This window comes from Trachemys scripta, chromosome 13 (assembly GCF_013100865.1).
Source record: "Trachemys scripta elegans isolate TJP31775 chromosome 13, CAS_Tse_1.0, whole genome shotgun sequence".
Classification (NCBI taxonomy): domain Eukaryota; kingdom Metazoa; phylum Chordata; order Testudines; family Emydidae; genus Trachemys; species Trachemys scripta.
This window is the reverse complement of record NC_048310.1, coordinates 41593438-41658986: the sequence shown is the minus strand read 5'-3', so window position 1 is coordinate 41658986 and position 65549 is coordinate 41593438. Positions and strand designations below refer to the sequence as shown.

At 49.5% G+C, this 65549-nt stretch overlaps 1 protein-coding gene across 1 annotated transcript; it reads right to left on the bottom strand.

Moving 5' to 3' along the window:
- Positions 1–11169: 11169 nt before the first annotated feature.
- On the bottom strand, positions 11170–40984 carry ADGRG5 (adhesion G protein-coupled receptor G5). The gene is made up of 13 exons (XM_034788919.1): positions 40797–40984; positions 31285–31378; positions 30333–30471; positions 27711–27852; positions 23021–23152; positions 21987–22103; positions 20551–20593; positions 19087–19193; positions 17464–17585; positions 15663–15931; positions 14774–14873; positions 13272–13555; positions 11170–12851 (listed from the first exon to the last, which is right to left on the bottom strand). Exons 2-13 carry the CDS (start codon positions 31373–31375, stop codon positions 12766–12768), a joined length of 1632 nt encoding a protein of 543 aa, XP_034644810.1. The 5' UTR covers positions 31376–31378; positions 40797–40984; the 3' UTR covers positions 11170–12765.
- Between the last annotated feature and the right edge of the window lie 24565 nt (positions 40985–65549).

Here is a 65549-nt window from a genome sequence, read left to right as displayed (position 1 = left end):
CAACAGAGGGTCCTGTGGCACCTTTGAGACTAACAGAAGTACTGGGAGCATAAGCTTTCGTGGGTAAGAACCTCACTTCTTCAGATGCAAGACCCACGTGAGGTTCTTACCCACGAAAGCTTATGCTCCCAGTACTTCTGTTAGTCTCAAAGGTGCCACAGGACCCTCTGTTGTTTTTTACAGATTCAGACTAACACGGCTACCCCTCTGATACTTAACATTTGCCTTGATATTTTTGATGTGGTTTTTTTTCATATCTTTCCTTAGTCTTCCTTCTGTCACCTTCCTGTGAGAGGCAGAGTCATTGGGAGTGGCCTGAGCCAGGAGCCACTGAGATGAGCTCTGCTCTGACTCAGCCTGCCGACTTGAGGAAATGCCTCCATCTCTGAGTCAACTTCCCAAATCTGTGAAAATGGGATGAGTACAGTTGCCTGCCTCCCAGAACAGTTGCAGGGACTATCTAGTTAATGCGTGTGTCAAAGGAACAATCGCAAGACCAGTCAGCGCTGAACTTGGTGCTGTTCTAGAGGAAACCAGAAGCACCGTGCAGAACCAAAGTCATTAACCGCTGATGATCTCAATTTAGTCGACCACACAGACAGACGGGTTCTCTGCAGCAGCTCCCTGGTGGGTGGCTGCCATCTAGTGATTACCTGAGGTAAGCAAATAAAGGTTGTATTTTTTTCTTGTTTTTCTTTTTTGTTTTGTTTTTGTTTTGTTCCCAGGAAATTCTGAGAAATTGGGGTGAGAAATCATTGTGGGTCGAACAAAATATTCATTGTGATCTTGAGCATTTTAATGCTGCTCATTTTTTTCATAAATAACCGGGAAGGGAAATGTGTTTAGAATAGCATTGTTTCAAACTTACTGACTTTGAAAAAAGTATCCTAAAAAATCAAAATGTGCAAGCTGGTGAAATTGATGCAAGTTCATGAAATGTTTAGATGTCCCCGAATCTGCCTTTTTCTCGGGGAGAGGGGGATTTTGGTTGAAAAGTTGCACCCAGCTCTAGTGTGGGCCCATTTCTATATCTCCTCTTTTCAGTCCTCTCCCAAGCTTAGTTTGCACAGGCAGCTGTCATGACTAACTGGCGGTGGGGGGACTTGGTGGAGCTCACCATGTACCACCTCTTCTTGCTCTTCACAAGCAGAGTATCCAGGAGATCAGAGTGACCCTGCGCAGTGGGCTGCCCCACGGCCCACACACTCTTCCGGCCCCATTCTGGGGGATTCAGTGGGACTTCAGAAGGGCCCCTCGGCACAGGAGTGAATTTCGCACTTTCCACTGTATTTATTTTTGCCATATCTGCTCCCGCTCTTCTCCCCTCCATCCCGGGAAATCTCTTGTACAGCTTGTCACAGGATGGTCCCCTGAAAGTCTTTTCCAGTCTCAGTAACTGACCACCACAACCCAGGTGTTTTACACCTCTGTGCTTTCTGACATCCCTTCAGCAAGCCACAGCCTGGAGTGTCAATCAAGAGATGTCCCCACTTGCTTTTCAGGAAGGGGACAGAATTAGCAGTCACCAGTCCTGCCTCAGATTCACTCCTCTCCTCTCTAGCACTTCCTGTCTGTTTATGTAATCCCAGCTGTGCCTGCTGGAGTTACTTCCACCCAATTAGCACCTCTGCTGTATCACTACTGAGTTAATTGGCGCCCTCTGCCACCTACCTGACTTTCAATCAGGTCGGAAGTGGTGTATACTGGTGGGGATTGGAGTGACAGGGTAACCCAGCTCCCAAAGGGATCTCTGTCCCATAGGAACCTTTTGACTAATCTGCCCTCCCGTCTGGAATCTTTAGCTAGTTGAGGGGTTCTCAAACTTCATTGCACCGTGACCCCCTTGTGGCAACAAAATTTACTCCACGATCCCAGGATGGGGGACCAAAGCCGGAGCCTGTCCGAGGCCTGCTGCCCTGGGTTAGGAAGGCCAAAGCCCAAACCCCACTGCCCCAAAGCGGAAATCCAAGGGCGTCAGCCCCAGGCAGGGGGCCGGTAACCTGAGCCCCGCTGCCCAGAGCAGAGGCCTCAGGCTTCAGCTTTGACCCCGGAAGGTGAGGCAGAAGCTTTGGCTTCAGCCCCAGGCCACAGCAAGCATGGGCGGCTCCAGGCACCAGCGCAGCAAGCGCGTGCCTGGGGCGGCAAGCTGCAGGTGGCGGCCTGCCGGTCCCTGTGAGGGCAGCAGTCAGGCTGCCTTCGGCTGCATGCCTGCGGGAGGTCCGCTGGTCCCGCGGAGTCAGCAGCAATTCGGCGGTGGGGATGCCGAAGGCTTGGCACAGGCGGACCTCCCGCAGGCATGCCGCCGAATCGGTGTGACCAGCGGACCGCCCGCAGGCGCACCACCAAAAGCGGCCTGACTGTCGTGCTTGGGGCAGCAAAACACATAGAGGGCCCCTGGCAGCAAGCCTAAGCCAGCTCTGATGACCACATTAAAACAGGGTTGCAACTCACTTTGGGGTTCCGACCCACAGCTTGAGAACCGCTGACATCTGAATGAGCAGCACACTCACATGCTCCAAGGGGAAGATGAGGTCAGAGCTTCACCCTAAGAGGAGGAGTGTGATGTTTTGGTGATATACAACACCCAGAGACAGCCTCTTCTACCTGCACCTTCCTTCACAACCACCCAGTCCCTGCTTTCCCTCCCCAGGAAAGGACTGCTGTTGTATAGGGAGGTTTTTCCGGCATCCTGTCTGGGGCTGACCCTTTATATTTGTCAGCACAAAATCGCTAGAGCTCTAAAGTGATCATTTTGCATCTGGCGGCTGCATCTCCTTTCTTCCTGCCGGTGTGTACTTGTAAGAGTAAGCAGAGTCAGAATGAGCTCTACCCTGACATCTGGTGGTGAGTTGTGGAAAAGGACTTCAGGGGCTGATCTCGTTTGCGTGGGCACACCCACCCTGCCTAGCATGATGGACTGCTTGCCCAAATGGTCACTTCGGCTGCTGTGGGACCCCCATCTCTTTGTTATCGGGGCAGGAGTAATAAAGGGTTGTTACCCTGGTTATGTGAATCAAGGACAGTAGAACTGTACTTGGCATTTTATGATGGAGGGACTCGCCTTCACCTAAGTAGCACTCGCTAGGCAAGGGACATAGGTTCCAAAGCCCAGTGAATTGAGAGGGAATCTGGGGACATGTATGTGTACTTGGCAGTATGAGCGTCTTGTGATGGCTCTTCTTTGATTTCTCTACAGTGTAATAACAGAGCTAATTTTGACTCTAATAGGAGTCTTATTGCATGCCGCAGAGCTGAAATCACTGATACCTAGGTTGAAGCATTAGAACTACTTTGGGCTAGTGCAGGGGTTTTGAAACTGGAGGTTGGGACCCCACAGGGGGTTGTGAGCTGTCAGCCTCCACCCTAAACCCAGCTTTGCCTCCAGCATTTATAATGGTGTTAAATATATAAAAAAGCATTTTTAATTTATAAGAGGGGTCACACTCAGAGGCTTGCTATGTGAAAGGGGTCACCAGTACAAAAGTTTGAGAACTACTGGGCTAGTGGTTCTGAGTGCACCAGCACGGAGGCTCCCCTACTAACAGCAAAATCACTGAGAGCTCAAGTTACTAAGAGCTGAAATCACTGAGCGCTGTGTTAAGTGGGGGGTGGGTGGGCTGAAGACATATTGGTGAGCGGCTAGTAGAACGGCTAGCAGAGAGGAGTGGCCAGCAGGAGGGCTAGCGGAGAGGAGCGGCCAGCTGGGCGGCTGCTGGAGAGGCGCGGCTGGCGGTGAAGACTGCAACAGAACCCCATGGAGAGGCGTGGCAATCGGCCGTTGACCCAAGCAGCGGAGCATGTAAGGCCCCCCCATACATCCCCCCCTTCCACCTAGGCTGGGAGTAAACTCTGCAGATGAACTTCTGAACTCTGGGGGCTGCCCTGACCAAGTGGGGCGGGGTGACTGTTGGGTTGCTGGACTTAAGACCCTGAGGGGAAAAGGACACTGCCAAACTTACTGGGGGGTGGGTCTTTTGCTTATGGTTTATGTTATGAATCCTGTCCGTGGTGTTTCCCCACATAATGCCACATTGTTTCCCTCATTTTTTAAGAGGCTTTTGCTACACTCAGACTCTGTGCTTGTGAGAGGGGAAGTAGTGCCTGAGGGGTGGTATGTAATTGTCCCAGGTCACTGGGTGGGGCTCGAGCCGGTTTTGCATTGTGTTATTGAAACGGGACCCCTAGATAGTGAACCCAGCCCTTGTTGCTGCCAACTGTCACGGGCAGAAGGGTTACATAAACATGAGAGTATCAGAGGGTAGCCGTGTTAGTCTGGAGTATTGCGTCTGACAAAGTGGCATTCACCCACGAACGCTTATGCTCCAGTACATCTGTTAGTCTTAAAGGTGCCACAGGACTCTCTGTTGCTATAAGCACAAGAGGTGCCATGATAGCAGTTTGGGGGGGAGGGGGAGGGAAGAAGAGGGGGAGAAAAAAGTCACGAAAATGTTTCCTTTATATTGTGATGTTTGACATTTATCTGACTCTAGAATTTTTTTTCAGGAAAAAATTGAATTTTTCATTTTAATTTTGAAATTTCAAAGGTCAACATCTCATTGGAATTTCAAAATTGCCCAATTTTTTTTAATCAGCTCAAATAAAGCTTTATAAGATGATGATTGGGATAGAAAAGGACAGGTGAGTTGCATCGAGAAGGTAGGTAAGGGGCGTAGAAGCGCCCATTCTCATAGCACAAGAACATGAAGATAATCGATGAAAATGAAAGGCAGCACACTTCAAATTAATGCTCCCATTCGGTACTACCAAAAATGGCTGTCTCAGACTGCATGATTGGCCCCTGGAACTCACTGCCACAGGGTATCATCGAGGCCAAGAGCAGAGCAGGGTTTAAAGACTGGCATTTATGGGTAATGAGGACATCCAGACTTACAAGGGTAAGGTTCAAAAGCAAGCGATATAAACCCCCCTGCTTCAAAACATAAACCAACCTCTGACTGAAGGGGTTGGAAAGAAACTTCCTCCTCTTGATGGGTTATTCTATAATTCCCCACTTCTGGGTTTCTTACACCTGGATCTCAAGCAACTAGCACTGGCTACTGGTGGAGAGAGGATACAGGCCTAGGTGGTCCTCTCCAGAACGGCTGTTCCTATGTTCCTACCACCCATTATGGTTCCCGTTTTTACTTCTGGGGCAATGGCACATTCTAACCAGGGATCTTTGGGAAACAAGGAATCTGAAAGTTAGTTTTCATATTTATTAACAAGAAGCCACCTTCTAATGAAACGATGTCTAACTCCCCACCGAACATACTACAGAGAAGGATTGTCATGTGACCCCTACTTGGCCAGGCACTGGCTTTAGACAGACCCAGTCAGACAGACCCAGTCTCTCGGCCATTTTCAGAGATGCAGAGAAGTTAATGGAATCGCTATGATGCAACGTGATTCTCATCTTCATCATGGGCAGGACAAGATCAGAAATGAGGAAATCCAAAGCTGAACGCAGCAGTCACCTCCATCAGCACTAGTTCAGTTTTGGTGGCTTTCTTGGTATGGATGTATTGTTAGAATGGAGACCAGTGAATTGCGACACTACCAAAGAATCCACTACACGGCAGTGATCGGATGGGTGCCCAAAGCCCTGGTGTGATAAGATGGACTGATTATCCAGCCAGACCACCTTAAGGACATAGCCAGCGATCGATCCTGGCTGGCTCTCGATAGGCAAGGGGGTCACATCCTTTTGGGACTTGCCATGGGGAACTGAGTGAATGTTACTGGTGTCTGTAGCAGGTGAACTCCTGGTTTCCCCTGCTCTGAATCTAAAGCAGAAAATAAATGAGTGTTACTGTCAATAGTAGTCCTGAACCCAACTGCATTTCAGTGTCTCTGTAACATACCAGTTCTTAACACCCACCGCTTGCACTGAGAATGAAGCCAGCCTGGTTACAATGTAATGTCTGTGACAAGGTGATAGAACCCCACCCCGATGCCGGAGAGCCCTGCCCCCGGCAGCCAACAGACCCTCCATGTGCTGACAAGTGAATGCGTCACCATGTAGCACTGGCAAAATGTTTGTGCAGCTGTCATTGGAGTAGTCTTAACACCCCTAATTTTTTTTTTCCAACGCTGGGCTCCCGAAGTCCAGCCTTGTTTCTGTGCTGGGCCTTGAGCTGCTGCCTGCTTGTGAGGTCTCCACCCTGGGCTTTCCACCCCTTTGCCTTTTGCTCAGACACTAGGCTGTGATGGAGCTCCTGCACGTGAAGTGAGATGCCCTCTGTTGGCTAAAGCTAGCTGGCTCTTTGGACATGCCCTCTAGGAGAAGCTTCTCAAACAGAGCTGGTGCCTAGAGGGGTTAAAACATTACTTAACCCCTGGGCTTGTTCCCCAGCTACCACTGAAAGGGAACAAAGTGAGTAACACCCCGTAGGAAAAACCGAGATACATGCAGGAATAATGTACAGCAGGGCTGGGGCTCAGAGGCAGAGACGAGGGATGGTCAGAGGTTAAGGCACTAGCTTAGTACTTGGGAGACCTGGCCTCAATTCCCTGCTTTGCCACAGATTTCCTTAGGCAAGTCACTTAGCTTCTCGGATGCCCCGGTTCCCCTCCACCCCCGGACAGGGGGCCTAACAGCCCTGCTAGGTCTCTCCGGGGTGTTGAGGATAGAGGCGGCAGACTGGAAGGTGATGGGTGCTATATAAATACTTAAGGTAGGTGGATAGCTGCTTTCCACTTCACCTTCTAAATGCCTGCTGGATTCTAAAATAAATGCCCACGGTCAGTTGGTCTGTGTGTGGAGAGTCTTGTGTATGCTGCTGTTGGGGGCCGTGGGGGGGGCAGGAAGCATGTTACGTTCTTCCAGCAGCCAGACCTGTGGATGTTTATCTCCACTGGGACTGAGTTGCACAGTCGTTCTGAGAGAGCCGTGTCCCCAGCACTTGGCATTTCCCTTTTACGTGATGGGTCCATTGTTGCAAAGGGCAGTCGGGATCAGAGTGTGAGGAAGCCCCTGGGGTAGCTTTAGCCTCTTCCAAGCGGTACTATGAAGATCAGGACTGAAGCCTTGAACGTCGCTTGGAACCTTGGAGCAATTTTCTCCCTGAAGCTCTGTGCTGGCCTCCCTCCTGCACCTTCCAAGTAGAGAGTTCATTTGCAGCTGAGTATGTATAATGCTATATAGGTGTGTGCACCTTAGTGGAGCTCCCTGGTGCGGGGAGGAACCACACTCAGTTGGAATAAACCCAGTTTAGAACCGGAGGAGCCTCAGTCATTCACTTTATTCTTTTAACCTAACAAACGTTTAGGGATTGTACAAAACAAATTCCCCATCAGAGGAAGGAGGGTCTTATGGCTAAAGCACCGGATGGGAGTCAGCACTGCTGGGTTCTAGTCCCAGTTCTGCTGTTGACTCACTGTGTGACCTCGGGCAACGCATAGAACCACTCTGTGCCTCCACTTCCCTGTCTGTGAAATGGGGCTCTGAATATTTGGGTACGTCTTCACTACCCGCCGTATCGGCGGGTAGCAATCGATTTATCTGGGATCGATATATCGCGTCTCATAGATTCTAGGACTGGAAGGGACCTCGAGAGGTCATCGAGTCCAGTCCCCTACCCACACGGCAGGACCAAATACTGTCTAGACCATTCCTGATAGACATTTATCTAACCTACTCTTAAATATCTCCAGAGATGGAGATTCCACAACCTCCCTAGGCAATTTATTCCAGTGTTTAACCACCCTGACAGTTAGGAACTTTTTCCTAATGTACAACCTAGAGTGACTAAATGAAGACTCGGCACACCACTTCTGAAAGGTTGCCGACCCCTGGGCTAGCTGTATCAGTGATGTGAGCTGAGTGCCCCACGGCCAGTTTTACCTCTGCTCAGGCCATGTGTGGGGTGGGTGGGGGATATTTGTGCAGCTAAAATATACAGCTGGAACTGTAACAAACTCCTGCTTACAGCCAAGGGTCGCAGCAGCTGCACAGACCTGGCTGTGCCCTGCTGTGCCCTGCTGTGCCCTGGCGAGAGGCCGTTATCGCTCACTGTCCCCTGGGGCAAAAGGAATTTCCCACATTCAGCGCTGGCTTCCCCCACATTGCTACACTAGAGGGCACCAGTGTCACACTGCGAGGCCCATATTCCTCTGGTACAAGAAGGGAAGTCGCCCTCTTCTGATATTTAATCATGGACTTTCCTACACTGCTTCTTCAGCTGTGGCCTCTGGTCTAATCAGATGGGCTTCCCCTTTCCCTGCCAAGACCAGAGGGAAATGCTCTCAGGCCCCAGGAGAGAATACAGGTGAAACTGGCTGACCGCCTCCTGGGAGGGTTATGGGCTAAGGGGCCCACATGAAAAGGAGGTGGTATTAGAGCTAGGGCCAGCGCAACCCATTAGGCGACCTAGGCGGTCTCCTAGGGCGCTGTGATTTGGGGGGCGGCGACCGTGGTGGTATTTCTGCGGCGGGACCTTCCGCCGCCTCTGTGGGGGAGCGGCATTTCGGGGTGGGACCTTCTGCCCCCTAGGGTGGCGGAAAAGCTGGCAGCGTTCCTGATTAGAGCAGTGTTGCGTGGCGGGACTCACCCCTGTGGCGCCTTCTGCTGGTGTCAGGGGAATTAGCTCTTTTTCCAGCTCCAGAGCGCCCTCTGCAGGCCAGTGTCCCACTTCCCGCTGAGTCCCGAGTCCCTCCTGGACCCCAGTGCCCCTTTCAGGCTGGGGTGCCCCCTGCAGTACCCCATAGTCTCACTGGGTCTCCCCTCCCCAGGGAACCCCCAATCCCCTATCCCCACCTCGCCTCAGTCTTTGGTTACTGCCAGTCACCATCTAGCCCCCGCTCACTGGGGCGGACTGCCACTCATCGTTGGCAAGGGGGGTTTGGACCTGCTGCCTTGGCCTACCCCTGGGCTGCCCTCTTCAACCCCAGTACCCTTCTGGGCCTTTAACAAGGCCTGCAGCCTGGGGGAGTTTCCAGGCCGGAGCTCCCCAGCTCTTCTGGCCTTCCCCAGCCCTGCTCCACTCCAGGTACCGTGTGAGCTCCTAAGCAGCCAGGCCCTTCCCTCTCTACAGGCAGAGAGACTCTCTCGTCTAGCCTCTGACTCACAGCCCTTTTATAAGGGCTAGCTGAGGTCTGTTCCGGGCGTGGCCATAGTTGTGCCTGCTTCCCCAGCCACAGCCCTCTCCAGGCCTGGTTTTAACCCCTCCGGGCAAGAGCAGGGTGACCACCCCGCTACAAGCAGGAATCCTCAGTCAGTAAGCAATCAGAATGGGACTCTCAAACCCCTATGTGACTCCAGAGTGCAAGTCCCACTGACTTTCTGTTCTAGCCCAGCAGCATCCCTGACGTGTGTGAAATAAGGCCAGACACAGCCGTCCCCAGCTTGCCGTAAATCTAGGGTTGCTCTCACAATTCTAGTGACTGTGCCGTCGTATTTGGTATCTTGCTTAAAGCCTCAGCTCCTGGAGTCATGTGTTTTCTGAGGATCTCGGCTTTTGTTTTTTTTAAAAAAGTTGCTCAACCCTGTGGTTGCAGAGGAAGAATCTTGAAGACATGGTCTGAGTGTAACCTACGGGCTCAGAAACTGGAGGGCAAATAAATAAATAAACCCACACTATCGTGGCTTTTCTAATCTCATGATTTTTAAGCCCAAGCCCATGATTGGGGTGGTGGTGAAGAGGGGGCTGACTCATGACCTGAATGCAGAGGGTTGGCAATATTATAGCTGTCTAGGGTGGAGCTTCTCTGTCCTGAGCGCTGGCCTCGTGTGGCTGCTTCTGTCTCCCCGTCTCTTGGCATGGCAGGTCTCCAGTGTTTCCTGGGGAGAAGAGTCTCTCTTCCTGCGCTTGGTCCCAGACTCTCTGGGACTCCGCACGGATCTGGGAAGGGCGATCCAGGTGATTTTGCAGTTTGGCTCTAGCCCTCTGGCACAAGGTAGAGCAGCCCCCCAGACCCAAGGGGCTGTTCTGACAGCTGAGAGTAAGGCTGCTCCGGCCATGCCTTCTCCCCAGAAGTGCCCCCTCTGCTGGGGGCTGGGAAAGGGACGGGTTAGCTCCCTGGAGCTCTCCCTTGCCCAGGGGGAATCCTGAGAGGGTCTGAGCTCAGGGTTGCCAGCTGCTTTGTGCCACCTGAGAAGTAGGCCCCTAGCCCAGTCGTGGCTCTCACTTCCCTTTGCGGTCTTCACTTTCTGCCCTGGTCTCTCTGAACTCCCCTGAGGCAGCTGGCGTTGTTTGTTAACCCAGCAAGCCCTCCTGCAACCCATCCGCCCCCCAGCAAGGAGTTGTCCCAGCCCCCCGGGGCTGCTCTCTCTTGCCGCAGAGGTACAAGTTTGTTATTGGAGACGTCTTTCATTTGAACTGCGAGTGACATCTAGTAGGTGAATTATGAGCCTATAAAACCTGGGAAGTTCTCTCTATAGCTTGTCTTCATCTTCTACTCCAGGTCCCTGACAGAGACTGGAAGACTTCACTAGCATCCTTCTGGCTGGGAAGGCCTTAACGGGATTCCCCTTTGCAGCATACTGCCATGGGCAAGGTTGGTGCCAAAGACATTTAGGGATAAAAATTCGAAGTGAAGTTGTAACTAGAGGAGCATGCCGCAGAGACAGAGTCAGAAAATGGTGGATGTTGTGTTAAAATAGCTATAAATATTGGAGCAGTCCCTGGTCAATATGGACTGCATCCCTGCTAGGGCTGGCTGAAAATTTCCCATCAGAACTGGTTTTTGACAGAAGTTTTTCACAAAGAGTGTTTGCCTTCCATGGAAAACTTCAATTTTCTGTCAAAAACTGAGTGCCCGAAAACTGAAATATTTCAACTGAAAACCAAAACGTTTCTGTTTGGATTTGCTGCCATAGTGCCTTATGGGAGTTGTAGTTCAATTGCCTCATGTCCCCCCTTCTCTTCTATGGACCAGGCTCCCAAGCTGGACTCCATCTCCCAGGATGCACCCCCATCTCTCCTCAGGGAGAACCCTAGTCTGTCATGGGAATGAGTACATGACACACCAGGATTCCCAGACGGCATTTTGGCAACATATCCAAATGGAAATTTTGGGGGGTTGACCAAAGTATTCCACTTTTTGAATTTTTGCCAAAAAAAAACCACACATTTTCAATGGCTTTGCCTATTAAACCTAGTGAGACCCATGACCCACCTGTCCCCAGCAAGCCGGTGTCCCAAACCACTGGGGCTGTTCTCACTTGCTCCACATACAAGTCAGTCATTGGAGACTTAAATTTATAAGAAAATGATTATTTCTTCCATTTTCATCCAATTTCCGCAGGAATATATTTTTTTCCAACCAGCTTTAGTAGCTCTGTACTTGTAACAGTAACGCTGTTACTGATGAGCCCAGCTTCAAATGCACAACAGACTGGCAGGCTTCAAGAGCAGCCACTAGGGTCATTGCTTGTTTTTATTACTCCAGCAGGAGGGCTCCAGTCATTTGCATGCAGCAAAGTCCAACACCGGGAATCGGCTTTGGCCAGAGCAGGCAGTGGCGCGGGTGGGGTGGATGCCCCATTGTAAAGCAGTTTTATGGAAGCCTCTGGTTGGGTACAAAAGAGCAATAAACTCCCCACACAGTCATTAAAAAAGCAAAAGCACATTGGTTCTAGGTTTAGTCCATCCAGGTTGTGGACTTGTCTGTGTGAGAGAGAGAGAGAGAACTCAGCTGCAGCATCTACCTTTGCGGCAAGATCTCTTCACTGACCAGTTAGTGGTGGCTGATGTCCCGCAATACAGTCTCCAGCATCCAGGAATTCACAGCCCCTTTGCTATTACTTCCTTTCCCTACACTCCCTGTTTCACCATGTCTGTTTCTTTACTGCCCTGCTCTGTAATTCCTCCTCTCCAATTTCTAGTTCCTTCGTTTCTGCAGTTTCCTTCCATCTCCTTCCCCTGTTGTTCACCTGTCCTCTTTAAATCAGAGATGGGCTTGAGCAGCAGGGTTAGGATTTGGGTTTCAACCTCCTCAAAACTCAGGTTGTTTGGGTACATCTGATTTGTTCGTAATGGGTTGGTGTTGGGGTGTGCAGGTCGGTGTGTGCACGAACCTGCATACACCACTGCCCTCTACTGAATGGAATCAGAACTGCTCCGATGTATGTCATTAGCCCCGTACTGCTAACAGATCCTCTCATTTAGCTTGACTGGTAGGGGCCAGCGCCAGGGCAGTTATAGAATCTCTCTCCATGGTGAAGTGACCGGGACGGGAGAATCATCGCATGAGTTCAAAAGGAAATGTAACAAACCAGGGTGTTTATAGCTTCCTGGGGCGGGGAGGAGGGGGACAGGCATATAGGCTCTGATTCTCCTTGTTTTGCCCCTCGTGGTGTGTGTGAAGTAACTGCACGCCAGTTTGCCCCCTGGTGTGAGTGGGTGGGGAGGTCTGGTTTGGTAGCGATGTGCACCTTCTCTGCACTCACCGTGCGCAGGTGTAAATAAAGACACCAGGTGCAATGGAGGGGGAATCAACGCCCCAAGCATTGTCTGCCTCTAGCCTCCTAGGGAACAGCAGTTCCCTGTGCTGTGAGAGGGGCTGTTCTGTTACCCCTCAGTCTTGCCCAGGTCCTGTTCACCTACTCGACAAACTCTGCATAAGCTGCTTGGAAGGCTCATTGTCGCGCTGTTTGCGGCCGCGTGTGTGAAGGCACTGAGGAGTGTGTCTCTTCCCTTGCTAAATCCCCCATCAGAAGCGCAGACCTGCCTGGGGTAACTGGGGCAGGCCAGTTCCAGCAAGTGAATCTGCTTCTGGGGGATGAGCTGTGCCCCTTTGGGAGCACAGTCCAGCTGCCTGGCCCGGTTATTTTGTCATCTGAGAACTCCCGGTGGAGGAGCTGGGATCCGGCTGGCGGCGGATGGTGCAGTACCAGAGGCAGATGAAGAACCCTGCAGGTGGAAAGCACATTGTAAGCCTTCGGTCACTAGGGTTGCTCCATGGTGCCCATGTCAATAAGTGAGTAACATAGCAGCAGGGCCCTCTGACTTCTGACCTCACAGAAACCTCCATGTCCTTTCCCCTCCCCACTCCTGGCTTCAGAGGCAGGGGCAGCAGCAGCAGAAGTGCACTGACCAGGTGGTGGCTGAGAACCGTGCTACTTATAACAGCAATGACCAGGAGCTAGCAGAAACCTCGAGGGGACTCTGCTGCTCCTAAATCAGAGGTAATAGAACCCTGGAGCTAATCCAGCCCTGCGCCTCCTTCTGCAGAATCCCCCTTGACGGGGCTTTGCTTCAGGTCTTAAGCTACTTCTGGTTCCATCCCATTCATCCCACTGCCTGAGCACTGGGCCCTGCAGCCTCACTGACCCAGGAGGGAGTTGATGATAGTGAAGAGGATGAGCTGAGGAATCAAGAAGACACCGAAACCGAGGAAGGCCAGTGCCCAGGTCGTTCCTAGCAGGCACGTCAGTCCCAGCACTGTCACCAGATCCTTCTTCACTCGTTCTTTCTGACTGTTCATGTTGGATCTCAGTTTCCTCAGCATCCTCATGACGGTGACTAAGATGACCATGTTGAAGAGTATGGTGATACCAGCGTAGCCCACGTTGAGGATGTAATGAACATCCTGGGCCTTGTCTGTGATCCAACACCTATGGGAGAAGAGGAGGAGACTCTCGTATGCTAATGACGATGATGCCACACTGTGGGGATTGGCCCCGTGGCTGGGGAGGGATGTCTTGCTTTGGGAATGGCACCATGCCATGAGAATTACACCATTCCAGCAGGGCCCCGGGGATCCAGGCCTTGTGGTCAGAGCCCAGATAGGGTAGCAGACATCCGTGCAAGGCTGCTGGGGAGCCAGCTACTTTGTGTGCCAGCAAACGGGATTCCCGATGAGGAGGACAGAAGGGACATCTGTCTCGGACGGGGTGGAAAGGCTCTTTGGGCTGCTTAGTGTTGCTGGTGAGTTCAGGCTCTAATTTGTCTTAGTAAATGCCTGCACGCCTTGGAAAGGGGGGACCACAGCAGTGCATGGGAAGGCTGTTGTGTTGGGGGAAGCCTATCGCGCCATAGCTGAGATGGGATTTCAGCGCCAATGCAAAGGGAGCAGCACCATCTGTGGGGAAATGGCACCGTGGTTCTGGGCTGGAACCAGGCTTTGGAGACCTGCCCTGTTCTTTGGGAAGGGCAACATACTTGCAAAATTGCACTGCCTCTGGGGAGTCGGAGCATGTCTTGGGCAGAGGACAGCACCATACTCCGAGTAGAGGACAGCACCATCCACCAGAAATGGTCTAGTGATGTGTGAATGGCACTGTAGTTTTCAAGCCATCCCACAATCCTAGGACAGGCCGAAAGAGGACAATGCTGGGTAAATGGCGCAATTGTTCTAAACCAGCATCAGGCACCCGGGAAAGTCGCCATGTTTTGGAGAGTTGGACTTAGGCTATGTACACGCGACAGCGTACGTCGGTATAAGTTACTGAGGGGTGTGACTAAGCCACCCCTGAGTGATGTAACTTATAATGACCTAAATACGGGTGTGGACAGTGCTATGTTGGCAGAAGAGCTTCTGCACCTCCGTAAGCTCTGTAGCCTAGCCAGAGCTTTAATCTTCATTGCCCATGGATCTGATTAGAGCGCTCCATGGATGGCACATTGCTTGGAGGTAGGATACAAGGCTTAGGAGAATAGAACCACATTTTTTATCCTGCATTCTGCAGAAGATAGGACCACGTGGAAAAGACCCAGGAGGGACTGGGGAGCACAGAAGCTTTTAATGATTAGGAGACCTACTGTACCACTGGGAACCCAGCCTCAACCAACGTGATTGTGTGTGGACCAGCAAACCCATGTCTAACACTTACATAGTTGCATTGTCGTAGCCCGTGTCGGTCTCAATTATGTGCAGCCCGTATGTCTCTTCCTTGAAGATGAGAATGCTAACCACAGCTAAGGCTGGCAGTCCTGTGGGGGCGGGAGATACACACCAACTAAGCTATGATTGAACATGATGGGAATACATAAGAAGGACCTAAGTAATTGGAGGATAGGAAACTGGGTAGCATTCAAAGGAGTTGGTCCTTGGACATAGGTAGGAAGAGAAGTATATTGGAGGAAGGAAAAATCCAGTAAGGCAGATGGGAGAAGTGGTGATGGAATATGGGGCCATTTTAGAGAGCAGAAACACAAAGGCAGGTCGTGGCTGTGTGAGCAAGATGCAGTTATGTCCCTCAAAAAAGTTTCTGCTGTCCCAGCACACTCCAGGTAAACCAGGCTGGCTTATATTAGATGTTGGTAGGGCACTGTAGATTCCCTCCCCCACACCTCTGTCTCGCAATGGGAAATGTAGACATGAGAGGTGGGCCCCATCAAAACCCCTGAGCATTTGGAGAAGGATTGGAAACCAAATCTGGATATAAACTCTGCAACCAGCCCTTACTTCTTTACTATGCAACAAGCTAATGCATTGCAAACAGACAATTACTATCTAATTCTAGAGCCGAGGTCCTCTGGCTCTCAGAATACAGCTAAAGGAGCACTTTGATCAGCAGTGGACAGCCTCCCTCCCACAGGCCAATGCCTGGCTCTGACCGCCCCACAGATCTTGAGTGATTGAAATGTGGCGACATCTCTCACTGGAATCTGGTGACACTGCAGAGAGTGCAGCGGAAGGGCTGTGGTTTTGGCAGGAGGGACGGAGCTCCTCGTGGGTTGTGAGGGAGGCATCTGTCTGGGTAGAGAACCTGCTCTTACCCCAGCCAACGGCGCACAGTTTGAGGACATATCTCCTGATGTACACGTTGTAGACTTTGATCAAGAGCAGGTAGAGATGGAAGCCCTCGATGGCCATCCAGGTCAAGCAGCAGAGCAGGGAGTATTGGAGGAAGGCGGCAGTGCCTCTGCAGAGCCACGTGGAGTGAACCGATGCCAGGGGCCCACTGAGCAGGAAGAAGACATTCAGCAAGAAGAGGGCACCCAGCAGGTTCATGTGGATTTTGGCTGTATAATCTCTGCTCTTTTTCCTAAAATGAACACCGCAAATAGAACTCAGTTCCTTCTGACTGCCCTCGAAAGGGGGAACGGGAGGGGGTGCAAAGCAGGCAACGCAATCCACTCCTGCCCCCCACCCCAGCCCCTCCACCTGGGACATCCCCTCCAGTCAGCGTGTGCTGCAGGAGAACGCCAGAGCTGTCTCATATCTCGATAGGGCCCACGTTGGGGTGGGTGTGGAAATGTCCTGTCCCTTCCTTGGGGGCTGAGTCCATAGACCACGTGGCGATACACAGGCAGTGCACACTGTGTTAGAACCACTGGTGACTCTAGCAATGTCTGTTAGGGGTGTGACTTTTATTCCGTTTCTTTACAGGCCAAACCCCTAGTGTAGATAACGTTCAAAGTGCGTCGGGCAGCAGGGATGAGCGATACCAGTTGCATTATAGCCAAACCCATGACTGGATTAAGGCAGGGGCTTTAGGGGCTGCAGCCCGGGGCCCTGGCTCAAGGGGGCTCCCAGAAAAATCAATCACAGGCAGCGATCTCTGGGGCACTCAGGTGGCCTGCCCTGGCCCCACGTCGCTCCCAGAAGCGGCTGGCTGCTGGCAGGTCTCTGCAGCCCCTGGAGGGGCAGGAGGCAGCTCCGCGCGCTGCCCCTGCCCCCAGCACCGTCCCCGCAGTTCCCATTGGCCGGGAACCGGGCAGGCAGCCTGCCTGAGCCCTGCTGCACTCCCGGCTGGGAGCCACCTGTGGAAGCGCCTCCCAGCCAGAGCCTACACCTCGCACCCCCTTCTGCACCCCAACACTCTGCCCCAGCCCGGAGCTCCCTCCTGCACCAAACTCTCTCCCAGACCCCGCATCCCCTCCTCCACTCCAACCCCCTGCCCCAGGTCAGAATCCCCCTCCTGCACCCCAACCCCCTGCCCCAGCCCCCTCCTGCACCAAACTCCCTCCCAGGAAAAAGACTTGTATACAGGGGCCCCACAAAATCTAATAGCCTCAGGCCCACAGGAGAGTTAAGCCGGCCCTGGCCGAGCCTGCCCTAGGAAGGTTGGCTGGCATACCAGCAACCCCTTTCTAGTGTAGACAAGGCCTGAGTGAGGCTGGGAGCTAAAAAGCCAGAAAACCACAAGATCTGTCTGTGTCCAGCAGCCTCGGTGAAGAATTCATGACAGCCAAGCTCTGGGTCAGATCCTCCGTTGCTGTGGGCTGGCATGTTCCAAAGATTACAATGGAGCTCGGCTGCCTGACACCTGCTGCTGCTCTGGCCCCTGTCTCGTCTCTGCGGCAAGGGATGTGGCCAGGGATAACTGGATCCCTCCAGGAGCAGATGGGAGAACGGTGCAGAAATTCAAGTAGGTACGTGACGTCTTGGGGGTGGGAATGGCAAGTGTAACTCTCCAAAAAGGGCCAAACTAGCCCCGGGTGTAACCCCAGGGGCCTCAGTAGGGAGTCCCCATTGGGATGAATTTGGTTTAGCATCTCTCTTGAGGGAGCCCCTGTTGACTCAGCTCGGCCAGGCACCCTGGGCGGGAGCCGCTCAGCACAGCAATGGGGTTACCTGGAGGCGAGGTAGTGGAGGATGGTGAGGAGCGAGGCAGCCGCTGAGATACTGCAGCCCACCATGGAGATGTAGGTGAGAGGAGTCAGGATGGCCTTGTCTATGGGCGCTGAGGAGATTTTCTGCATGGGATGAGGAGGGGAAGGGGTGAGGAATAAATGCAGCCCTTTGGCACTGGTACTCAGCCTTCACGGCTGCCCTGGCCTTTCATTCTCCCCTCAACCCCCTCCAGATTCTTCAGGCCTGGAGCCTGTTCCACCCCCCCAGCTTGGCACCCGTCCCTGAGGCTGCTGGATGTCACTGGCCTCTGTCCTATCTCCTCCCCCCTTCCAGAGCTCTGAGGGGGACGAGGGAACCGCCTCAAAGCTCGACCCCCTATCCTGACCCCGTGAGACGGGTTGGTCAGCAGGTCCAAGAGGTTCCCTCCAGAGCGGGGGGCGGGGCAGAGTGTGTCCTAGTGTAACCCTTGTGGGGGTGCACGCATGTGCATCCATCCCCCACAGTGTAACAGGTGCTGGGGCGAGGCGGCCCCAGAGGATGGTGCTGCACGTCTCTCAGCCCCTGCAGGGCGGGTGTGAAAGAGGAAAGGGAAATGGAAGCAGGGCCTCGTGGTGGAGCCCAGCTGCGGGGAAATGAGCCGCTCAGAGCACTGAGAGCGGCTGGCGGGGAATGAGTCAGGGAGAAGGCAAACAGGAAACAGCCCTGGGAGAGGGATGAGTGCTTTAGAGCAGTGGGTTCAAACCGTGGGTCGCGACCCAATGGAAGGCACTGGGTCGCGGTGGCTCTGGTCAGCACTGCCAGCCGGACTGTTAGAAGTCCCATCGGCGGTGGCTAGTCCCTGTTCTGACACCGCGCTGCGCCCCAGAAGCAGCCAGCAGCAGGTTCGGATCCTAGGCGGGGGAGCTCCGGGGCACCGCGCACTGCCGCTGCTCCGAGCACCGGCCTCGCAATCTCATTGGCCGGGAACCAAGCTGGGGGGAGGTGCCTGCAGGCAAGAGCTGTGCAGAGCCGTTTGTGTACCTCCGCCTAGGAGCCGAACCTGCTGCTGGCCGCTTCCAGGGAACAGCATGGTCCACACTGCCAGGACAGGCAGGAAGCCTGCCTTAGCACCCCCACTGCACCGCTGACTGGGAGCTGCCTGAGATAAGCCCCACCTCCGCGCCCCAATCCCCTGCCCCAGCCCCGAGCCCCCCCAACCCACAGCCCCTTCCTGCACCCCAAACCTTTCATCCCCAGCCCTAGCCCAGAGCCTGCACCCCCAGCCCAGAGCCCTGACCCCCTCGAACAACCCAACCTCCTGCTCCAGCCCAGAGCTTCTCCCACATCTTGAACCCCTCATTCCCACCCCCACCCCGCAGACCTGAGCCCCGCACCCCAACCCTCTGCCCCAGCCCTGAGCCCCTCCCACACCTCAAACCCCTCATCCCCAGCTCTGTTGGGTCGCGGGCATCAACAGTTTTCTTCAACTGGGTTGCCAGAAAAAAAGTTTGAAAACCACTGATCTAGAGCACCTGAGAGACAGGGACTGAGAGGGAGCAAAGACTGTGTCTGATGGCTGGTGGGGGGGGACCTCATACACCCCCAAACAGAGCAAGAACAGTGGGGGAGAAACAGCCTTCCTACCAGCAGCACGGCAAAGTAGGTGAGGTGGTTACACTGGCACAGCACTACGCCTTTTTGGTGGTGGGTGTCACAGCCAGCGCTGTTCCAGTTCCCCAGACTGCCGTTTTCTGCAAGAGGGAGAAACGGCCTTAAGGAAAACAGCCCACGGCCACAGAGCAGTGAGGCTGAGCCTCAGAAAAACCCATAGGCAACATTGTCCAAAGCACCAACTCACTTAGGAGCCCAAGGCCCATTGATTTTCAGGGGGGCTTCGGTACTTTTGAAAATGTTACCCCCTGTCTCCAACCGCAAAAACAATCAGAGTGTGGGGCAAGGGGTGATCTCGGGGAGTGCTACTGCGACATGGGGGTGTTGACGCTAGACCTGGGCCAGCATTGGGATCGGAGTTGGGTTTGGGCTACCTGTGATTCAAGGCTACACAGCACTAGGGCTCATGTGGGTTGGTGCCGAACCCTGGAGAGCTGTTCTCAGGCATATAGTGGAGGGAAGGAATAAAGCTAGCAGGACAAAATGTCCCCCTCCCTGCACCCTCCTCTGCAACCCCTAAGATCCAGCCCTGGGCACCTACAGGCTCTCTAAGAGCAGGGAGCCTCCAGTTCTCAGGGGCAAGGACCTTGGAGCAGTGTTTTTGCTGCCTTCTGCAGCGTGGGGGGCAGGTCACTTGCCAGGTTTATCTGGGTGCATCTCACTTAATTCCCAGGGGCCCCGGGCACCGGGGGAACCTGAGTCCCTGTTCTCTGCCTGTGGCACACAGTTGTTCAGTCTCTGAGGGCTGTAACGTTCCGCTCTACGGGTGGTGGTTTGGTGCTTGGTTGTGTTTTTAGTGGCCGATGATCCATGAGGCCAGCCTAGAGGATCTGGGGGTCCCTTCTGGCCTCAAATTCTATGGCCCTGGGTCTCTATATGACTCCTTCCTTGGAAGAAGGGCATAAAAATGGGAATTGCTTTTACAAGCCTCTGGGAAGTGCCTGTGCCCTGCGTGGCTGTTTGCAGGTGGCTCTGGCTGACCTGGGCCCGCTCTCCACCCGCTTTGTGCGTGACAATGGCACTCACTCAGGAAACCCCTGAGGGGTGTGGGGTTTAGTCCTCCAGTAGGTGCCAGTGTGGGTCTCTATATAGCCCTACGCTCGGCAAGGCTCTGTGCACAGAGGGGGGCGCTCCGTAAGCAGCTCTGGGATGACAGGAGGATGCTTGTCGCTGGGAGCCAAGGGAGGTCAGGGTTCCCAAGTTCTCCTGGCAAGGTGGCTGGGGTGAGTATAGTCTGGCAGCAGACAGGGACAGTCATAGCATGAAACCTCAGAGTCTGTCTGGTAAATTGCAGCTGCATGTTTGGTCCTTAGGTCCCCCTGGTGTCTAAGGCAATGCGCTCTCCATTGAATGACTCCCACCATCTCTGTTTTGCCTCTTCCTCGTTCCTTGCATGCATGCCCGGGTACCGCGTGATGCTGTGAGTGTCATAATTACCTGGTCCTTCCTCCCAAAAGACGCAGATCGCACTTGAGTTATCCTGGTTGGGGGGCGGGGGGAGAAAACATGAGGCACATGGTGAGGTGTCTGTGCTCCCTTAGTTCCAAGCAATGTACGTAACCTGGGCTCGTTAGGGAAAAGTCTTGTGACTGGTCCCTCCTGCCTATGCAGTGTTGTTCCCTACCGCATATTTCCCAGCACGTTTTCCTGCCCACTATTAACATGAAGCCCCATCACAGGAATCCACTACATCACTTGGGAGACTATTCCGCAGTGTAGTGAGGAAATATTTGATAGTTAATCAGTTTTATCCCGTTACTCTGAGTTAGCAATAATACCCCCTTGGAGTAATAATACCCCTTTGGAGTACCCTACGCTCTTTTCTTTCTTTCCCCCTGCTTACACCTAGATTTTCAGCAGGAAAATTTACACCAGGTAAGGATCTGGCCCTACATACTTCTCAAGCAGTTGACTTAGAGCTCCTTCGTCATTTGGCCATTCTGCTTCGCAATCTTTTCCTCTAAATCCCCGTAATCAGTTCATTGCTGCTCTCTGACGTGCCTCCAATATACCCGAGAGCACAAAGGGCCAATGGCTTCCTCCTACGTCTGCACAGTTGGGTTACATTGCGTGGTGCCCACTTGGCGAGCACGTCTCTCCCACCTAAAGATTCCCACCTGCTCCCCAGTCCGGACAAAGACAACTTGCACGCGGGCTGACCCTCAGAGTCTCCGCAATACTTCACAGAGAAGAGTTGGCAGGAGTCAGTGGGACTGCACTGGCTTTGTGGTTAAAAACCAACCAACCACCACACTCCTTATTGGTTGCAATGAGCCAGGACCTCCCCCCTCTCTCCCGTAGCTCCAGGGGAGGTCAGAGGAGGAGAGAAGCATTTCAAAAGCCCCACTCCATCCCTGGAGCAGCTACTCTGTTTTCTGATACAGCTTCTGCCTCAGTAGAACTCCTCCCAGGGAGCACACATGCGCATGCCCGCTGCATCCCCTTCGAGAAAGTGGCATACTCCTCCTCCGTGCCAGGCCAGTTCTACTGGGTGGTACAGAGCAGGGGAGATCTTGCTCTTAGCCTGCCATTCCCTGTCAGGCCCCTAGCATCTGAGCACACTGCTAGCAGGGAGCAGGAATTACATTCCCCTTTGGGATCCCGGGCAGTCAATGGTGCCAGGGCTCAGGGAGGGGGAGCTCCTTATGCGCTCGCTCCCACCTCTTTGCACACCGAGGCAGAGAGATACTGGCCCAAATCCACCCTTCAAGCAACAGGTTGAATTCCCATTGGGTTTCAAGAGCCCTGGCTGTTCCTGAGACTTCAGCTACACTGACCGCCCCGCTCCGGTGTCCTGGAGAGCTATTTGCCTTCCCTTGCCCAGAGTGATAGCTGCTGTTAAATGCCTTTGTGGGCCATGATCACCAGCTCACCAGCGTTTGGTTATGCCAGAACCGGATCTCCACAGGCTCAGTGAGGTTGGTGACGCTGTAGTTTTCAAGGGTGGCCCCTAAGATGTCATTGTTCAGTAGGGAGCTATTCTTCCAGTCCTGCAAAGCCAGAGCAGAAGAAACAATGCGCAGACCCATAAAGACTATTACCAGGAGTGGGCAGGTCACTGGTATCGGGAGCCTTTCATCTGCAGATGACCAACGCTGCTTCTATCCATGGGCAATCTGATGGCCTATGTGCAATGAGTTTGTTGGTCTCAATCCAGTTCCTTGCAGGCAGGTGCTCACATTGCAAACCTCCCACACCATGATGCTTAACCACTTCCTCGGGGAGGCCATGAACGGAATGGTCAGAGAGGCCAAACTACCCTTCCACTCTAAGAGGTGTCCCTTTATGACGCATCTTACTGAGGTCGCACAGAGAAGTTTGCATTGCTGCTTCCCATGGTATACGTAAGAGTCCTCTACGCTGCATGTGTGGGTGTTGTGGGCACCTGCATGTAATATGTTGTTAATGAAAGGATCCGGCTAGATAGACGGATGGGCTAGAGACACCGTCCTGCTCATCTCATTGAAACGCCGGTGGAAGCTATTTTCTTAGCATTGGTCATAGGGGGCTGCAGCAGCCAATTGGTGAGCAAGGCCAGACAAGTCTTGCTGTTGCTTGACCATGGGCTGACCACATCTTTACAGCTTCCCGGGGCTTTAATTACCAGAAGAGAGGTGTTCCCCTGGGGTTCCCCTGGGACAATTCCAATATACCTGGGGCCCTTGCCCTCTCTAAATTCCCCTGCACTTCCAATTGGATATGGCATAAATGAGCGGGGGTGCCACATGCTGTTAAGCAGCTGCCCTGCATCATCTGCATCTCGGTGTTGGGGAAGGGCCCCATGCGTATGGTCTGATGCATTAGTCTAGACAGCTCTTCAAAAGAAAGGGGCTGCGTACATGCAAACGAATGTCTTTCCTCTGCTTCCCCAACCCACCCGCGCTGGTAAAACTTCAGAGTGTCTAACCTGGAACAGGCAAGGCGTGTTGAGATAAATGCAGATGAGTTTCATTTCTGCCGCTGAACGCCGCCATTTCGGCACCAGTGCAGCTGGGAAACGCATGGAGTGGTGGGTTCGTTTATTCTTTCTGGGCTTGGACTGTGAGGTTGAAACAGAAACATTCCCTAGCACAAACTGACAAATGTCAGGTTATGATTTAAAGAGAAGAAGCAAGTGCTGAAAGAGCGATCGCAGGGGGCTGCAATGCAACTCAATAATAATTGTAGCATCGTTCAAACACCCTGTGTGCCAGCATGCTGGAAAGAGCGAAGCACAGTGTCAGCGTGATATAAAGGATAGGGAGGGAAGGAGAAGTGAAATGAGGCAAGGATGAAAAAAGCAGTGCTTGGGTCAGATGTGCTTGTAGCTGGAGGGAGAGAGATTTATTCATGTACCTGAACCCATCTGGGCCAACAGTGTGGTTTGAACCCAGGACTTTCTGCACTAAAAGCATGAATTGCCACCCCTTGAGGTAAAGAACTAAGTGAAGCCCTGTAGCTGATTCCTAAACCTTTTTTATGGACCAGCTACTAGAAGGGCGACAAACATCCCCATTCTCCACGATGTCTCCTCATCTATGTCTGTATGCTGCCCAGCACAATGGGGGCCTGATCCTAACTGGTGCTTTTGGATGCTACGGTAATATAGATGATTGACAATCACAGCAGGAGGGGCGGAGGAGAAGGTGGTGAGGTTGCATGGAGGTATAGCGAGGAGACCAGTATCAGATGAGCAGAAGAGTGGGAAATGAAGAGAGGTAAGGTCTGTGAGGCAGGGCTCCGGCAAGACAGATATGAGAATACCATGGTGACGGGTGTGGTATAAATGACTAGTAGAAGCTTTTTCTCAGAGTTTTGGGTGAAATAGTGTCTGGGAATCTCTGTCTTGCCACCTGGGTCAAAAAGAGGAAAGGTTGAGAAGCTGGAGCAAGAGGATTTGGAAGCCCTGGGGGTCCTATTGCTCAATAATAAGTTTAGGACTTTGTATGGTGGCAACAAATATTGTGACTGGGATTGTGAGTGAGGCTCACCACTTTCTAGGTCGCTTTATGGCAGAAGTGACAGGGCAGACGGAAGCCACAGGCTCCCTCATTCAGACCTTCGTTTACAGAAACATTTGAATGGTTCTCTTGGGTCCGTGACTTACCATTTGCTTTAGAGGTCAGGCCCAGTTTGCTAAGTGTGGAGCCACGCCTTGCAGGGGTGCTGTTGGATCAAAGGGTTTGGGTCAGGCCAGTTCCTAAATTAGGCTGTACCAAGGTCTTCAAAAGTGACTAGTGATTCTGAATGCGTCAATCTTTAGGGGCCCAGCTGGAGACCTTAAAGGGACCTGGATTTCAGAACTTTTGGAGCTCCTCCCTCTGGAAATCAAACCCTTCTAAGGTGTCTCAAGCTGTGCCCCTGCCATTGAAGTGCCCCAAATCACCCTTTGTTAATAGTAGAACGGTGGTAAAATTGATTCCTTTTGCACCTTTGCATGATGCTTTCCTGATGCTGGATTTTGATCCCTGTGGGACGCACACTCCTACCCCTAAACGCCCTGAGGTATTACCTCACCCACCCTTGTCTGTAACCTGATAGATCCAGCATTTCAAAGCCACGCTCACATGCACTTTTAATCTCTGAGAACACCCCCTGGGTGCAGAGTTCAGCAGCCAGTTTGCTCCCAAAAACTGCTGCAGCAGAGATACATGCTTTGAGCTCTCTCCTGTCTATCCCCTATCACTTATACGGCCTCCATTCCTTTGGCATCTGAGCATCGCACACAACGCCTAGGTGGTAGGGAAGTGCTCTTATCCCCAGTTCACAAATGGGGAGCTGAGGTACCGACAGACTGTGACTTGCCCAAGGTGGCACAGTGAGTCTTGAACCCAAGAAGCCTAAATCAGTGCCCTAACCATTGGAGCATCCTTCTCTAAAATCTTGGGCCCAGCTCCACAAAGGTATTTAGGCTTCTAACGTCCATGGATTTCAATAGGCGCTATAGCGGGGTGGACACCCGCTCCTGCCCTGAAGGGCTTGACACCAGCCCTGAAAGAGAGCTGCAGGGGTTAAAAGCAGCCCTGCAGAGGGCGGCAGCTCTAAAAGCTGGGCTGATTGGGGAAGCGGCTGCAGCTGGGCCACGCCCCAATCAGGCCCCCGCTGGCCTGTATAAAAAGGCTGTGAGCCAGAGGCCCAGAGTAGTCTCCCTCTAGAGAGAGAAGGGCCTGGCTGCAGGAAGCTAGAGACAGGGTACCTGAGTGGAGCAGGGCTGGGGAGAGGCTGAGGAGCTGGGGAGCTCCAGCCTGGAAAGCCCCAGGCTGCGGCCTAGCAGAAGGCCAAGGGGTACTGGGGGTTGCAGAGGGCAGCCCAGGGGTAGGCCAAGGCAGCAGGTCCAAACCCAACCTTGCCAGTGATGAGTGGCTGATACTGCAGTCTGCCCCAGGGAGTGGGGCTAGACGATGACTGGCAGTAGCCTTATACTGAGGTGAGACTAGTGGGTGGGGGTTCCCTGAGGAGGGGAGACCCTAAGACTGAGGGGTTACTGCCAGGGGGCAGCACCCCAGGTAAAAGGGCACTGGGGTCCTGGCAGGGATCGGGGCCAGAGGACAGGCGGATCACCAGCCTGCAGGGGGTGCTCCAGATGCTGGAAGAGCTAATTCCCGGAAGTAACCAGCAGGAGGCGCTGCAGGGGTGAGTCCGCTCCTCTACAGGTGCACTCATACCTTGATGAAGCTGGGCCCTGGAGGCGTTGGTCTTGTTGTCCCTTAGTTAACGTGAGACAAATCATTTTAGACTGAAAATCTGTATTTTGCTTTGTGTAGTGAATGGCACATTTGCATGTGGGCTTTGGACATGCAATATACGTGCAGACACAGTGGGTTCTAGGGGCAGTCAGGATTGCAGATTGGCGGAGGTGTGGCCATGTGTGTTTGTGAAAACTCTGGAATTGTGAGTGTTTGTTCCCACTCTGGGTGCAATCCGCAATGACTCTGAGTCTGTTACAGCCCCCTTGGGAGTGCGGCTCATGCTTCTAGCTCTGGAGGTCCCCAGTTCAATCCCCTTTCACGCTTTCTCGTGATGATAATGTAAGCGCCCACTTTCACTGCAGAAAGGTTACTTTAAAAAGAGAAGGAAATTCAACCCAAAATATTATTAGAGCAGAGATGCAGGAAACCCGCGGTCTGATCTGTTCCGGGACTAACACTGAGGAAGTCCCCCAGGTGGTTTAGAGGCCATGTGGATGATTTTCTGTTCCCGCTGCTGCACTATTGCATGGCTTTCAGTCAAAGAAGATAAAGCTGACATCTCTCCCTTGTCCCTGCTGCCCTCTGGCAAAAGTTCTTCCCTGGATGGAAGAGTCAGCACGTCGCATTCCCGGCCTACGTAGCAAGGCACAAAGCACTCTGGGCGGACATGGAGACTGAGACGCTGGCTGGCCACTGGAGACTGTTCTAATGACCCACCAGAGCGGACAGGGCTGGGAAGGCAGGTGCCTGGAGCTTTGGGTTGTGGGAAGGGAGAGTGCACGGCTCTCATCTCCAGCTGGCTCGGCTGGCTGGCTGGGGGAGACACCTCCAGGCTGCCTGAGGAAAAAGCCCAGGGCCAAGGGCTGACATGTACAGGGCAAAAACATGGGCAAGAGGGGCAGTTGCTGCCCCAACATTGGTTTTTTCCCCCCCCACGCCCTCCAACTTTTCATAGGTTTCTGTGCTCTGCTTCCGCCCACCTGCAGACGTTGAAGGAGATAATATGACCACAAAGACCAGTCTATATACTGACACAGCTTTGTCCTCCCCACCAGAATTTTTCTGACATGATGCCCCTGAGAGGCCCAGAGTTTTTCACAAGTGGCTTGTGATTCTTGAGATGTGTCCAAGCAGCCTGGTTTCCAGAGGGGAGGGGCTCAGCACCTTCTGAAATTCGGGACCCTTCAAGGAGACTTAGGTTGGGCTCCCTAAATGTAAATGCTCAGTCTTGGCCAGAGTCCCAACTCTGCCCCTAATTACCATAGTCTTGCCTGTGGGAGGGGCTTAACATAGAAAAGAAAACCCATCCAAGCCAACAGTGCTGCATGTGGTTGGACACAGCTGGGAATGGATGTGACTCCTTGGTTTAGAAAAGGAGGGTATGATAAGGTTTAAGGACCCTTCTGAGCCATCCCCTGTGGGGCAGGGCAGATTTCAGGACCCCACCTCACCTTGTCTATCCATCCAGCCTGCCCCTGTTCTATTTATATCTGCTGGGTCAGACGTACTGGAGTCAGACTTCAGCTGTCAATGAAGCCCCATTTGGGCCTTGGGCCTGGCGTTTGGGCACACCTCACGTGTTCACTCTACTTCAGCCAGGATGCAAATGGGGTTTCTTGTGGGCAGCAGCTCTGCCAGATGAGCAAGGAGGGAACTAAGCCGGAAGGAACCAAACTAATCTGGTCTCTTCTGGAAATTACTCCTTTATAGATCTTACTTTAGGCACTCGGCCAAAAAAGAGGAAGAGGCAGGTGTGATGGAGCGGGGGAGACAGAGAAATGGGGGAATGGAAATAGAGATCAGACTCCTATGGAAACGAAAGCTCGTGCTATCGCTCTGTGCGCCAGAACGCTGTCAATATGAGAGGCCCTACGCTGGGAACAGTGATTAGAAAGCAAAGCCCGCCGTTAGAGCAAGGTGGATACTGACCGGCATTGACTTGCTGCTGAGATTCAGCCCTAGGAACCATGGCTTAATCTTGATAACTAAAGTCTGAATGTTGGGGCATATGACAGTGAAGTTGTCCTCTTGGAAACTGGCTTTCAACAGATTCTGTTCTAACTGTTTTAACCTAGAATGGAGAAACAAGAATCAGTGCTCAGAGGGGCGGAGAAGGCCAGAGGGGCTGGGGCAGACAATACGAGGAGGAAGGAAAGAAAGAGGCAGAGACACTGAAGATGTGTATTTGAGATCATCTCCAGAAGGTATTGTCACGCCTTAGAGGTTGCCTCAGACTAGGGGCACTAAAATTGGAGAGTATCAGAGGGGTAGCCATGTTAGTCTGCATCTGTAAAAAGCAACAGAGGGTCCTGTGGCACCTTTAAGACTAACAGAAATATTGGGAGCATAAGCTATTGTGGGTAAGAACCTCACTTCTTCAGATGCAAGTGAAGAAGTGAGGGTCTTACCCACGATAGCTTATGCTCCCAATACTTCTGTTAGTCTTAAAGGTGCCACAGGACCCTCTGTTGCTTTTTAAAATTGGAGACAGACTCAAACATCAAACCCTGTCCCCATCAGCTTTAAACGTTCCTCACCCAAATTATGGAATGGGTTTGCTTTGGGCTTGCCTCGTTTGTGAGACTCTGCCAAGCCTGTCCGTGAGGCTTCCTGTCTGTAGGGGGTGGTGTGGCAGATCCGAGTCTGTATTATACTGGGTGTCTGACTTTAGAATTATACTTAGAAATAACTAGTTCTGGTCGAAAAACAGATGAGCCATCCCACAGAAAATTCCAATGGTTAGAAATTTTGGTTTCTTCCCAAATCTGGATGCAAAGTTGATATGGGCAGTGGAGACCTGGGGGAGGGATAGCTCATTGGAAGGGGAGGGATAGCTCAGTGGTTTGAGCATTGGCTTGCTAAACCCAGGGTTGTGAGTTCAATCCTTGAGGGGGCCATTTAGGGAACTGGGGAAAAAATCTGTCTGGGGATTGGTCCTGCTTTGAGCAGGGGGTTGGACTAGATGACTTCCTGAGGTCCCTTCCAACCCTGACATTCTATGACAGAGGGCCTGGCTTTTCTTCATCGGTCCCTCACAAGTTCCCCCTTCGGTGGAGATCCCCTGAAGGAGAGCAAGGGCGTCTCAGCTTCGCTTGCCTGCTGTCTGCCTGATGCCACACAGCTGCCCTGGCGAGTGAACCCCAGCCCTTTCCACCTCCTCTCCATCCCCTGTGCTAGCCCTAAAAACCTTCAACAAATCCGGTCTCTCCCCCTCTCTCTGGTCTGGGGCAGGGGGCTGACTCTGGGCTGTCTGCGTTGAGCCTATGGACTGTAGAGCATTCTGGGAGAAGCTGCTTACATGGGGGCTTAATTCCTCCTCTGAGCTTAGCCATTCCTCTGACACAATTAACCTCTGAGTGCTCGGAGCAGCCCTAGAGCGCCACTGGGACCTTCTGCGCACAGAAACCCGGGAAGGGGCTTGGGCCCCAGTGCAAATCCGAAGAGCTAGACTGCTATTGTTAATCCTGCAGCCCGAGCCCCGCAAGCCCAAGTCAATTGATCCTGGCACCGAGACTCGGTGCCCTGGGGTTTTTCTTTGCAGGGTAGACACACTCAGTTTTCCCATCTGTAAAATGGGAATGATGATACTGAGCCGCTTCCCTGGGGCGTTATGAGGAGGGAGCGAGGTTTGTAACCTGCTTTAGACATTGAGGGAGGCTGTGGATCCAGCTGGAAATAAATTGTTCTCCCCTTTCAAACATTTCAGAGGAAAAACAAAAAACCCTGCAGCGCAGCCGGAGCCAGGGTTCAGGGAGACTCCCTGCGCTGCAGATGTGCCCCGGCTAGTGGAGGGGGGGGGGAGAGAGAGAAGGGGGGATGCTAGGGCTTCAGCGGGGCACTGCCGGGAGGGCTCTGCACTTCTCCGGTCGGCTTAGAGGGAAGGACGTGGGCTGCCCTGCCAGGCTTGCTGCAGGGCGCTCCTGTCCTCCGCGCCGCCGCCCCCTACAGGGCGGCCAGAGCGGAACACCACAAAAAAAATCCGCCCTAGGATTGGGCGGAATGCTGCCTCCTACGAGCTGCCGCCCCAAGCACCAGCTTGCTCGGCTGGTGCCTGGAGACGGCCCTGACTGGAATGGGTTCCCTAGGGAGGTGGTGGAATCTCCTTCCTTAGAGGTTTTAAGGTTAGGCTTGACAAAGCCCTGGCTGGGATGATTTAGCTGGGGATTGGTCCTGCTTTGAGCAGGGGGTTGGACTAGATGACCTCCTGAGGTCCCGCCCACCCCTGATATTCTATGATTCTATGATTTCAGCAAAAGAGAAAAATGTTCATTTGTGGCAAACGTTCTGTGAAAAAAAATTTTTTTTTTTGGCTTTTTATTGAAAACTGATTTGTTTTATCTCTAAGTTTTTAGTTTGTCGACCCCTTCCGTCTCCAATTTTTGATAAAAACAGGTTTTTTCACTCAAATTTCCATTTGATCAAAACGCTGTTTTCTGCTTCAAAATGCCTCGCTGTAAATTTCCCCGGCAGCCCTAGCTGCAGGCGATGGACTCGGAGAACTGGCCCCAGAGTGTAGTCTGGCAAAGCCCCCTGTGCGTGCTCCCCACTCACCTGTCCGGCTTCCCACGCTGTGCAGAAAGTGCAGGGCATCCTTTTTCCATGTCGTTGTCCATGCCAGCCACCATGTTCATCTCCATCTTCCTTCCCTTTGTGGCAGGTACATGACAGTGTTCCTGGGCCCCTATGGGGTCTGGGAGGGAAACAAGCCATGTCGGGATGGGTGGAGCGCAGGGCCAGCTCTAGGCACCAGCGTTCCAGGCATGTGCTTGGGGCAGCCCTTTGGAGGCAGCACTTTTTCAAGGGGCGGCACTCTGGCCTTTTTTTTTTTGCTTGGGGCAGCAAAAAACCTGGAGCCGGCCCTGGTGGAGCGGCAGCGCCATGTGAGGAAGGTTTGACCCCTGTGCTATCCTATGACATGCCACCACCTGACAGATCTTCGGGGTTAGAGTAAAGGTATGCAGGAGAGCACGAGGAAAGCAGAGGGAGAGCTCCCCGCACCTTTCCTCGGCATAAACAGCGCCCCCTCCCCCTCCTGGGCTAGGGCCGTGATTGCTATTGCAATCTTCTCACAGCTGCACCTCGTGAATGAATTTGTACTTGGAGCAGGTGGCCTGCCACCAGGGTAGGGAGGAGGGTTGCAAAGGCCTTTGGGGAGATGAAAGAGGGGCTTGAGGTGAGCCCTGCACGCTGCTGCTTTCACGGAGACTGATTCTCACCACAACTCCCCATGTGCCCCTGGATCCACAGAGACCTTCCGTTGCTGCAGGTGTGTGTGTGTGTGTGTGTGTGTGTAACCCGCTGTTTTGCTGGAAAAGGCCACTTCGTCAGAAACGAAACCTTTGGCAGGAAAGTGTCAGTGACTGCAATCGCTCAGTGACTCCTCTGACCGGGATGCCAGATTTGTCCCCAGGTTGGTGTAATCACTGTCGGCAGATGTCAGGGTGGCCTTCTAGGCGAAATGATAGCAGAGATGTCAGAGCTCCGAATAAAGAACTATCCATACCTGCCTGTTGGAGCAGAAGAGCAGCAAGACACAAGAAGAAGCCGGTCCGCAAGGGTGAGTCCCTCTGCGTGGTGCTCCAAATGTCGCTCATCTCCTGCAAGAGACATACAGGCTCTGCTTTCTGGATTCAATTACCACTGTTGTTAAAGTGCTGATAATGTGCACAGACAGTGCTGTACAAGCCAGTAGGAGATGTAATCTCTGCTCTGTGCATTTTACAATTTAAATGAATGATCCAAAACCCAAGGTGGGGCCTATCGCAGGGCATTTTTAAACTCTCTGATATCGTCCTCACTGTAACCAGCGTGGTGGTTTATCAGATGACCGTAAACAGAGGATTTGGATTCTGATGATAACCTTAGTGGTGGTAACCACATTCAGGAAGCCCTGAACTGTGTGTCTGTCACACCCTGTCTCTTCCTAACCCTTGCTGCTTAGTTCCAAAGACAACTCAAGGATTGGATCTCCTTCCATAACAGGGAGCTGCTCCATTTAGGATTAGACTAGGGGAAAGAGGGAATGTTTCTGACAACAGCCAGGGCCCTTTATTTTGAGTGCACTCCAGTGTGCATTAGTGTTATTCCTGATATACACCAAGACAAGAGCAGATTCAATGAGCTGTAGCTGCAAGAAGCCCAGAGTTAATGTTTTTGTGACCGGGGTCCCAATGGGGAGCCAGCTGTGGTCACTCAATTAGGGTGAACTGCAAAATATGGGACAGACAATCCCCAAAAAGCTGATGGATATTCCAATACTTAGATTTACCAAGCCAGCACAAAACAGCTTCTTTATTACTTTACTGGTTACTCAGAAGTCCAAACAACACAGTTCCCTTAAAGTGATCCAGCCTCAGGCCTCCATCCAGGTACCCACGTCAAATATAATGAAAATTTTTGTAAATCTTATTTCATCATATAAAAGAAAAGGTTCTACCGATCCCAAAGGATTGGACACATTACCTCCCAGGTTAATGAATGTGTCAGATCTTACCCAAATACATGCTACAGCCAATTCTTATTAACTAAACTAAAATTTATTCAAAAAACAAGAGAGAGAGAGTCTGGTTAAAAGATCAACATACATACAGTAGGGCTGTCAATTAATTGCAGTTAACTCACGCAATTAACTCACAAAAATTAATCAATATTTAAAAAATTAATTGTGATTAATTGCAGTTTTTACGATACTGTTAAACAGTAGAATACCAGCTGACATTTATTAAATATTTTGGATGTTTTTCTAGATTCTCACATATATTGTATTCTGTGTTGTAATTGAAATCAAATTGTATATTATTTTTAATACAAATATTCGCACTGTAAAAATGATAAACAAAAAAATAGTATTTTTCAATTCACTTCATACAAGCACTGTAGTGCAATCTCTTTGTTGTGAAAGTGCAATTTAGTGATGTAGACTTTTTTTGTTACATAACTGCTCTCAAAAACAAAACAATGCAAAACTTCAGAGCCTACAAGTCCACTCAGTCCTATTCCTTGTTCAGCCAATTGCTAAGACAAAACAAGTTTGTTTACATTTATGGGAGATAATGCTGCTCTCTTATTTACAATGTCACCTGAAAGTGAGAACAGGCATTTGCATGGCACTTTTGTAGCCGGCATTGCAACGCATTTACGTGCCAGATCTGCTAAACATTTGTATACCCCTTCCTGCCTCGGCCACCATTCCAGAGGACATGCTTCTATGCTGATGACGCTTGTTAAAAAAATAATGTTTAAATAAATGTATGACTGAACTCCTTGGGAGAGAATTATATGTACCCTGCTCTGTTTTATCCGCATTCCGCCATATATTTCATGTTATAACAGTCTCAGATGATGACCCCGCACATGTTGTTCATTTTAAGGACATTTCCACTGCAGATTTCACAAAACACAAAGAAGGTACCAATGTGAGATTTCTAAAGCTATAGCACTCGACCATAGGTTTAAGAATCTGAAGTGCCTTCCAAAATCTGAGAGGGACAAGGTGTTGAGCATGCTTTCAGAAGCCTTAAAAGAGCAACACTCTGATGTGGAAACTACAGAACCCGAACCACCAAAAAAGAAAACCAACCTTCTGCTTGTGGCATCTGACTCAGACAGGGCCGGCTCCAGGGTTTTGGCCGCCCCAAGCAGCCAAAAAAAAAAAAAAAAGTCGCGATCGCGATCTGCGGCAGCAATTCGGCGGGAGGTCCTTTGCTCCCAGCGGGAGCAAGGGACCATCCGCCGAATTGCCGCCGAATACCTGGACGTGCCGCCCCTCTCCGGAGCAGCCGCCCCAAGCACCTGCTTGCCAGCTGGTGCTGGAGCCGGCCCTCGACTCAGATAATGAAAATGAGCATGTGTCGATCTGCACTGCTTTGGATGGTTATCAAGCAGAACCTATCATCAGCATGGACGCATGTTCACTGGAATGGTGGTTGAAGCATGAAGGGCATATGAATCTTTAGCACATCTGGCACATAAATATCTGGCGACACCAGCTACAACAGTGCCATCAGAACACCTGTTCTCACTTTCAGGTAACACTGTAAACGAGGCGGGCAGCATTATCTCCTGCAAATGTAAACAAACTTGTTTGTCTGAGCGATTGGCTGAACAAGAAGTAGGACTGAGTGGACTTGCAGGCTCTAAAATTTTTACATTGTTTTATTTTTGGATTCAGGTTTTTTTGTACATAATTCTACATTTGTAAGTTCAACTTTCATGATAAAGAGATTGCATTACAGTATTTGTATTGGGTGAATTGAAAAATATTATTTAGTTTTTTTTTACAGTGCAAATACTTGTAATCAAAGAAAAATAAAGTGAGCACTGTACACTTTGTATTCTGTGTTGTAATTGAAATCAATATATTTGAAAATGTAGAAAACGCCCAAAAATATTTAAATAAATGGTATTCTATTAATGTTTAACAGTGCGATTAATCGCGATTAATTTTTTTAATCACTTGACAGCCCTAACAGTCAGATATGAGTTCAGTTCACTTAGGTGCAGATTCGTAGCAGAGATGTGAGCTTTGTAGTTGAAACGAGTTATTTTAGAAATAGTTCATAGGTTATAGTCCAATGTCCAAATCTCATATTCAGGGCATACCAGCATAACTGGGACCTTGGTCTTGCGACTCAAACTTCCCCTGAAGAAGCCTACACAGATTTGAGATACAGAATCAGGCCCCCCGGGTCTTTTTATATAGTGTTCTAGCATCCACTTGACCACGCAGTCCTGGTTAAACAATAGGCTTTTGATGTAACTTTCTGCTTTCTAAACACCACCAGTAATTAGTTACACAAATTAACATAGGGCAATTTATCCAGTAGTCAGTCTATTACAAACTTAAAAGAAACATTTAGACAATGACATTATTTTACCCAAGACTCATCTAAATGTTAATATTCCCTTTTGATCTCTGACTTAGTAGCTGTAGCGACAGACAGGAACTGTCTGTTTACACGGGTAGCATTTCAGATACACATCATTAGTATTACATCTAACTTCCAACAATACAGTTTGCATTTCAAAGTTCTAGCCTGCTGAGCATGAATGGCCCTCATTACCATTCACATACCTTTCTAACATGACTTTAAAAGTGGGCTTTGGGTCATTCAGCCTGCAGGCTGTTTAACCCTTTCTGGACACGAGTTATATTTTGTATAAGATTTGCTGCAATTATATAGCCGTGGTAGCAGCAAGGGTTTGCATGGTTACATTTTAATTAGACAGCGTCACCGTTTTTCTTGCCTTGCAAGGGTTAGATGGTACCTCTGCTTCCTGGGCATTTTCCAGGGATCCCACCTTGGGGGTGGGGAATAAGATAACTGCCAGTGGGCATGGCTAAAACAAATAACTGTTGGAGGGAGTGGCCTGTGGGGAAAAGGAGTCAGGACTGGACATATAGGACCAAATTCTGCCCCTCGCTAGATCCAGGCAGCTCCACGGTCTTGATTGGGTAAGGGTAACATTGGACTCACCAGTAGTGTTTGCAGTGAGGAGAACATATGATTTTTTTTCTGTGCTATCAGTTGTTGAAATTCTCCTTGTTTTATAATAGATTGCAATAATATCCAGTGTCTGGGACTGACAGGGAGGGTAGCCAAGAGCCCCGTCAGTTTAGTGCTCTTGTGCGCAGTCATTTCAGGTGACATTGCGCTGGTGACTTAGCAAGATTCTCTGAGCGTAGATGGATGGAATTCTTAGCTAATGTAATGCATCATTACTGATGAGAGGGAAGGATCTTGCACCCAAAATGTTAATAACATGTCAGTGCTGGTGTTAGAATATAGATTTTCAGGCCTGCCTGTAAAGGCCTCTACTTTAAGAACGTCGCTGTATTTTTATCACTTAGATAGTTATAGAGGTATAAAAACAAAGAATCAAAATCACTGTCTGCCTGTGTATGGGCCTTCTCTCCCTAGGATAGTCTGAGGCCTTGTTCTTAGGCTAAGGTCTGGCTAAGCAGCAAGGGCAGCGATCACGTCCTCACATCCCAAACCAGTCACACGGAAATAAGGTGCTATTGGGCTGCTAGGAAGACGATTCTGTCCTGATAGTGCCCATCATCACCAGAGAAAGAAACAGATCTTAAGATGGTTAAAGAAAACTTAGTTTGATAGCATGCTGTCTGGCAAGAAATCACTTATCAATGGTTGTGAAACCCTCATTTCTGTATTGTTTTGTCTTTATGGCTCGCACTTTTCTATTGTTAATCTGTCTGGTTCTCTAATTGTTTCTGTTTGCTGTATAATTAATTTTGCTAGGTGTAAGTTAATTAGGGTAGTGGGATAGAATTGGTTAGAGAATTGTTACAATATGGTAGGATTGGTTAGTTAAATTTCAATAAAATGGTTAAGATATAGCTGAGAATATTACTATATAAACTGGGGTCAAACAGCAAGTGGGGGGAAGGGAAATTGGAATCATGTTTGCTAAGGGGCGGGATGAGAACAGGGAATAGGGAACAGGGACATAGGCAAGGCTCTTCTGGGAAGGGGGACGCAGGGTAAATGCTCTGCAGCGTCGGAGCTGGAAAGGGAACACTGGGGAACAGACTCTATTGACTTATAGAGAGAAGCCCGACTGATGTGAGAGCTTCGGAACATGCTTGCTTGAAAACTAACCCCAATAAACATTGCATTGTCTGCTGTTCGGACTTCTGGTCTTCTGCTTTCTGTCTGCGTGACAAGAACCAGGGGGGATGGTGAAGGGAAAACGCTCTAACAGCTGGAACCAGTGGGTGGGAGAATTTAGCAATGTGAGTTCCACTGATGGGACTAGAAATCATCTATTTGACTTGCAGCTGGTGGTTTTGTGTTTCAGGCAGTGGGCTGGGTTCAATTCCCTGCTCTGTCACTGATGTCTTCTGTGACTTTGGGCAAGACACTTAATCTCTCTGCCCTCCTTAAATGCGGCTTCCTTTGTCTCTCTTATCTTGTAGATTATACACTTTTGGAGGCAGAGCCTTTCCCTTCCTATGTATGTGCCAACGCCTAGCACAATAGCAGCTCCGTCTGAGTTGGGCAGTCGATTCGGCTGTAGTACGAATAATAAATCCATCCTGCTCCCAGGCTGGGAACTGAGCGACTTGTGTGCCCCAAAAGAAGGAATTTCTTAGAGGGCTGTGAAGTGTCTCTCCAATTCCTCAGCTTCACTCTTACTCTAACTACGCACTAGCTATGTATAGCTCACACAAGGACAAATGTCTCTCAGACAGCCGTTAACATGGTGTCAACTGTTGGCAGATGATTTGAAAGTTTAAAGGTAGCTCGTGTGATCTTGGAATTGGCAACCCAAGGAGGGCCGGTGCTGGCCCAGCACAACTCCTTGGGTTGCCAGCTGATAGTGCTTTGCAGCCTGGATTTACTGCTTAAATCTAGAAGAGGAAGTACACTTGTAATAAGGGTGGAAGATCTGGTATGAGAATAAAATTAGTTGTAGCATGGTAAAAATTTCCCCTTCCTGCCCTGCTCTTTGTTACCAATAAACACGGTGAATATACAAAAATAGAAGGGGAGGTATTTTTTTAGGGTAGCGACCTCATCCAGGGACCCTCCCTTCCCTAAGCTTTGCATATAAGCTCACTGTATTCAATGATATATTTTTCAGTATGAATTTTCAATATAGTATTGATGCATTTTAACCAATATCTCAATTCTGCTGCAAGGGGCTGAATTGATGGTCTCGGAGTCGGAAGCTGTTGCTGCCTAGAGAGGTGATGTGCTCCTGTGAGTAGGGCATTGGCCTGCAAATTAGGAGACCTGTGTTTACTCCTAACTCTGCTACTGATTCTCTCTGACAAGTCTCTAGGCCTTAGTTTCCCTGTCCATAAACCACAGATAAGGACTTCGGCCTCCTTTTGAGAAATACTTTGTCATCCACAGATGAAAAGCGCCTACATAAAGGGCTGAGGATTATTATCAGTGTTTGCAGCAGTGCAAGTCCCCCCACTTGCCCCCCACTGCCCTGCCACTGCAGCTCAAAGCTGCCGGGATCCTCTTGCGACAGTCCAGAGATGATAGTTCAGTCACCACGGGCTTTTAGTCTTCACTAGTGAGAGTCCCACGAAGGAGGCCTAGCAATTAGGAGGACGGCTGTAATGATGTGGACATGTGTCCACTAAGAACAGGTTCATTTCCCAGAGGCACCAGCTGATAGTAGTTTGCAGCCTGGAGCAGATTAGAATGGGCAACCTAGGGGTGAAAGGCTCCATTATCCCCGTGCCTTTCCTCTGACCCAGCCAGTCCCCAAATCCATTTGTCATTGGACAGCTCATCTGTGTTACTTTAATGTACAATCTAAGGGGGAAAAAAAATAATTTTTGCCACTTAGAGTGGCATCTTCAGGGCACTGGTAGACCAGTCCCAAAAGCACTGTCAAAAATATTAAACCAATACAAAACAGCAATACATACATGTAATGCAATAAATAGTGATTCCAATGTAACAGAAAAATGGACACAAACACCCACTTATAACCTCTTTTGGCAGGAGAGCACAACTTTGATCCAAGCACTTTAATTAACTTTTGCCTTTACCTTATTAGGCCATGGAAAGGGACTAGACAGCCGCATATTGGTATGCAGCAATATTTAGAAACACAACTGGCTAGTAAGCACGTCTGAAAATAGGTAAGAATCAAATAGAGAAAAGTGTTACTTTGCTACGCTAGTCTGAGCGCTATTTCTAGGTGATAAAGTGACGTCAGCTAGTTTTGAGCTTCACTGCAGTGGTTTTGGATTTAAAATCGGTGGAGTTGTTTTATTCTGGTCAATAATAGTAAGAGTCCACTTACACTTTTTCATTTTCATAGTAAGTTTCAGATTCTAACTCTGTCACTGGAGGAAATCAGAAGTAGCCTCACTGAAGCTGGTGGAGTTACATCGATCCGAGTGAGAGGAGAATTGGGCCCATTGGGTACAACAGCAGAAAGTGCACCAAGGGCGTGAATGCAATGGCACAAGTTGCTGTCAATCCCATTTCCATCCCGGGGCCCTGGAACAACCTGGCACGGACCGGAACGGGAGATGTGCTGATTCCACAAGCAGAGATTAAAGCTACCCAACCCCACAAGTAGGTTTGGAAGGATTAGATTTTTATTGGTAAATGTCATTTTCACTGTACGCGCATGAACCAATGGAAAAGATCTTTCCATCGATGGAGCGGAGGCGGGGTTTTGCATGGGGCAGATGCTCCTCGGCGTGGCAGTCTGGCCTACAGCTGAGCGTGAGCACAAGCGGGGGCATGGAGCACTGCTCCGAGAGTGCTCTCGTGACTGTTGCTATCTTGGCTGACATACCGGGGATGGAACCAGGGACCTCCAAAGCTCAAAGCAAGAGCTGTTACAGCTTGAACTCAAGAGCCAAGGCTCTGTGGCCTAGCATGCTCTCCAGCACAGAGCTTGCCCCACGAGCTGGCCAGTGCTCCCAGGGAACCGGGGCTGAGGTTTTCCCAGCAAAGCGTGAACTCTGCCTCTCCTACAGACAGACACACAGGGGGCATCTAGGCTGCAGCTGGGGGTGTAACTTCTGGCTCGGGTAGATGTACGCCTCCTAGCTCCTGTGCTAGAAATAGGAGTGTAGTTGCTGCTACACAGGTGGCTAGTCCCCTGAATACACACCCAGGGGCTTGGGTGGGATTGTGCTGAGACAGACAGCCTGTGCGCCGTGGCTGCCACAGTGCTGTCGTAGTGTATACTATGCTAGTGTGCTAGTGCCGTTAGAGCTAGTGGGGGAACGTCTCACTGCGCTGGAAATTACATCTCCAACTCCAGGGTAGCCATACCCACCCACGCACCCACCCACCCTCTTCTTATCACTTCCCTTCGGCAAGGAGAGAAAGATGCAGCGTGCTAAAGAAAGAAACAGATCAGTGCTTCGCAGGGCCACCCAGAGGATTCAGAGGGCCTGGGGCAAAGCAATTTCAGGGGCCCCTTCCATAAAAAAAAGTTGCAATACTATAGAATACTATATTCTCGTGGGGGCCCCTTGCCCCACTTGCCCCCCACTCTGGGCGGCCCTGGTGCTTCGCACCTTCTCCTCCTCCTAGGACTACGGGTTACAGCAGAACACGGTTCCAGCATCCACTACCCTATAGCCAGAAAGAAAGGGAAGGTGGTTGGAGCTCCCTGAAGTATGTTTGTGACCCTCCTCCCGCTGCGGTTCATATGCTGCACCTCCCTTCTTCCCCCAATGAAACAGCTTAAAGGGAGGGAAAAACTGGAAAAGGATGAAGAAAACCCCTTTGCACCCCAGCAGACATGGGGCGGGACAATAAGAAGAAAGAACTGGAAGCTCCCCTGGGAGAGGCAAACAACTGGATGCACTATGGGCATCCCTTTGCAGTTAGAAATAACCTGTTGAGCACTTAGGGTCGGTCTACGCTGCAATTACAACCCGCGGCTGGCCCCTGCCAGCTGACTCAAGCTCGCAGGACTCAGACCAATGGGCTGTTTCATTGTGGTGTAGACATTCGGGCTCAGGCTGGGGCCCAGGCTCTAGGACCCTGCAAGGTGGGACGGTCCCAGAGCTCGGAGTGCAGCCGGAGCCCGAACGTCTACACCCCAGTTAAATAGTCCCTTAGCCCAAGCCCCGTGAGGCTGTTAGCTGGCATGGACCAGCTACCTAGACATACCCTTAGATACCCAAGCAATAGGCGCCACTGGAATCCCTAAGACAGACAGTTAATGTGAAAGTCCAATCATCTCTCTGTAGTGCTCACTCCTGTGTTACCCACCGCACACCCCAACTCAGATCAGTTCTAGGGTCTGACACTTTTTTCTGTTTCCTTTAATACACTGGGCATTTCACAGGCTGCATCCAAGAGGCTGACAACCCCATTTGCCTCCTCTGGCTCCAGGAGAGCCTTTGAGGGGACCACCAAGCACAATATAGGTGGGCCTGATCGCCTCTCACACCACTTTTACACAATGTAACTGCACTGGAGCCACTCCTGATTTACTCTGCTTTTGCATGCAAGATCAGAACTGGGCCAACACAGTTCAAACCAAAGGACTTACTTGCAGCTTCCTGCAGGATGGTGACTTCCTCAAGCAGGTTCGTTTCTCCCTTTGCCCTTAGTGCATATGGTCTCCCGTCCCCCGCTCTGTGCCTAGATCGCTGCACAAGGCATGCATGTCTGAGAGCAGCGTAAAGTCCCGGAGCTGCACAGACAGGGTTGTGCAGCAGAGAAGGAAGTGCTCTCATGCAGCTCCACCTCATGCAGATGTAGAGATTAAACCAACAGAGGGTTTTAAAAAAGGAAATGCTAGAGGTTGGGTGCAGCTGGTGCACACGGGGCAGTGACTCCATTGAAGTTAATGGAGCTGGGCTGCTGTATGGCAGTGGAGGAGCTGGCCCTAGGGGAGGAAGTTTTATGGTGGAGGAGCTCGTCGTGGGGGCCTACCTAGTAAGGGACATCACCCACTTCTCACAGCCGTGGGCTGAGAACAAGTCAGACCAAAGGAATCTCTTCCCCTTTCCGCACGGTGTAACTCCAGGTGTAGTGGTCAGTGCGGCACCCTAGAGCAGAGGCAGAGAGCCATTGAAGAGGTGAAGGAGCTGAGCTCACACCTCTTCTGCAATGTTCTCCTAACCCTCTCCTCTCCAGGTTTTCTCAGTTGGTAGAGAAGCGGCCAGGTTAAGGCATCAGCTTCTCGGCTGTGGAGAGGGGAATTCAAGTGCTGGCTCAGATTGCAGCTGGCAATGAGTTTGCCTCCTACAGGCTGAACATGCCATCTACCCTGCAGGGTAAATTCCCCGGCCTGGCACTGAATTCCCCGGCCTGGCACTGAGTGTCTGTACCTCCCTCGCTTCGTGTGGGGCACGTGGAACGTTATGGCTCCTGGAGCGTAGTTCCCACATCACAAACCCTGCATATAGGATGGCACAGTTGGGAATCTCTGATCAGCTGAGGGACCCAGGACAGGAGGAGCAGGGTGGAGCTGCAAGGCAAGACTGAGATGTGTCAGCAGAGCTGTGCAGAGACTAGGACTGGGTGAGCAGGTCAGGCTTGAAACACATTCGCGGAGCTGCCAATGCTGTTACTAAACCCAGTGGAAATTGGTGGGCTCTATAAAACCCTGGCTCCTGCGATTATACGTTTTTTGGTTTTGGTTCCTTCAGCATTCTCAGAAACACGACTTTCAAGTGCAGCTCTGCTCTGAAGAGGAACTAGTGCACTTTCCCCCTCACTTCTGCTGCTTCCTGCATGCACTTACGTCTGCTGGCTGGACTGACAAAACCGAGTTGTTGCTGCTTTTTACGCCAACACTGCGGGGCGAATGACCTGGATGCGGATTCGAAATGCGTACTAAATTCCAGGCTCTTTATATTACACCCAGGCAGCCTCCACTGAAGACCAGGGGAACTGCACACACGTCAGGCAGGGGCTATTTTGCTCTGCAGACCCTTACAGGTGATGATCCAAAGAAGTTGTGAGCCCTGTTTGAATCAAGAGTGCATGGGGATGGCGAATATGGGAAAAGCCACATAGTTTTACTTGTATACTGAGCAAATGTGTCCTGCGATCACTGAAAGGTAATTGCCAGAGTTCCAGGAGGCCATTGTTAGGGTCAGTTTTCAGAGCACAGATGCATTGTACAAGGAATAATGCTTATAGATTACTATTATCATCACACAGGAAAGCCTAGAGGCTCTATTCAGGGCTCAGGGCCTCCTTCAGTCTGACATTGTACAAACACATAGTAAAGAAATACTCCTGGCCCTAAAGAGCTTCCAGTTGAACTCATTCACAGTAGGCCAGGAGCCTGCCCACTGCATCCGCTGCCCCGCCAAACCCACTCTTGCAGAAAGCTCTCACTTCCCCAGCAGCAGCAGGAGTGTGAATGACGCCCCTGACATGCAGTGTGGGGTTCAAAGTCTGGTTTAAATACTGATGTGTTCTAAAAAAAACTATGCTCAGCACACTCACTGTGCAAATTGGGGTGGTAAGCAACAGCCCGTGCCAGGAATAAATCGTAATGTGAGTTTACAGTTCCTAATACTGGGTATTTTAGGGTCTCTTGGTGGAGAAAGCCATCTTGCTGCCAGGGAAACTGTTTTGGCCAAACCTTCACAAGTGACCACGAATCAGGTTCTTGGCTCTTATGATGAGGGCACCAGGGTGGGTGGATGCATTGATTTGGGGGTGCCTCTGTGTGTGTGGCCAGACTCAGACATGGTTGTTGAATATCAACAGCTTGCCTCTCCAACTGCTGCCCCGTTTCCTTTCATCTCTGGGCTCACCGAATGTACAATCGCTGTCTGGAGTGCCTTGACTCCAATTCCATCTTAAACCCGCCTCAGTCCACTCCTTGCAGTCCTGAAATCACTCTCACCAAAGTCTCTGATAACTCTTCTGACCCAAAGCTCAGAGCCAGTACTCTAGCCTCATTCTCCTTGACCTGTCAGACACCTTTGACTCATTGACCGTGCTCTTCTTGAAATCTAGTCCTCCCTTGTCTCCTGTGACTCTTCAGAAACTGTCTTTCTGCACTGTGATTGTACAGCGCCTAGCAACCATGGAGTTGTGGTCCATGACTGGAGCTCCTAGACACTATAATAATACAAATAATAAATACTATCAACTGCTATAGAAGTTGCAGGTGTTCTGGATTCAGCAAAACTACCTATCTAGACCGTGGAATGAAATATCCAGATATAATAGGATCCATTGTATAAGTCTAAGCTGGGGCCTAGAGCGGGTTGCTCCAATTGAAGACAAGTTGAGGGAGGCTAAGCTACGTTGGTAGGGACACGTTCAGCGGAGAGACACCAAAGAGTTATAGTGGTAGGATGGCCTTGACCATGATTGTGGTTGGAAGATGACCAAGGGGAAGACCAAAGGCTTGCTACATGGACTGGATATCAGCAAGTCTTAGACCAATTTGTACAACAGGCCTACAATCATGAGTTTTGGGTTAGGGCTACACGTTGCTGAGCCCAAAAGCAGCAGCAGAATAAGAGTACAAGTCTAAACTGCCTAGCTATTATTCCTACAAGTCTTGAGTAAGTGGTCTGCTAGCAGCCATCAGTCCTTGATTCTGGGAGAGCGCCCGTCCAGTTCAGATCATGGGCCCTAGTGAACCAATTACAATATGTTCCCTTTCCCATTTCTTTTGCCACATTTTCAGGGCACGAGTTTCTGTAGGGAGGCGTAGCAGCTATTGTTAATGCTCTGAATAAGCTTTAAAGCACATGTGTTTATGTAAAAAAAGGGTGGCTCCTGTGCTGTTTTTACATATTCATCATTTACAGCTGTGTCAAAGGATCAACTTTGGCTTGTTTTGGATACAAATGACTTTAGTGTCAACAGCCATTTACTGTTGGCTAATTTGCATTGGCAGGAATTGTTTTGCATTCAGGTTTGTCAGAGTGTGACGGGTTGGGTCACAGAAACTCCCTCAAGACAGTCACTAGATGTGCTGGGATACCACTGAGAAGAAACCCCCTGCCAGAAAAGGCTTCTCTCCACTCCCGTCTTGCTGAGTTAGACACACCAGTCGGCTCCAGCACAGACCAAGAGGTTGGGCCACGCCCCCCTGCAGTTCACAGGAACTAAGATTCACTTAGCCCAGGGGCTTCTCAGTTAACAGGGACTTTCCCAGCACCCGGTATTCAGTCTTTCTGGGAGCCTAAACCCCGAGTCCATCTGTTTTACTCTGTATAAAGCTTATACAGGGTAAACTCATAAATTGTCCACCCTCTATAACACTGAGAGAGAGATATGCACAGCTGTTTGCTCCCCCAAGTATTAATCACTTACTCTGGGTTAATTAATAAACAAAGTGATTTTATTAAGGGGTTTCAAGTAATAACAGGCAGAACAAAGTAAGTTACCAAGCAAAATAAAACAAAACACACAAGGCTAACTTAATACACTAAGGATCTAGTTACAAATACTAACTTCACCTCCTAGATGTTATCTCAGGTACAATCCTTTTCAGACCAATGTTGTAGTTTATGGCCTGGGTCCAGCAATCACTCACAGCCCCGAAGTTCCAGTCCTTTGTTCCATTTTCTTTCAGGCATCTCTTTGGGGTGGAGAGGCCATCTCTTGAGCCAGCTGAAGACCAAATGGAGAGGCTTCCAGGGCCTTTTATATTCTCACTCTTGTGGGCGGAAACCCCTTTGTTCTTTTGTGCAAAATCACAGCAACAAGATGGAGTTTGTAGCCACCTGGGCAAGTCACATGTCCATGAATGATTCAGCTTTTTGCAGGCCTACGCCATTGTTTACATGTTAGTTTGAACGATCCCAGGAAAGCTCAGATGTGGATTGGTGTCTCCCAAAGTCCATTGTTAGGTAAGTACTCCCCATTGCTTGAATAGTCCCTTCACAATATATTGGCCAAACCTCCCTTATGTGTCTCTACAGCAACACTTCAAATACAAGCATAGAGCCAACACTCATAACTTCAGATATAAAAATGATACTTGCCGACAACTAGGATGAATATATTCACTAGATCATAATCTTTGCAAAGACATGTTACATGGCATATCTAGCACAAAGCATATTCCAATTATGTCATATTTACAGAGGAACAGAATTGCTCAGGGGACTGGCAGTGGAAAATGGAGCATTTCATCACGAGGTCACTGGCTGGTAGGCAGTGAAAATCACTGCCGTCTGATGGCTCTGTGGAATGAGGTGGGGGGGTCTTCCTAATGAAGACAGGTCAAATGCAGCCCTGGCATAAATCCACGCCCGTGGTAACTTCACTGGATTGCACCTGCTCACCGGGGCTGAATTTAGCTTGGTGTGCCCACCTTGCAAAACCAGCACCAATGGATGTTAACTGATACCCACATTAGCCATCTCAGGAGTAAATGACCATTCGCTCTGGCCCCTAGAGCTGGGGGTGCGGGAAAGGGGGAGAAGCTGCCTGTGCTGTACCCATGCTGCGGTGAACACCGAGAGTTTGTTTCGAACACTGTCACCTTCCATTATGACTAAAGTCACGTCCAGCATTAGAAACGGGGTGTGGGAAACGGAGTTTATTACACTAGCAGTGGGGGCCTGTAGAACTGATGAATGAAATTGTTTTTAATTGTTCACTTTATTAATGTAACTTCATAAGTAAAGTTTTATGAATGAAACAATATTCATTCATAAAACCGGTTCCCCCAATAATTGGCTAATTAACAATTAAGATGCTTGTTAAGAGCCATAGCTGTTCAGTCAGCTGCCTTTGTAAGTTTCACTATCAATCCAATTCCTGCTTAAATCACACAGATGGAAAACTTTGGAGGAGGGTAACATTCTGCTGCTAACATGGAAGGGCATCGGTGCATGCCCAACAGAGACCCAGCTCGTCCTTGTGCCCAGCTTTCCTGGCCAGTTACCACCACAAGCTACAAACCCAAGCTGCAAACTCAAGCCACAGACTCAAGCAGGACTGGTAACTATGCAGCAGCTGCAGAACATCTGATGGGTGGGTGTGTGTTTGTGTGTGTGTGTGTGTGTGTGTGTGGGTGGGTGTAGGTATTAGGTATAATGTGTGTGTGTATAAGGATTAAGATATTAGTTATTGGTCATAAATCAAATTGTTATAATCATAAATGTGGCATCTTTATCTTGTCCCCTTTAGTAAGATCCTGCTAGTTTTTATTGGTATAACAGGCCACATGTGCCGTCAGTGAAAGACCAATGGATTTCCTCCCTTGCTGTCTAGAGGGCTCTAGCCACAGTCATGCTAGCTCTTCCTGCGAGTGGCTCTGCAGCCCTCCAATTCAGTGTGACTGCACTGAACTCAGCTGCACTGCTCGGCCTTACAGGGGTGAGAGCTGCGTTTGGCCCACTGGTGCTGTCATCGGCACTTGAGGGAGCTGCGAGGCTCTCCGGGCTCACTTGGGGGCGGGGAAGGTTTGCCCAAGGTGCATTTAAGTCCCATTTCAAACAGGCTTGTGTTTAAAATGCAGGGGTAGTGCTCAGACACTAGATTCAGTTCCCATCTCAGCTGCGGACTACCTGAGTGACAACAGGCATGCCACATAACCTCTGTGCAGTTCTGCTTCTGTCTGTCAAACGGGTCATTCAGGTTGTAGCTCTGCAGGGCTGGGACTGTCAGTAGTATAAGGGGCCTACATGGTTTCTTTTCTGAAAATCTCTTGACAGCTCGATGATGCCTTTCTAGAGGCCTTTGAGAACTTGCACCTCGGTAGCCCTGTAGGAGTAAATCTATCCTGCATCAGCTGGTTTTGCTCATGTCTGAGACACAGATCTCAAGAGGAAAATCCAGAAAAGGACAAAATGGAAGAATGAACCAGCTCAGACTCCCTAATGGTAGGGGTCATGACATGCATTTTCACAGGCGGCTGTAAAAGGGCGTGTTCAAGCAGGCAATTAATAAAACTTGCTTAAATTTGTCAATATGAATGTGTCCCCTCCATACTGGTGTTAGTAAAAGACGATACAAGTAACAGTCATGTCTGCGCAGCCAGCTCTGTTAAAGAAAATATATTACACCCCTGGGGAAGTTGGGAGCTTCGGTGGGGTGAACCCTCTTTTTCAAGCGGCCAAAAAGCATAGTAAAACTTTGACTAGAAGACAGGTAACAGCTTGGCTTTCAGACCCGGACGCTTACTCTTTACACAAACCGGCTCCAATATGTTTTAAAAGAAACAAGACCATAGTTTCAGATGTGGATGCGCAATGGCAGGCAGATTTGGTGGATATGCACTGGTTCTCCAAACACAACAGCGGTTTTAAGTACATCTTAACAGTGATAGACATTCTATCCAAATATGCCTGGGCCTTAGGCCTAAAAGACAAGACGGGTTGTGATAAATGAAGGGGGGGAGCGTAGCTTCCTTTTCTGGACACCCAGCCAGCCAGTAGCTATAAAATCCCTCTTAGTAGCTGTTCTCTACTTGCTCTATCTGTAAAGGGTTAAAAAGTCTCACTGCAATCCATAGGTAAAAGGAAGGGAGTGGGCACCTGGCCAAAAGAGCCAATGAGAACAATGAGAAGGCTAGAACTTTTTAAAATTGAAAAAAGACTCCCCTTTGTCTGTCTGTCTGTTGTTCTCCCAGGGAGAGGCAGACAGGGCAACAGCATGCTGTAAGAAGCTTGGGCCAGGTATGAAAATTATCAGTATCATACCTAGAAACTACTCATTTAAAACCCCAGTTACGTAAGTAGATCAGGAAATGTCTAGGAAGACGCGATTAGGTTTATCCGTTTTATTTTGTTATGGCTTGTGGAGTCATCTGTGCTAACACTGGTGCTTTTGTTTTGTTTGTTTTGCTTGTAACCTTTAAGATGGACCTCAAGAAAGCTATTCTTGTGCTTAATCCTTGTAGTTGCTCTTTTAAAATCCAGCAATAGCCTGAGTTCCCAGATGTATTTTCTTTCTTTTTTTTATTAATAAAATTTACCTTTTTTAAGAACAGGATTGAATTCCTGAATCTTAAGAGGTTTGTGCACATGTTGTGTAATTAGCTGGTGGCAACAGCTGATTTCTCGTTTTTTCTTTTCTCAGCTCTTCCCCAGAGGGGGTGTGAAAAGGCTTGAGGGTATCCCAAGTGAGCCTTCCTGGGCTCTCAAAGGGGTTCTGCACTTGGGTGGTGGCAGCATCTACTAATCCAAGGTCAGCGAGAAGCTGTAACCTTTGGAGTTTAATACAAGCCTGGAGTGGCCAGTATTAATTTTTAGAATCCTTGCGGGCCCCACCTTCTGCACTCGAAGTGCCAGAGCGGGGAATCAGCCTTGACATTGGTGGTGAAGTATCCAAGGCCTTTAAAGCTATTTTCAGCAAAGATCGCATGCCTCAAAAATTACAAACCGATCGGGGGGAAAAACAATTTAAACAAACCTTTAAGCAGATTGTTAAAGCGGCGTTAATGGCGTTCACCGTTTTGTTACTTATTACGAAGTCCAAGCAGGGGTTGGGGAGCGATTTAACAGAACTTTAAAAACTAGGATGTGGAGATATTTTACAACCCATGACACCTTTTGCTACATCGACTTGTTAACTGACTTTATAAAGAGTTACAACCAGAGCTTTCACAGAACTATACGTATCAGACCCACTGATGTTAACCCTTCAAATTCTCTGAGCAGGCAGCCAGGTACTTCTGGATCTTGTAGTTTTTGGGACCGTTCCGGTGAAACTTTATTAAGAACCTCAACAAGCTCTTCCCGGAGCTCAAACACTGTCATTAAAACTAAACCAGTGGACTGGGTTGTAATTCAGCAGAACCTTGTGTGTCTCACAGCCCATTTCACACAGAGTTGTGAATCTCCCTTTATTGACACCAGGGGCAGCTCTATGTATTTTGACACCCCAAGCACGGCAGTGAGGCAGCCTTCAGCGGCGCGCCTGCAGGAGGTCTGCTGGTAACGCGGATTCGGCGGCATGCCTGTGGGAGGTCCGCCGGTCCCGTGCCTACAGCGTACCCGCTGCCAAATTGCCGCCGAAGACCAGCATGCCGCCGAAGGCAGTCTGACTGCTGTCCTTACGGTGGCCGCCCCCTGCGGCTTGCTGCCCCAGGCATGCGCTTGCTGCACTGGTGCCTGGAGCTGCCCCTGATTGACACTGCTGGTGTTGACAGCACTGATGCATTTTTTTTTCAGCCTCATCCATACTTTTCATTGAAGCTTTGCTAGCAAGTACTTTTTGGTGGGCAAAACAGTGAACCAAAAAATGTTTCTGAGGGCCCCTTTCTCGGAAGCCGTTCAGCACCCCTACTCGTGCATTTTGCATAGCTGCTGCCCCATCTGCTGTCAAACCTCAGAGATTGTCAAAGCTAATGTGGAACTCCTGCATTCTCGCCTGAACACATTCAAAAATGCATTTGCCAGTTGACCTATCTCTGAGCTCACCTGACATAAAACACCTGCTGAAAAAGGATGGCGATCTCGGTCCAAAAAGCGAACACATACGATTACCTTGGGATTCTTTGTGACATCAAGGCTCTCAGCCGAGCACAGACTGTAGAAAGGACTTGCTGCGACTTTTCCAGCTATTTCATTTTGTAGAAAATTTGCCAGATCTCTTGTGCCCCTCCGTAATGTGTCATTGCTCAGTGGTATCTCTCTGAAAAGCTTACTTTCTGGTTCTACAGCCAGAACAATTTTTTCAGGAGTTCTCCATCACTGAATGATTTAGACGTTTCCCTGGTGTTATCCGGACCAGTGATCTGCTAGGTCACCCCAATCCTCGACACTGGGAGCCAGCCTTACCCTACTCTGCTGTGAGAACCCCCACTCCCGGGCGGTTCACACACAGCCTCTGGCATGTACGCTGTTCCTTGGATTGTGCAATCGAATGACACTAGCCGATATCTCCAGTCCCAGACGCAACCCTAGGAACCTCTGTCTTGCAGTGTCCAGTGATGCCCGCTGGACGCTGCAAGCCCTTAGGAGTTCGTCAGTTTAACAAAGAAATTGATCTGTACCAGGCTTGTTATCCCAAGGGGAGTCTCTGACACGCTTCAAACCAAATGCACTGCTTCAGGTAGAATAAACAAACAAATTTATTAACTACAAAGATAGATTTTAAGTGATTATAAGTCAAAGCACAACAAGTCAGATTTGGTCAAATGAAATAAAAGCAAAACACATTCTAAGCTGATCTTAGCACTTTCAGTGCCCTCACAAACCTAGATGTTTCTCACCACAGGCTGGCTGCTCTTCAGCCAGGCTCTCCTCTTTGATCAGCGCTTCAGTCGCTTGGTGTGATGTCTATAGCTGGAGGTAGAAGAGAGAAAGAGCATGGCAAACGTCTCTTCCTTTTATCATGTTCTTTCTTTCCTCTTGGCTTCGCTCCCCACCCCTTCAGGGTCAGGTGAGCATTACCTCATCGCAGTCCCAAACTGACCAAAGGAAGGGGGTGACTCACTCGAGAGTCCAACAGATCCTTTGTTGCTGCCTAGGCCCATGTCCTTTGTTGCTGTGAGGCTGAGATGGGCTTGTCCCATACATGCCCTGATGAGGTGTGAACTGCCCATCTGCTCTTGGAGAATTTTGCCTGGACTTGTTTTAAGCCATGAAGACACATTTTCAGCCTCACAACTATATACATGAAATTACAACCTATAACATTACTATAACATCACTATAACAACAATGCTAAGTGCATCATGAGCCTTCTGAAGACCCCGACATGACAAACTTCGCATTGGATACCACACAATCATATTATAGGGTGAACATGGGGGTCCAGGGTGTTCCCTCCAGGTACAGAATGTCACAATGGTTTCCTTGCTTGGCCCCAAAGTAGTGCAACTTTAAAAGCAGCCACTCGAATCTGATCCGCTTTATTCAAAAAATCTTTGCGCTGCTGCTGTTGTCTTTCAAACTCGGTTTTTGCATCGTGTAACAGCTTGCACCTCTGAAACACTATCTGGCACTGATTGTTTGAAATACTTTCTGATATCCTTTTGTGTCTTTACCTCTTTTCCTTCTGCCACAAACAATCTCAGCTTACTCAAACACCACACAGTGATCTTGCCGACGCGGAGGTTGACCAATAGCTGCTTACAGTAGTGGGAGATGTAAAAAGAGAGTGTGAATATGTGTTGTGAACATGTGTGAATATGTGTTTGAAAGGAAACCACATCTATGCAATACAGCTCTGCCTGCACTGTAGTAATATTTAGAAGGGAATGAGTTTGCATTATAATTTATGGTGTTTACAAGGCAACTTTAAAACTTTACATCTCCGCGATTGTTGGGGTGCTCTGGTCTGGTGCATGGGAGTGTTTTGACTTCTATATTTGGGGGAGCAGGGCGGTGTGGATTTAACCAGGACTGAACAGGGCCTTATGGGTGGGTGATGTGGACAGCCGCCCATGGTGCTGTGGTGTGGGGAGCACCAGGGACTAGAGGCAAGGAGTGGGGCAGGCCTGGGGAGCGAGGCTGCGGAAGGGAGCTTGGGACAATGTAGGGGAGGCAGCAGGGCCCATGGCTGATGGAGTGGTGGGTGGGAGCCCGGGAGGCAGCGGGAAGTAGGGGTGATGGAGGCAGTGCTGAATTTATAATGAAAGAGGTGTCAGGGCTCAAGCTAGGTGGCTGCTGGCAGGCGCCCAGCTCTGAAGGCAGGTGGCATTGGGGCGCTAACTGTGCTCTGGAAAGTGATATTTGTATCTTTTTAAATATCACTTTTCACAGCAAGTCCTGGCAAATTGAGACCTGGATGGAGGGGTGGGTTAAAGAATAATTAAATAAGTTAGATGTATTCAAGTTGGCCTGATGAAATTCATCCTAGGGTACTTAAGGAACTAGGTGAAGCAATCTCAGAACAGTTAGCAATTATCTTTGAGAAATCTTGAAGGATGGGTGAGGTCCCAAAAGACTGGAGAAGGGCAAACGTAGGGGAACAAAGAGGACCTAGGGAATTATAGGCTGACTGGTCTAACGTCAATATCTGGAAAGATAGTGGAACAAATCATTAAACAATCAAATTGTAAGCACCTGAAGGACAATAGGGTTATAAGGAATAGGCAGCATGGATTTGTTAAGAACAAATCATGCCAAACCAACCTAATTTCCTTCTTTGACGGGGTCACTGGCCTAGCGGATGGGGGGAAAGCAGATGATGTGATATATCTTGATTTTAGTAAGGCTTCTGGCACAATCCCATATGATGTTCTCATAAACAAACTAGGGAAATGTGGCCTAGTTGAAATTACTATAAGGTGGGTGCACAACTGGTTGAAAGACCGTACCCAAAGAGTAGTGATCAATGGGCTGCTGTCAAACTGGGAGGGTGTATCTAGTGGGGTTCTGCAGGGGTCAGTCCTGGGTGTGGTACTAGTCAATATTTTCATTAATGATTTGGATAATGGAGTGGACGTTGTGCTTATAAAATTTGCAGATGACACCAAGCTGGGAGAGGTCCAAGCCCTTTGGAGGACAGGATTAGAATTCAAAATGACCTGGATAAATTGGAGAAATAGTCTGAAATCAACAAGATGAAATTCAGTAAAGACAAATGCAAAGTACTTCACATAGGCAGGAAAAATCAAGTGTACAACTACACAATGCGGAGTCACTGGCTAGGTGGTCATTCTGCTGACAAAGATCTGGGGGTTATAGCAGATCACAAATCGAATGAGTCAACAATGTGATGCAGCTGTGAAAAAGGCTAATCTTCTGGGGTGCACTAACAGGAGCTTCACATGTAAGACACAGGAGGTAATTGTCCCCGTTCTACTCGGCATTGGTTAGGCCCCAGCTGGAGTACTGTGTCCAGTCTTGGGGAACACACTTTGGGAAGGATGTGGACAGACTGGAGAGAGTCCAGAGAAGAGCGACAAAAATGATAAAAGGTTTAGAAAACCTGACTGTGGTGGGGTGTCTGCCCCATCCCCATGCTAGAGGGGACTGCAGCAGGCCAGTGCACCTGTGCAGCCCGGCAGCCAATAAGAGAGAAGGGCTTATTGGGAGCCAATCAGGGCCCAGATTGGAGGCAGCCAATCAGGGCCCGGTTCAGCCCTATAAGGAGGCTGCCCAGGAAGGGAGCAGTCAGTCTGTCCCAGGCCTTTGATAGGGGAAGGTCTGTCTCCAAGTGGGAGACTAGCACCTGGGACAGCACAGTGCTGGGCAGGCCTGGGGGAGCGGAAAGGAACTCCAGCCCGGTGTCTGCCAGGCTGCAGGCCCTGGGGGGAAGGGCCTAGCCGGTGCGAGGGGCCGAAGGGGAAACGGCCCAGGGACGTGGACAGACAGAGGGAGAGAAGGAGGGCAGGATGGCTGCCACTAGAGGGTCCCTGGGTTGGGACCCAGAGTAGTGGGCGGGCCTGGGTCCCCCCTTTCCCCCTTGCAGTACACCCAGCCATTGGCCGTAGGGAGCGCCCATTATATATCACGCCAGATCCCTGACAGAAGGGATTAGAATTTGGGGTGTGTGGTTCACCACGGTGGCTGGAGCATAGAGACTGCTGATCAACCACCCTCCGCCCCGGAAGGGGGTATGGATGGACTGAGGGGCACTGCTGGAGGGCAGTGGCTCGAAGAGGACGCCGCAAGTTTGGGAGCAACGCAGGTCCAGACACGCCAACCAAAGGCGAGACAATGGGCAGGACACCACCAGAAGAGGGCGCACCACTGGACTGAGCTAATTCCCGGAGGCTACCAGTAGGAGGCGCCAGGTGGTGAGTCCCAACCCTGTTACACTGACCTATGAGGAACAGTGAAAAACATCTGGCCATGTTTAGTCTTGAGAAAAGAAGGCTGAGGGGGGAACTTGATAACATCCTTCCAATATGTTAAGGGCTGGTATAAAATCAATGGTGATCAATGTTCTCTGAAGGTCGGACAAGAAATAAAGGGCTTACTGTGCAGCAAGGGAGATTTAGGCTAGATATTAGGAAACCCTCTCTAACTCTCAGGGTGGTGAAGCTCTGGAACAGGCTTCCAAGGGAGGCTGTGGAAGCTCCGTCGTTGGAGGTGTTTAAGAACAGGTTGGACAAACACCTGTCAGGGATGATCTAGATTTACTTGGTCCAGACTCAGTGCAGGGTGCTGGACTTGATGACTTCTTGAGGTCACATCCAGCCCTACAGTACATTTCTATGATTATTCAGAAACATGGACACCAACTCTGCTTATGGAAGGTAAATTTGCAAAATTTAGGGTCCCCTTCAAAGTGTAAGACCCAGAGTGGCCAGTCGGTTGGCTCCTGGGGCCACCTGTGTTATTTGTACAGGGGAGTTTCCTTGTGCGTTATCTTCCTTGGTGTAGGTTAAAAAAGGGCCACAACACTGCTGCATTTTACTTTACTCCAGATAGTGCTCTTTGCTTCCTCATCACATCCTCCAACAGCTGTTTTTGTAACAGCTCTGACATAAGGAGAAAGAGACTGCATTTGCTGCCCAGCTCTTTGCAAACACTGTGGTTTGCCTGTGCACCCCAGAGCTGAACTCTGGACGGTGTGATGGGGCAAGGCCAGATGGCTATAGGAAAGTGGTGAGAAACAGGTATATTAGCCCCAGGCTAAACAAATCCCTGTTACCATGGTAACCAAATGGCAGTTGCTCGAGGTCAATTAAGACACCTGGGGCCAATTAAGATCCTTCTAGAAAGCAGTGGAGACAGCTAGGTTGATGGGGACAACTGAAGCCAATCAAGGCTGGCTGAAACTAGTTAAAATTCTCCCAGTTAGTCAGTTAGGGGTGTGTCAGGAGCTGTTGGAGGAAGCCGCACTGCTGGAGAAATGGGGTAGTACAAACCCTATCAGGCACAAGGAAGGAGGCCCTGAGGTAAGGGTGAAGTAGATGTTGAGGAAGTGGGGGGGCGCTGCTATGGGGAAGTGGCCCAGGGAATTGTACTTGTCCTGTTTTAAAAAGTCTGCTACCAATAGCTTCTACTATTAGGGTCCCTGGGCTGGAGCTCGGAGTAGAGGGCAGCCCTGGGCTCCCTCCTCCACTCTCCTGGATTAATCACAGAGACAACAGGGACTGTGTGAGAGAGGGTTGCTTCTTCCCACCTCCGTTACTGGCTTATGATGAAAATGGCTCAGTAGGCTGTGACCCTCTAGAGAGAGAAGGGCTACGTGGAAGGTCACAGTGAGCCTCTGAGGCTAGTATAATCTGCCAGAAAGCGTGGGACCCACTGAGACAAGGTCGGAGCTTTGTCACACCGGGAACAAGCCACCCAGATGTCATCCTGCCACCCAGGCACATTGGAGCTCACTGCTTCATCCGTAAAAACAACAAGGAGTCTGGTGGCACCTTAAAGACTAACAGATTTATTTGGGCATAAGCTTTCGTGAGTAAAAATCTCACTTCTTCGGATGCATAGAGTGAAAGTTACAGAGGCAGGCATTATATACTAAAACATGGAGAGCAGGGAGTTACTTCGCAAGTGGAGAACCAGTGTTGACAGGGCCAATTCAATCAGGGTGGATGTAGTCCACTCCCAATAATAGATGAGGAGGTGTCAATTCCAGGAGAGGAAAAGCTGCTTCTGTAATGAGCCAGCCACTCCCAGTCCCTATTCAAGCCCAGATTAATGGTGTTGAATTTGCAAATGAATTTTAGTTCTGCTGTTTCTCTTTGAAGTCTGTTTCTGAAGATTTTTTGTTCAATGATAGTGACTTTTAAATCTGTAATAGAATGACCAGGGAGATTGAAGTGTTCACTTACTGGCTTATGTATGTTACCATTCCTGATGTCCGATTTGTGTCCATTTATTCTTTTGCGGAGGGACTGTCCGGTTTGGCCAATGTACATGGCAGAGGGGCATTGCTGGCACATGATGGCATATATAACATTAGTGGATGTGCAGGTGAATGAGCCCTTGATGGTGTGGCTGATGTGGTTGGGTCCTCTGATGCTGTTGCCAGAGTAGATATGGGGACAGAGTAGGCAACGAGGTTTGCTACAGGGATAGGTTCCTGGGTTGGTGTTTCTGTGGTGTGGTGTGTAGTTGCTGGTGAGTATTTGCTTCAGGTTGGGGGGTTGTCTGTAAGCGAGGACTGGCCTGCCTCCCAAGGTCTGTGAGAGTGAGGGATCATTTTCCAGGATAGGTTGTAGATCGTGGATAATGCGCTGGAGAGGTTTTAGCTGGGGGCTCTATGTGATGGCCAGTGGTGTTCTGTTATTGTCCTTGTTGGGCCTGTCGTGTAGTAGGTGATTTCTGGGTACCCGTCTTGCTCTGTCAATCTGTTTCCTCACTTCCCCAGGTGGGTATTGTAGTTTTACGAATGCTTCATCTGTGAGAACAACTTAGCTAGTTCCTTACTGTAATGGACCAGACCCTCCGTGGGTGCAACTCATCTATAGCTATATTGACTTCCTGATTTACTCCAGCTGAAGAACTGGCCTATGTAGTTTTCAAAAGATCCTGGTCTTGGTTATAGATTTGCTGATGATGAAACTCAGCTATTCTCCTGTAGCCAGGAGCAAAATGGGCTGCAATACCAAAATGTAGGCCGGCTCATATGGAGCTAGGAAATGGCTCCGTACATTTCACTGGGAAATCTAGGACAGATTTTGGCATTTGGGTTAATAGATTTATAAGGTCAAAAAACCACCATTCCCCTTCAGCAGTTACGGGACACACTAGTCTATCACAAGACCAAGAATTATCATATGAACAGCCCAGTAGCTAACTGTCTCACCCAGTCCCCGCTGACAGCTGTTCTGCCTTTTATCATTGCTTTGCAATTGCAAGATAGGTCAGAGATGACTTGCGTTCTTTAAAAATCATACTAATTTCTGCTGGCGTGTATGCACCCTGAGACAAGCAGTCCCACTTCCTGTCTCCCCAGCACTAAAGTAAATCAAGGGTAGCTCCACGGACACCTATGCTGTAATAATGGTGTTGAGATCAATAATTAGGGCCCTACCAAATTCACGGCCATGAAAAACACGGCATGGACCGTGAAATCTGGTCTTTGGTGTGCTGTTATCCTGTACAATACAGATTTCACGGGGGAGGCCGGTGTTTCTCAAATTGGGGGTCCTGCCAAAAAGGGAGTTGCAGGGTGGGCCACAATGTTATTTTAGGGAGGGTCACGGTATTGCCACCCTTACTTCTGCGCTGCCTTCAGAGCTCAGTAGCCGGAGAGCAGTGGCTGTTGGCTTGGCACACAGCTCTGAAGGCAGTGTCCCACCAGCAACAGTGCAGAATTAAGGGTGGCAATACCGTCCCATGCCACCGTTACCTCTGCGCTGCTGCTGGCGGTGGCTCTGCCTTCAGAACTGGGCTCCCAGCCAGCAGCTGCCGCTGCCCAGCTCGGAAGGCAGCACCGCCTCCAGCAGCAGCGCAGAAGTAAGGGTAGCAGTAGCACAACCGCTACAATACAACCTCCTACAATAACCTTGCAATCCCCCTGCCATTCCTTTTTGGGTCAGGACCCCTATAATTACAACACTGACATTTCAGATTTAAATAGCTGAAATCATGACATTTACCATTTTTAAAATCCTATGACCATGAAATTGACAAAATGGACTGTGAATTTGGTAGGGCCCTATCAGTAATCCAGAGTATGCAATAATGCATCACACACCCACTGGAAGGCTTGTCTGTTACATAGGTGTAGTTTAAGGGAAGACAACGAATGGTGGGACTTGCCTAGACATGACTGTGATTCCGGAATAAGATAGGGTGTGAATTTAAAGTGGAATAGCTACTCTGGACTAACTCCATGCATGGACACTCTTATTACAGAATAAGAATGGTCTTTTTCTGGTTTAGCTTAATCCACTTCTGGAATAACTCCATGTCTAGACAAGCCCTTAGAGATGTGACAATAAATTTCCAACCTGCTTGGAGAGAGAGCATCCTATCACTGCTGACCTAACCTCAATGTACCTGCCTTCATCTCCTTGGTGATGCACTTTTCTTACCCTTGAAAGCATCTGCCCTGAGAAAGCTACACCAGGTGTAGAACGCAGCAGTTCTTCTCCTCAGGGAGATGGGCTATTGAGAGCATGTCACAACTGTGCCTCACTCGTTCCACTGGCTCTTCACAGAACATCACGCTGAGTTTAAAATCTGGGGCTGGGGGCTTCAAGGGATACCAAGGGAATTAGGCACCTACATCCCTCTTAATTTCAATAGGTGTTGGGTACCTAACTCCTTTGAAGATCCTAGCCCGGTTCCTTATCTGCAAGTCTCCAAATCAGGGGTGGGAAAACTACGGCCTGCAGGCTGCATCTGGCCCATCAGGTGTTTTAATCTGGCCCTTGAGCTCCCGCTGGGGAGTGGGGTCTGGAGCTTGCCCCACTCTGCGCATGCCGTGGCTCTGCACGGCTCCCAGAAGCAGCGGCATGTCCCCCCTCCAGCTCCTATGTGTAGGGGCATCCGGGAACTGTGGCCAGTAGGAGCTGCAGGGGCGACGCCTGCCGATGGTCAGCGCACAGGCCTCCCACGGAGGAGCAGCCTGGCCACGCCTCCACATAGGAGCAGGAGGGGGACATGCCGCTGCTTCTGGGAGCTGCTTGAGGTAAGCACCGCCCAGAGCCTGCACCCCTGACCCCCTCTGATACCCCAACCCCCTTCCCCAGCCCTGATCCCCCTCCCACCCTCCACACCCCTCGGTCCCAGCCTGGAGCACCCTCCTGCACACCAAACCCCTCATCCCCAGCCCCACCCCAGAGCCCACCCCACAGCCAGAGACCTCACCCCCCCCAGCACCCCTGCCCCAGCCCAGAGCCCCCTCCCACACCCTGAACTCCTCATTTCTGGCCCCACCCCAGAGCCTGCACCCCCAGCCCCAGAGCCCTTATCCCCTCCTGCACCCCAACCCCAATTTTGTACGCTTTCATGGCCCCCCGTACAATTTCCATACCCAGATGTGGCCCTCGGGCCAAAAAGTTTGCCCACCCCTGCTCTAAATGCTCACGGTCATTGACTGCTTGTCACAGGGTGCCTGGCCCCTTTGCGAGGGAGTCGGATCCTGTGCACCTGTGACTGATTACCTGGCCCAGTTGGGCTTAAGGGAAGGTGTGACATTGCACTCCATGTGCTTTATGAAAATATGCTTATGAATGTGAATATAATGTAACTGGAATACACTTTATGCAAAAGTTCTCTTGTATCATTACAATGCTTATAATCTACTGAGTGTGGTCATCCTATTTGTATGCATGTGTCATCCTTGTAACTGAAGCTATAAATATAAAGTATAACTCTGAGGTCCTATTGTAACTATGCAAAGTGTGAGTCATTAATGGTGGCTTAAAATCTTGATGGCTTCATTAACTAGGAAAATTGGTTGTGAATGGGTTTATTTACCTGCAAGCCCTCCTTTGTATGTTCGAGCCAGCCCGTGGGTAATGAAGAATGAGGTCTCACAGGATATGTGACCATGTCTCATGATACTAGAATCCATCTTAAATCTGGTATTTTTCCATTTAGAAGGAGGGGTGGGGACCCAGAGAGACAAAGCTATAAAAGGGGATGGAACAGAACAAAGGGGGCTGCCAGTCATGAGAAAACCCCTAGTTACCACCTAAGATGTCAGCTGGAATTAACAAGAACTGTACCAGGGGAAAGGATTGGGCCCAGACTAGGAAGGAGTTTAGTCTGTAAAAGAAGCTTATTGGAACATCTCTGAGGGTGATATTACCTGTAATCAGTTTCTTAATGTATTAGGCTTAGACTTGCGTGTTTTGCTTTATTTTGCTTGGTGACTTACTTTGTTCTGTCTGTTATTACTTGGAACCACTTAAATCCTACTTTTTATACTTAATAAAATCACTTTTGTTTATTAATTAACCCAGAGTAAGTAATTAATACCTGGGGAGGCAAACAGCTGTGCATATCTCTCTATCAGTGTTATAGCGGGTGGACAATTTATGAGTTTACCCTGTATAAGCTTTATACAGAGTAAAACGGATTTATTTAGGGTTTGGATTCCATTGGGAACTGGGTGCTGGAGACAGGTAACTTGCTGAGTGGTTTTCAGTTTAGTCTGCAGCTTTAGGGGCGTGTTTCAGACTCTGGGGCTGTGTTTGCAGGTGGCTGGCATGGCATGAACCTGACGGGAGAGACAAAAGGCCAGAGATATTTTTTTATTTTGGGTCTCAAGGAAGAGACTGTGGGTATGTCTAAACTGCACAATAAGCCCAGAATCTGACTCAGGTTTGAGCCCAAGCCCCCATGCTGTCTACACGCAAATCAGTCTGACTCAGGTCAGCAAGCACTCAGGACCCGGTCCGTAGGACCCTGCTGGGGAATGGGTCAGAGCCTGAATCCTACTGAAAGTCGGGTCTGGTCCCTAGCCAGTGTAAATGGCTGTGACTCATTTGTTGGTTTCAGTGGAGCTGGACGCATTTATATCTGCTGGGCATTTGGCCCTTTATATTTGTAGACTAAAGACCCAACCAGTTTTTGTTTGTAATTAGAGCTTGTCAAATTTTTCAGGAGTAAAAGTCAAAAGAAATGTAAAGGTTTTTGTTTTGTTGGAAAAGTTTTTTGTGTTTTTCAATGAAAAATTCTGAAGAACAATTCATTGGCCTGAAGGGAAAAGCCACTTTTTTTCCACTGGGGAACAAATGAGAGAAAATGGGCTTTTTCTCACCTTTTTTTTTTTTTTTTCCAGTGGAAGAAGTGGGGAGAAAGGGAATGTTAAAAACAAAGAGAAAGTGATTTGTCCCCCAATCAAACCAAACCAAAAATGTTTAAAAAATTGAAATTTTGCTTTTCCAATTTTTGTGTTAAGAAATTTCAAACCAAGGGGAAAAAATGCTACTGGAAATTTTTTGTCATGATTGAAGAAGCAGTGTCAATGGGAATGTTCTTACTAGGGCTGTCGATTCATCGCCGTTAACTCACGCGATAAACTCCAAAAAATTAATCGCAATTCATCGCAGGTTTAATTGCACTGTTGGACAATCGAATACCAATTGAAATTTATTAAATATTTTGGATTTTTTTCTACATTTTCATATATATTGTATTCTGTGTTGTAACTGAAATCAAAGTGGATATTTTTTATTACAAATATTTGCACTGTAAAAATGATAAACAAAAGAAATAGTATTTTTCAATTCTCCACATACGAGTACTGTAGTGCAATCTTTGTTGTGAAAGTGCAACTTACAAATGTCGATTTTTTTTTTGTTACATAACTGCACTCAAAAACAAAACAATGTACAACTTCAGAGCCTACAAGTCCACTCAGTCCTACTTCTTGTTCAACCAATCACTAAGACAAACAAGTTTGTTTACATTTACGGGAGATTATGCTGCCCTCTTCTTATTTACAATGTTATCAGAAAGTGAGAACAGGCATTTGCGTGCCATTTTTGTAACTGGCATTGCAAGGTATTTATGTGCCAGATATGCTAAACATTTGTATGCCCCTACATGCTTCGGCCACTATTCCAGAGGACATGTTTCCATGCTGATGATGCTTGTTAAAAAAACAGTGCTGTCAAGGCTTATTCCCCACTCTGGCAGTGCAGAAGGTGGGGCCCGCAAGGATTCTAAAAGTAATACAAGCCTGGAGTGACCAGTATTAAAACTCCCAAGGTTACAGCTTTTCTCTGACCTTGGATGGGTAGATGCTGCCACCACTCAAGTGCAAAAACTCCTTCGAGAACTCAGGAAGGTGCACTTGGGAGTTCCTTCCTGTGGCGTACCCTCAAGCCCTTTCACGCCCCCTCCAGGGAAGAGCTGAGAAAGAAAACAAAGGAAATCAGCTGTTGCCACCAGCTAATTAAACAACCTCTTAGGACACAAAAAACCCAATCCTTTCTTAAAAAAGGCAAATTTTATTAAAAACAAAAAGAAAGAAAATACATCCGGAACTTAGGCTTTTTGCTAGGTTTAAAAAAAAAAAAAAAAAACAATGACAAGGATTAAGCATCAAGATAGCTTCTTGAGGTCCAGCTTAAAGTTTACAAGCAAAACAAAAGCATCTGGGGTTAGCACAGAGGAGTCCACAAGCCATAAAGAAAGAAATAAGATAAACCTAATCGCGTCTTCCTAGACTCTTTCCTGATCTACTTACATGTTACAGCAGTCTCGGATGATGACCCAGCACATGTTGTTCATTTTAAGGACATTTTTATTGCAATTTTACAAAACGCAAAGAAGGTACCAATGTGAGATTTCTAAAAATAACTACAGCACTCGACCCAAGGTTTAAGAATCCGAAGTGTCTTCCAAAATCTGAGAGGGACGAGGTGCAGTGCATGCTTTCAGAAGTCTTAAAAGAGCAACACTCCAATGTGGAAACTACAGAACCCAAACCACCAAAAAAGAAAATCAACCTTCTGCTGGTGACATCTGACTCAGATAATGAAAATGAACATGTGTTGGTCCACGCTGCTTTGGATTGTTATCGAGCAGAACCTGTCATCAGCATGGACGCATGTCCTCTGGAATGGTGGTTGAAGCATGAAGGGCATATGAATCTTTAGCACATCTGGGATGTAAATATCTTGCGATGCTGGCTACAAGAGTGCCATGCGAATGCCTGTTCTCACTTTCAGGTGACATTGTAAACAAGGAGCAGGCAGCATTATCTCCTGCAAATGTAAACAAACTTGTTTGTCTGAGCAATTGGCTGAACAAGAAGTAGGACTGAGTGGACTTGCAGGCTCTGAAATTTTACATTGTTTTATTTTTGAATGCAGTTTTATTTGTACACAATTCTACATATGTAAGTTCAACTTTCATGATAAAGAGATTGCACTACAGTATATGTAATGGGGGAATTGAAAAATACTATTTCTCCTTATTTTTTTTTTTTTTTTTTTACAGTGCAAATGCTTATAATCAAAAATAAATAAAAAGCGAGCACTGTACACTTTGTATTCTGTGTTGTAATTTAAATCAATATATCTGAAAATGTAGAAAACATCCAAAAATAGTTAAATGAATGGTATTCTATTATTGTTTAACAGTGCGATAATCACGATAATTTTTTTGAATCGCTTGACAGCCCTAGTTATGACCAGCTCTCTAGTGGCTGCAAAGCACTTGGAAACTTGCAATATTAACTAAATAAACTTGAAAACAAATTGTATTCTTGAAGGAGAGCAATGGGAATTCTGATCAGATGAGCTCTTATTGCTCAAATAGATTTAGGGGCTGATTCTGATCTCACAATGGGGTGTAAATCAGGCTGAAAAGCTGTCGGTATCGGTACAGCGGTAAGCTCGCTAGTGTAGACATGGCCTAAGTCTCCCTCAATGCTCAGGATCTGAATGTATCTACTCTGACAAACAGGCTAGCATTTGCCACGAGGAACAGCAGAGGCTGACTGTTTGGGCAGGTGGGAATGTGCAGGCGAGGAGACCCCCAAAATCATTTTCACATATAGCCAGAGGGTCAGGATTGGAACCCAGTCCTCGACCAATGACCCAACCTACTACATTCCCTGAGTATCACCCCCATGTGTGGTTGCCCCTTGTTGAGATCATCAGGGACTAGGGGGAAACCATCCTCTTCGGATTTCTGAATGGAGTATTTTTGTCAGTGTTAGTTCACAGGCAAGTTTAGAGCCAGGCAAACTATTTGCAGCTAATGATTTTAAAGTTAACAGGAAAATCTTTCTCACTCTACGTATAGTTCGGCACTGGGAGAGGTTATATATGGATATCATGGAATCCCCGTCATTGGAGGTTTGTTTGTAAGAACAGATTAGACAAACTTCCATCGGGGAAGATGTAGGTTTACTTAATTCTGCCTCAGCATGGTAGGGAGGGGGCAGGATGGACTCTAGGTGACCTCTTGAAGTCCCTTCGATTACTACGTTTCTAGGAGTCCTGCCATGAGGGCAGGGGATTGGACTCGATGACCTCTCGAGGTCCCTTCCAGTCCTAGAATCTATGAGGTTGTGATTCTAATCCTGCAGTGCCCACAATATGCCATTTTCTCTTTAGGGCCATTGCAAGGGTCAACCTGAGCTTCTGAATCACTCCAAAGGGAGACAGCATCCATGAACGGTCAGACGGGGTCTTCATTATTCCTTCATTACTCTTCAGCTTGGCTTTGCAAAATTCCCATTCGCAGCAGCTTTTCCTGATAGGTAAGTAAAATCACATCTGTTTTTCCTTTGTCGCCAGCAAAGGAAAAGGAAAGTGATTCAATTTGTGTGCTTGAGCAGATGACCATTTACAAGACTGCCCGTACCCATCCTACTGTTGCATTGCTAAATATTAACTCTGCGGCCAAATCTGTAGAATACTCCAGCACCCTCTGCTGTACAGATCTGCAATAGCAGGGGAGCCCCCCCCCCCCGTCTCTGTATAACTCCCATTTCAATACCCTATTGCTGTTGGGCACCTGACACTCGGCCATCCCTGGGACAAGTGTTGTAAAGAGCACTTTCCCCAGTCAAAGTGCCATGAAACCCCTTGGGATCAGCTGTGGGAATTAGTGTGGGAGTGTTTTTGGGAGGGAGAGATCAGGGAGAGATCTCTCCCGCAAGTCCATTCCAACCCCTTGCCCTCCGAGAAGCCCACTGCCTTGCTGAAAAGGATGAGAAGGTGCTCCTGGCTAGAGGTGCTGGTGTCTTGCCTCTCCAAGCGCTGTGCTATTGACACAGAGCTGTCAGGGCTATGCTTGGCTGAGCAGGTGTTCTGTAGGGATGAGTGCGTGTGCGAGTGGAGGAGAGAGCCCTGCATTCCCAGTGGCAAAGGAAATCCCTGCCCACTGCTGGTTTGCTCCCAGTAGGTGCTCTGCTTAACAGGCCCAGGGCCAGGCGCTCAGCACTGCTCCAGCTGCAGGGTCCATAGCTGTGACGTAATCCGAATGGAATCCAAGAGCTTGCTTCCTGTCTCCTCAACTGCCTCTCTTGCCATTGTCCCCCCCCCATTTGTGCTGTTTCCAGCATTGTTCTTCTCCCCACTCCCCTGTGCAATGATTCACATATCCCCCGTCTCATTGCCGCCTTCCATCGCTCCCCCTCGGCACTGTTCCCATTCACCCCCAAACTCCAGTGTGGAGGCCTTCTTCTAAGCACCTGCCGGCCTATTGCAGATCTACTACCGGTACTGCAGCCCTCAGGGCCGGCTCCAGCATTTCTGCCACCCGGCTGCAATTGGGGGAAAAAAAAAAAAGCCGTGATCGGCGACGGCAGTTCAGCGGCAGGTCCTTCGCTCCTAGAGGGAGCGAGGGACCTGCCGCCCCCGAATTGCCGCAGGTGCCGCCCCTCTCCCTTGGCCGCCCCAAGCACCTGCTTGTTAAGCTGGTGCCTGGAGCCGGCCGTGGCAGCCCTGAGGAGTAAAGGGATATGTCCCCTGAGCACCGAACAGGGCAGGAGACCATTTCTGCTGTCCTTTCCCTTCCTCCCCCTGGTTCTGGAGGGCTGGTAATTAGAATCCATCAGGGATTTTTCAGTGAAACATTTCTGGATGAAA

What these genes read in the sequence shown, in the direction of transcription:
- ADGRG5 (XM_034788919.1), bottom strand. Translation starts at nt 31,375, where the DNA reads ATGAGCGACATTTGGAGCACCACGCAGAGGGACTCACCCTTGCGGACC. An exon ending in TCAGCAGCAAGTCAATGCCG is followed by an intron (nt 23,153 to 27,710) that starts GTCAGTATCCAC and finishes TCAACCTCACAG; the next exon opens with TCCAAGCCCAGAAAGAATAA. An exon ending in CTCCACTACCTCGCCTCCAG is followed by an intron (nt 15,932 to 17,463) that starts GTAACCCCATTG and finishes TGTTCATTTTAG; the next exon opens with GAAAAAGAGCAGAGATTATA.